This window comes from Lepeophtheirus salmonis, chromosome 13 (genome assembly GCF_016086655.4).
Source record: "Lepeophtheirus salmonis chromosome 13, UVic_Lsal_1.4, whole genome shotgun sequence".
Taxonomy (NCBI): domain Eukaryota; kingdom Metazoa; phylum Arthropoda; class Copepoda; order Siphonostomatoida; family Caligidae; genus Lepeophtheirus; species Lepeophtheirus salmonis.
The window spans coordinates 28773082-28845170 of record NC_052143.2 but is presented as its reverse complement, the minus strand read 5'-3'; the positions used below and the strand labels follow the sequence as shown (position 1 = coordinate 28845170).

At 31.8% G+C, this 72089-nt stretch overlaps 2 protein-coding genes and 1 long non-coding RNA gene across 55 annotated transcripts; all 3 read right to left on the bottom strand.

Moving 5' to 3' along the window:
* Positions 1-11859: 11859 nt before the first annotated feature.
* LOC121128237 (uncharacterized) lies at positions 11860-42515 on the bottom strand. Of its 4 annotated transcripts, none has more exons than XR_005868109.2 (7): positions 42358-42515; positions 42221-42301; positions 38477-38575; positions 37988-38416; positions 17262-20429; positions 13491-13784; positions 11860-12220 (listed from the first exon to the last, which is right to left on the bottom strand). XR_005868109.2 is itself a non-coding variant. In XM_071892844.1 (7 exons), the coding sequence occupies exons 5-7, from the start codon at positions 18340-18342 to the stop codon at positions 12157-12159; spliced, it is 1182 nt and encodes a 393-aa protein (XP_071748945.1). In that variant the 5' UTR covers positions 18343-20429; positions 37988-38416; positions 38477-38575; positions 42221-42301; positions 42358-42515; the 3' UTR covers positions 11860-12156. The 4 variants fall into 4 exon arrangements, 3 of the variants coding, with proteins under 3 accessions (XP_071748945.1, XP_040579748.1, XP_071748946.1); XM_071892844.1 differs by having other exon boundaries at positions 13491-13527; XM_040723814.2 differs by lacking the exon at positions 13491-13784.
* A 9781-nt stretch (positions 42516-52296) lies between these two features.
* Positions 52297-63580, bottom strand: LOC121127794 (uncharacterized). Of its 50 annotated transcripts, XM_071892599.1 has the most exons (41): positions 63383-63580; positions 63120-63316; positions 63012-63065; positions 61752-61769; positions 61656-61688; positions 60937-60972; positions 60834-60869; positions 60731-60766; positions 60628-60663; positions 60524-60559; positions 60421-60456; positions 60318-60353; positions 60215-60250; positions 60111-60146; positions 60015-60050; positions 59912-59947; positions 59807-59842; positions 59704-59739; positions 59498-59533; positions 59188-59223; positions 59100-59126; positions 59006-59041; positions 58918-58947; positions 58822-58854; positions 58727-58762; positions 58639-58662; positions 58540-58566; positions 57439-57477; positions 57342-57365; positions 56863-56898; positions 56759-56797; positions 55792-55827; positions 55694-55729; positions 55596-55631; positions 55503-55529; positions 54168-54203; positions 54080-54097; positions 53656-53679; positions 53567-53599; positions 52816-53046; positions 52297-52451 (listed from the first exon to the last, which is right to left on the bottom strand). In XM_071892599.1, exons 1-41 carry the CDS (start codon positions 63456-63458, stop codon positions 52422-52424), a joined length of 1776 nt encoding a protein of 591 aa, XP_071748700.1. In that variant the 5' UTR covers positions 63459-63580; the 3' UTR covers positions 52297-52421. The 50 variants fall into 50 exon arrangements, with proteins under 50 accessions (XP_071748700.1, XP_071748701.1, XP_071748708.1 ...); XM_071892600.1 differs by lacking the exon at positions 53567-53599; XM_071892607.1 differs by lacking the exon at positions 56759-56797.
* A 574-nt stretch (positions 63581-64154) lies between these two features.
* On the bottom strand, positions 64155-66448 carry LOC121128599 (uncharacterized). The gene is made up of 4 exons (XR_005868208.2): positions 65952-66448; positions 65397-65842; positions 65158-65348; positions 64155-65090 (listed from the first exon to the last, which is right to left on the bottom strand). It is a non-coding gene; the product is annotated as an uncharacterized lncRNA (long non-coding RNA).
* Between the last annotated feature and the right edge of the window lie 5641 nt (positions 66449-72089).

The following is a 72089-nucleotide window of genomic DNA, read 5'->3' as shown; positions in this document are numbered from 1 at the left end:
TATGTCCATTGCTTTAAGTATAAAAAGGCTTTAATGATCACGACATTGGCCAATTTCTTCTTTTTACTTTGGCAATAGATTAAAAAATACGCATTTATGAGTAAAAAAGTAATTTGGGGAGTGGGGGAAAGTGGTTTTGACAGTATTTTTTTTTTTTTTTTTTTAAATCATTTTGCATCCGAAAAGTTGGGTTAAAATTGAATTTGATTTTTACACACCTCCACCCCTTCTCTTAGTCGATTGATAATATTTGTATCTTTGTCTTCCCGAAATACCATGGCATACACAAAGTTGCGAACATCCAGTAAAAGAAGTAACCAATACTTCAACTAAAATTTGAGGACAAGAGATACTATATCAATGCATGATTAATATTGTGTTCCATTTTTTCATAATAAAACAGAAAAAAAAACATTATTTATTTATATACGTAGTTTCTTTTTGAAAAGGTATCGAAAAAAAGAAACTAAATATTCATAATGACTGAAAAATCTTAAACTTTTACTATATAAAAATATAAATATACTTAAATAAATCAAATTTAACCTTGAATTTATAAGATAATAAATTATGTGTTCTATTTTAAGGCGTTTAAAAACCAGTTTTCGTATTTCAAAATTATAAATATGTAGATATTTGTTATGTATTTCATATTTCCTTTCATGTTCTTATCTTCTTGTATTTTCTTGTATGTATTTTAAGTACTGTATATTACGTAGTATAAATAGTCGCGTATTTTGTAAATAAAATAGAGTATGGTTTTGTATTATAAAGAATTCAAATGATCTTATAAATAAGTGTAGTCTTATTCCTCCACGTGATTTCTTCTCCTCGTGTCTCTCGGTCATCCTGGATCTCTCCTACTATAAATAAGTTTGTGTCTCTCCCTCGTCAAGACACAACATTGGCGACGATGGATGGGATCAGGATCATGTGACCTCCCTGCTGTGGGATTGTCGGCGAAGCTAGACCTGTTGGAGTTGGGTAGTCCTTTTTCGTCGATAAGGAGAACGCTCGTTCGTCTGCGGAAGGCGGAGCAATATGGACTGTGCCTCAGTTTGGGCCTCGTGGAGGAAAGAAGAGAACCTTGGTCACTTACAAGAAGTGAAGTGTGTGTCCAGGTGAGGGACCACATAATTAAAAGTGGATTTAGTCCTACGCAATTTCGGTTCTCTGCTGTTCCTACTCTCCCGTTCACATCATTGGTTAATGGATGTGCAACGGTATCTCCTATGGATCATCCAGAGTTGGATGAGGGTACATCGAGCAAGATGTCTCCCAGGGACAAGCAGGGTGCTCGTGTCTCTAAAACTTCGTTGAGGGTGAAGGTTATTTCTCAGGGACCAGGGTTAAAACCTCAATAAGGGTGAACGGTATGTCTCCCAGGGACGAGCAGGGTGCTCGGGTCCTTAAAACCTCTATAATGAGTATTGTCCTCCTTTCTCCGGTGCGCGTGCTGAGAGCACGGCACGTCTATGGAGATAAAAAATTTATGTCCAATAAAAAATGGTTTGTCCGCGCCTGGTCATGGATGGAGCGGATCTAAAGGCGGCTGTTCATGGAGCGGAACCTGTGTAAGCACCGTCATGGATTTGGTGCTTTCTCCACGAGGCCCAAACTGAGGCACAGTCCATATTGCTCCGCCTTCCACAGACGAACGAGCGTTCTCCCTGTCGACGAAAAAGAGCTACCCAATTCCAACAGGTCTAGCTTCGCCGACGATCCCACAGCAGGGAGGTCACATGATCCTGATCCCATCCATGTCGCCAATGTTGTGTCTTGACGAGGGAGAGACACAAACTTATTTATAGTAGGAGAGATCCAGGATGACCGAGAGACAAATGAGAAGAAGAAATGGCGTGGAGGAATAAGACTACACTTATTATAAGATCATATGTATTCTTTATAATACAAAACCATACTCTAATTTATTTACAAAATACGCGACTATTTATACTACGTAATATACAGTACTTATAATTCATAAACGAATATACAAGATTAGAACATGAAAGGAAATATGAAATACATAACAATATTATAGGGTCTAATTTGACATAACTAAACAACGAAAGTATACTTGATAGTAATATATTAAACACTTGGTATCATAAAACGAGATTTGAGTAGTAAAAATGAAGAAGGAAAAGACTCAACCCCACTTTTTTTTTAAATTGGAGATCTCAACCTTAATTTGGTTTCATCCAGATACTATGAATATAAACATAATCAGGAAAATTTAATCTTAAAACTAGATTTGATAGATATGTTATGATTTAAATATCTTTATTTTAACTGAGTAAAAAATGATCATTCCTTTTTACGAAAATAAAAAGGAAAAAAGACAAGAAAAAGAATACAAGGTACTATCAAGGTTAATAGAAATACAAGGTTCTACCATAACATGTGTACGACTTATGTTTGACTTACGCCACGCTTTTCATATTGACGTCATAGTAGACGAGTGGTTGCGTGTTTGGTCAAAATCTGTTCTTCTTCCCCAGCAGTCGGTACTATATATCAAATTATAAATTGTATCAATAGTGACGTCATATACTATGAGGGGTTGTTTGTTTTGTCAAAATATGTCTATCTTGCCTAGCAGATGGTACTGTGCATCAGATTGAAAATTCTAGCATACCCGATTACATTATGGTCTAACCTTGTATATCTATTAACCTTGGGTACTATGATGAATAACTAACATCATTTAAAGAAGTCGAACTCCTACCGATATTATAAGGGTTCAGAACTCTAATATTTCTTTTCATGCAGAAAGGGAGACCAGTCTTCTAGGATTGATTTGGCACTTGTACTCCCAATACTGTTTTCCCAGATAAGAAATGTATCTTACCATTTTTATCAAGCCTCAGATCAAAAGAATTATTGATCCACAAATATGAAGTGTAACATCATATAAAGGGTAATTTTCATTTTTCTTTCTTTGGTACAAGAGCAGCTGCTGTTCTTAAGTTTTGGAGAATTCAAATGAGTAAGAAAATTAATAAGAGATGTAGGAAAAATTGACAGGAGTTTTAAAAAAACTTGGGGAAATTTTGTCGAATGGCTATCCTAGTTGTTCACTAAACCACAAGGTTTTTTTACTTGGGATTGAGTAAACTTTAATGCAATTAATAATGTTATTAAAAAAAATTATATATACCTGTATAATACCCGTATTGTCCCTCTTATTTTATATAAAGAAAGATCCCTACCTACATAAGCCGATAGAGCTATCAATATAGAAAGGAAATGGCTTTCGGACCTCTTCCATAAATACTAAATGGCTGGTTGAATAAAAAAAGAAATCCATTAGGTAAAGGACTCCTTCTTTGGCAACAATTCTTCCAAAAACTTATAAAAAAGTTATAATTGATCGTTCATCTAAATCGAACCAAGTGTGGAGAACTGATGTATTTAGCTGAGCTGTTTATAAGTAGGCAAGGATGTGTTCCAATCTATCTAATAATTTTATTGAATTACTTTCCTCTTTAAGGGCTGAAGTACAGAAGGTTGTCTAGAAAGATCAGTCTAAGTATGACTTTGGTACGACAGTTGATATAATTACCAAAAAAATTTAACAAAAAATATTCTTTTAAAAATCAGAGGGACCCAGTAATTTTGGAGATTGCAGCTCTTTTAAAAAAAAATTAACAATCCAATTCATAACTAATGACTCAATTTTCAATTATGGTTGGTTTTTATTTTCTCTGAAGATGTATTCGTATAGGTTGTCAATCCCCTGACACTTGAAAATTGACCATCAAGTCACAGATGTTGATGAGGAGAAGAAATTATGCGACAAGTTTTGAGATACCCTTGTACTTTAAGAGCCTTGACAAAGTTGAATTTTAAAATTTCTTACTGGTATAGCAGATCGTAAAAAGTTCACGCCACAATTTCAAATACCCTCAGGGCTTATTTATCTCAATTTTCTTTGTAAAGGCTGTGGTAACCTATTAAACTCTTTGCTTGATACGTTTAGCAATTGTCAGGCTCTACAAATACTGAGGGAGTTATTCTGCTCAATTTAAATGGAGTTACAAAAAAAGTGGCCTCTCCAATAGCATTGTTTGGACTATCGAGTAGAAAAGTAAATGCTCCAGAAAAGACAGTTATAATAGAATATGGAATTTTAAATAGCAAATCTCTTATTGAGGAGAAACTGACATAGTTGAAATTTATAAAAGTGGGGGAATTATGAGGGATTCTCATTACTTTCAGCTACTTGCTATAAGATTTTACAATTAAGCCTTCAGACTATATGAACTCAACTTGGAAGTTAGTAGGAGATCTTATTAAATTTCATTCTTCATTCTCAACAAGATGGTTTTATGTAAAATTATAAAAAGTTCAAAATAGTTCAAAAATATTACTTTGTTTATTTTCTTCGTTATTCTAGTGTTTTTGTTTAAATTTTGAGGTTGATTTTTATAACCTTGTTAGTTTTTGTTCTTTGGTTATAATTTAAACACGAGTATTTGATTGTATTTGCCTGTTTTATTTCTCTAGGAATATTATTACTTAAATAAAATTTCTCTCTGTATTTTTGATGTTAAAGATGCACTATGCTTTGTAAGGCCAATTGTCAAAAAAGTGTATAAATAATAGAAATAGTTTAATGTTGCATTCTTATTGAAACTCTCCATTGTTGATATTGATCTCTTGATGAACGATTACATCCCTGGATGTATTATTTTTTAACTGTCTGGGGTACGCTGTATAAGTTTACCCTCACTTTTTCTTCTTATCTCGACATGTTCAATTATTGCAACCTTATAGTAATCAGGAAATAACTTCCAAATGTGAAGCAAAGCGACACGAATAATACATTATTGGAGTAGTTGGAGAGAGATATCGACTTTTTTGAGATATTTAGACAATTAGCGCTTTGAAGGATCCTTAAAGTAGATGGAAGAATGAGTTTGTAACTGGCATTGCGTGGTTTCACTTCACTTTTGAAAGTTATTCCCTTATTATCGATAACATGTAAACTGTGTAAATTTGCCTGTACGTCATATTTTTCCTTTTTATCTCAAAATTGGAAACTCCTGAAGCGGAAAGCTGAAAATCAATTATTGCAACCTTCTAATACTACGCAAATAACTTCAAAATGGAGTAAAACGAAGCAGAGAATATACTATTGGAGTAAAAATGGAGGGATCTCGACTTTTTAGAGATATTAGGAAAGTTAGGACTTTGATAGATTATGAAAGTAAATGGAATAAGTCGTTTTATGGAGGAAGTTGTGAGTTTGTCCCTTAAGGAGTACTCGGGCTTGGGAGAAAGGGCACTGGGAGTCAATCCGTGTACTGAGGGATGAGGTCGGAGGAGATCACATCTCCTTATGTAAAGCCTTACAAATTTTTCCTGTATCTACCATAAATCAAGGTAAGACCTTGTGGTAAACTTTAAAAGTTCCCCAGTGAATGAGATATCTCTAAAAATATATAAAGATAAATATCTCTCAATCCCAATGGAAATCAATAACACAAATTGAGGGATAAAAATCCTCCAAATTTTGGTTGTTCCTTCTATATTTTTACACTCACAGGCATGAACTAAAAACAAAAATGATTGATTATTTTCCAGCTGTCGTTAGTATGCGTAAAAAAACCTTGTAAAATAAAATAACGTGGTTAAATCGTATTTAGATGATATTACAAGTTGTGGATCCCCAATCGGGTAATTAAAATTCTTTGGTTTTAAATACAAAACCTATAATTTATCAAGTATGTTTATGAAATGTTGGGCTGTATGTATATAGAGACACACACCTAGTAGACTTTCCAACGTAAAATTTTGCATTTCAAAGTGATTTAACAAATATTTTTATATATGTAAATTGATCTAAACTTGTCTCTCTTATAATACTCCCCTAAGAGTTTGCGTGATTACAACCCATTCGTATTTGTTTAAATTGTTAAATAAATAAAGATAAATTGAATCAATAATATGCAAATAAATTTAAAGTAAGATAAATATAATTCAGTTAAATGAACGACATACAAATAAAATAGGGTAGAATAAAATTAAATAATTAAGAAATGTAGATTTTAAAATATTGCAAGAGGGTCGTCTTTGAATGAAGAAAGAATCATTTTCACACCGAAACCCAGCTTTCAGTACTAGACTGACACGAAGTACGTTCAGTGTCCAGTGCCCCGACTAAAAATTATATTGGACTTGGACAACACCGTGACCCTTTGTTAGTGAAGTGGGATGCTATACACCACGAGATTTGTCCATCTTATTCCTTTGAATCTGCTAACTGTGTTTTTAAAGCAATCTCATTAACGGAGGGTTTATATGACTATATTGTTATTTTTTTGACGGTTGACAGAAATACAAATTTGATATTTTTTACATTGTTTATGTGTGTGTTGAATTTGTAATAATAAAATAGATGTACGGAGTTTTTCTTCTTTAGTTCTATTTAGGTTTATAAATAATCAACATTCTTAATCGACTTGGATTAAGCAGATTTCTTCCTCACGGGGATCCAGAACTTTTGAACCCGAATAAAAAAATTCCGCAAACAAATCGTAAAGATAAGAGTTATAAAAATAGCAAACACAATTTATAAGACACTTTTTAGTGAATATTTTCGAGGATCTGAATTTTTTCCAGGTCAAAAATGGATTTCGATAGTCAAGGGCCGGTATCAAAGGCTTGTGACTGGTAAATATTACAAATTTAAAACTTTCCCAGGATCTGCAGAATTGAGACAACGCTTATCTAACGGCAAAGAGTTCCCTATCAACACTAGAACAGTATTGTTAAGCTGGGCTGGGGCATTTGGACCAAAAAGTTCATGGGTCCCATACACCATCAATCCACTGATCGATTGATGTACCCATACCTTTTTAAAAACTGTCAATTGAAAATATTGATAGGTTAATTTTGATAAGAAAGGCTATGATATGAATTTTATAGTTTGAAAAGGATCATCGAGTTCAACGTCCTAGTACAGCCTTGCATGCTTTCAAAATGAAGGAAAATGTACGTTAATGTATTGTTCAAGTTTGGAAAAGAAACTGGAGTAGTACTGAACCATACCGGAAGTGCTTGGAGCCTTTTTCGAAACATAGGAGGCAACATATTCTATATAACTTCTATCGATTCTGTTGGATGCCACACTATTTTGTAGGAAATTAAAACTAGGTTTCCCCTTTTCACACCTCTCCCTGGAAAGACGAATATAGGAATTTTGAAGTTTGACAGTAACATGAACACAAGATAACAATGTTCTTCGAGTGACTTGGAAGCTACTGGAATGTCATGGAAATAGATAAAGACCCTAAAAATAAACAGAAGAGTGTGTTTACAAAGCATTCGAATGATTCAGCAGATTCTTCAATTCAAATTTGTATCCAAATGGACTCGAAGTCTCCCACTGGAGTTAAATTGGAAGTCTTATGTTTGTTATTGGATTCATTTTTTTCTTATTAATTATCCTTTTAAAATAATATCTATAGTACTGCAATAACGTCAGTTGAACACATATACAGAGACAGTTACTTGTACATACATGCATCAAATTTCACAGTGTAGTGCGTAAGTAATCATTTTTTCATTTTTGTTTCAAGAAGGTATTACTGATTTACGAATTTACATTCACAGGGCACAATTTGTTCATTATTAGTATTGCTCAATATTTGAGTATTTTGTTGATATATCAAGGACTATAAACACTCCAACCCACAGGTTGAGCAGGTGATCAGCTTGGCCCATGACAAGTTAAATTTATCTGCAACCTCTTCCCTGATCACCAAAGAACCTTCTTAATATTCCTACATCCCTACCCCCAGGTTGTACCGAGCCTCAAGGTAGGTTAAACTGCACAGCCACACCATTTTTAATCACCAAGAACTCCTTCCAATATGCTAGAATACACACCATACTTGGGCTGTACAAGTAAATGCTGGCCCTGAATGAAGTTAAATTTCTACGCTGCCACTTTCTTGAGCATGCAAAAAAACCACCTAATACCCCAAAATTTGTTACTTTTCAACATGGTTATTTTTTATGAAACCCATAAAAAAAAAAGTTTTGGTTTTAGAAATTGGGATTGTGCTAGAGGTAATCGTTTACCCAATTTGGTAAAGTTTTGTATTTGTGTTCTACTTCTACGTGATGCCATCATACAGTGTCTGGATGAGGTCATAGTTTGTTGCAATTGTAGTGCAGCACTCTGTAATTTGTATAAAAATAGGTATTAATTCTTTCTTACAGGTTTAACAGTTTTCTATTCAGAGTAGAGTGATACAGTTACCCCAATATTATCAAAATATGCAAAACTTAATTTTAGTCCAGCAAAAACAACTTCTAAATGGTCACAACAACGGGGTAGTTGCATTGGGTGTAGCATTATAATTAGCAATTGTGTATATCCTTCATGATAATAGTATGTTGTTATACAAGCATAAATAACAGAGGGAAAATCTTTTTTTGATGCTCTTAATAAGGAATAATATCGCCGGACATTACTACATAATTAGCTTTTGCTCTAAATCTTTACGATGTCATGTTAGAAAACAACATTAAGTCAAGAACGGCTTACCTGAATTGGCTAATCAGTTATAAAGGAGTCTTATTTTTATTTCTAAGATAAGTCATTAAGGTTCAAAATTTGACTGCATGGATTAACTTTTCTTTATTTAGATAAACATGAAATAAATGAAAGTGGGATTCTCAAGGTTGTTCGTACTAAGATTGGAAGAAGATATGGATTTAAATCTAACATTATTTTACTATTTTAGGATTTTGACATATACTTTATTATTAATAATTATTAAGATCTCATTGGTAGAGATATATCTATCCTGTGCACAATTGTATATGCAACTTGCACATGAGGAAAAAAGGATGATGATCTTTTTGATTAAACTCCACATCTGGTTTGTGTTTTGCAACCTAAAGTTATGACCTATTGAACGGAATTCCAATGTTAGAACAAGAAAATATTATTTGGATCAATCTATTATTTCAATATTCTGTATCTATAATGTATTGTTATTATTAGTTATATAATTCTAATTGCTTAATTCTGTATATTTGATGGTTTATTTTTTAGTAGGTAGATTATTTTTAATTTAAGCCTTCTATTTTAAACTTGGAACTTCAAATATATTTCGAAATACTCTTATTCTGTCGTTTTATTAGTAATTTTTCTGAGAATATGGTTCATAATGAATTACGATTTCATGGAGTGTGATGTTTTCAAATCTACTGTAACGGATAAAAACCGTCTAAGTCAATTATAAGTAGTATATCTTTATTAAACATTTTTCTAATAAATACTTTCGTTATACCCTCAAAAATCATAATAAAGCAGGCAACTGATAAATACTGATGTGGTTATCAGTGAGAATCACATCAGTATTTTAAACAATGATACCATATGTCTTTCTCCCCCCGTCTCCTCGCACGCGTTTTTCTCTACAATATTATCAACTATAGTCGTATGTAATCCCAGTCTAACAAATTTAAACATCTTTAAGTATTTCGAAAAGAATAACGGATGAAGTTAATGAACGACATTATAATGGACTATATAACGGCTACATCGACAGAAAAGATAGCAGATTATGTTCACAAGTCTTAATGTTCTTAACTCACATGTAAAACAAATAATTGAAATAAATGAAGACTTGGAAGAAGAAGTTTCTCCTCTCTTTCCTAGACGCAATGGTATAAATCAATATGTCCATGTCTTCATGGAGCATCTTGTCCACCATCACCCTGTCCATGTTCAAGAGGGTGAGGGAGGAAAGCCTCTCCTGGCCAATGGTGGTACTCATGTGGTTCTTGAGCCTTCTGAGACAGGAGAATGACCACTCTGCCTCACAGCTGCTGATGGGCATTGAGGCATTTCCTAATTCTATAAATGTGGCAGTGAATTTAACTACTTTATGGAAAATTTGCGGTGGGTCCAAAGGATTAAGCAAAATCATTTGTTCATTGAAATGAAGTATAATTTATTGTTCAATTTTGAGAAAAAATATTCCAGCTTCCATATATTGATAATGTGCTATGAAGTTGGACAGTACCAGAGCTGTGGTGCTCTATTCCTTGTGTCATAGACTTAGACTCTGAGCATGATGAATCAGACTCAACTCGGACAAGGAAGTATGAGGACATGGAGGTATTGGGACTTTGAGCTGTCTTGGATGGTAAATATAACTTGAAGACGAAAAAGGTGGACTCGACTACAGTAATCCGTTAAAATTGATTGGGGCATCTAAGGATTTGTGTGTATTCAGTCAAGAAAAACATTATTACCAATTATCATCTCCACTCTAAATGTATTTTAACTGATACTTATGTATTAATATTAATGAATAACACAAGCTTGAGTTAGGAAGGTGAGATCAACAGACATGTTTCATAAATTAACAAAAATTGAACTGAAACTATCAACCAAACAATATATTCTGAAATATTTATTAATCATATATTTTAATTAATTATTATCATGATTATTAATTTGATTTAAATAAAATATTATAAAAACTACAAATAGATTACACGTTCTGAAATATTTGTGATCTGTGCAATAAACTGCCATCTTTTATAACTTTACAACTGTATGTTTTGTCCAAGAGGGTCGGAAAGATACATATTTTTACCGAAATTAAATATATCATGTTGAGATAATGATTATCCTTTCTATCTGATGTAACTGAAGCGTGAGCTGATAAAGAAGAAGCACTCTTTCACAATGGTAAAAATGGTCACAAACACAACTTATATCCATAAAGTAGCCTTCACAGGATATAAGAGTTGCATTTGTATAGAGATCATCAACATTGTGAAACAGTGGTAATTTACATTAACTACACTTCATCATTTTTTGAAGAACGAAGACGTATAATAGTACCTAGTTAACATCAGGAACGAGCAAAGGTAGGTAGAAGCAGACACACCCCTATTATTATTGGTGATTTAGGCGATCAGCAATGGGGGAATAAAAAATCTTTTTCACTTTAGTTATTTTTTTCATTTCTTCTATTTTTTCAAAAGTATGTATATGATGTATTTTGCTATGAGATGCCCCTAGGTAGAGGTTAATTGAGCTAGTTCCCTTTTGTTTAAAGCGAAGAGATCACCACATACTAAACACATGAAAGATGCCACTTAATTCTTTCTGGTTGGTAAGTTCAAATTTTCCGGTTAGAGGTTTGCATACCGGCTGGAACCCCTGATCCGTGATTTGACTACTTATTATTATGATTTAAGATTATTTTCTAATCCTTTCTCATAAAATGATAGAAAATTTAGAAAATATTACTATTATTACTATTTCTATATGGATATTGACTTATATGACGTCATTCATAATCCTAGAAAATGTTAAACAGACTTTTGTACTAAAAATTAACTTAAAAAAATGTCAACTTGGGCTTCAAATCTTTTTATAAACATATGTAAAGTGGCATTACAATTGATCATAACATTATAAAATCCTTGACTAAAGTTCCAAAGCTAACCAAACCGGTGAGTGTTATTGGTTTTAATGACAATTTGAATTTTTTTAAATAAACTGAAATCTCACTCCATATCTAGCAGTGATATAGACAGCAGTTGATCTTCAATTCTTCTCCGAGTCCAACAAGAACCCTATACTTATAACTCTGCAACAATTCATCAGTGATACTCTTCATCTTTAACACACTCTAAAATTGGACACCCAGGTACACACAGTAAAATTAAATTTTAAAAGAAGTAGATCTTTATTGTGACATTTGACCTTTAAAGTATACTTTATAAAATTAAAATGGGATTCGACATACCAAATGATATTCAGATCCTATGAAAAAAATAAGTTTGTAAATTTTCAATGAGTGAAACTCAAGGTTGTCTATTTATAAATATTATATTTCGATTTATATATACATTGAAATGCCATTAATATGAAACATGGGATATTTATATATAATATTGGTTTCTGAGAAATCCAAATACTTATAATCAGAGATTCTACATCTTACAAAATAAAGAATAACTCTGATAACTAAATGATAATATAAAAAATAACCGAATTAATCTCTAGGGCATTCGTCCGAGCAATATCCCCAAACTTGATTGGTCGTTGTGTAAACTTTTCCACACCAATAGGCATTGTAGTTTTGTTTCGTGCATGTGAAGTAAACTTTACCCTTGTAGTGAAATGGAAATATACAATGGCCATCTCCATTTTTGAGGGGGCATTTTAGCTCTGAAACATAATTTAAAATTATACCATATTAAAAAAAGTATAAAATATAATTAACAGTTAATTTAAAAAAACGGATTAAAACAAGTGCAATAGACGAACAACTGTGTCAACAATACATCGTTACCTCCATTGTATTTTGCAACTTTTTTCCTAGAAAAATAACAGCTAGAAAAAAAACCAAAATCAGTTAGTTGTAGCCTGCCAATTCTCCCCAGCAATAAAATGAATATTAACAAATTATTGAGAATGATTCTTTACAGCTTTAAATTCAACCAATCAACCTTTAGTATACAAATGACATCGACAGCAAACAAAAAATACAGTGTACATTTTTATGTTAAGTTGGGGTACTATATCTACTATGTGTGTATAGACAATTTATTTCGAAACATTTTGCTTTTTATAATGTTCAAGCCTCAACAACTCATCCTTACAAAATAAAGATGTTTTGTGATTATAAATATGCTTTGCTTTTAGAAGGAAAGTTGTCATGATATATTAAATTTTTTTAAGCATGAATATTGCTAACGTGGCATTTTCTCTCTCCCAAAGAAAACAAATATTAAATCACAGAACCTATTCATTTTGGAAGGGAGTTTTGTTGATGTTGGAAGATTATAACTGTCAACGGTGCTAACCGGTAGTATTTGGACATGTTAAAAATGAAAACCGTAAAGCAACATGGTAACCCTGACAATTTAGGCAATGTTTTTCGAGGAAAATTGCTTAGCTGCCGTGATCAGCTACAAGCAGCTGCGATGAGAGGAGGAAGGGGAGAAGGAAATCAACAAGGATAAAGGGAAGAATTTAGATCAGCTAAAAACAGCTGCGATGAGAGGAAGAAGGAGAGAAGGAAATCCACAAGGATAAAGGCAAGAATTACTCCGATGTCAGTTCTCTATTCTACTCCAACAAGGACTTGCAATTCATGACTCCGCAACAAATCCTCAGGGTGACTCTCTGTCTTTTATGAGCATACGCAAATGTTTGATCCGGGATGTATGTATAAATGACAGCTTGTATGTAGTAAAAAAGGCATTTCTCTCATCAGGAATTAAATAATAATGTCAGTAGCTTGGGAAACAAAAAATAACTCTTTCTTGTGCTAATTAAAAAAATAAAAAAAAAGTTGAGCTAAAAAATGAAGCAGATTAACAGCACTGATAATTTTAAAAGTTTTTCGAAAAAAATTGCATGTACACGCAAGATAGGTATATTAACCCATCTTTAGTGAGGTAACACCGTGACAAATTATTATTTAACTACAAACCTTAGTGATCCTATAACATGGGTACCATTGCCTTGAACTGAAGTATGTAGAATTATGAACAAATCATTAATTACATATACGGTATTATTACAACGTGAAACATACAAAGACTTTTAATGAGGTTAATTTATTGTTTGTTATAGATTATTTTAAATAAAAAAGAATATCACAAAATGTTTTTTTTAATATTTGTTACATAAATATTGTGTTAACGATGAGACGAGGATGATCAACAAGGAACTTCAATTCCAAACAATATTTCTAGAACCTTCTCGACACATTTTGTTTTTTTACCTAAATGAAGAAAAGTTAATTTTACTGCCTAGTTTTTTTATTATTATTCACTCTTCCCGTTTTTATGTATCCTTCATTTCTAGCACTCTTTGATTAATTATGTAAAAATCCCTTGACACATTTATTGGTTAATTTTAAATACGCAAAGGGCATTCACGAGCAAATGTGACTACTTAGAGGGGTATCCGACCAAGAACCAAGTATATTCTTGTTAGGGAGTAAGGGACTAATTTTAAAAACCAAAAAATTTAATTATGTGCCAAGAAGGCATTAAAAACGTAATAGAAAACGTGGACATAAAGTTTACTGGGTGTAGAAAAAGTAATGAGACCTTCCAAAATACAGTTTTGAATAGGTTTTGTTGATTGAATCTTAAATTTCCGATTATTTTTGAATAGCTTAGATTCTAAGCCTTTGATTAAGGCTCATGTTGTTAACAAAAAATCTGTATCATTCATGATGGAGGCAAGAAGAGCCATCACAGGCAATTTAATCCGCGCCAAGAGGACCATCATGCAGGCTTTAAACTTCAGCAAGGCCACAGTCTGTCGTATCAGAAATCGCTTGGCTGATGGAGACAACCTTAAGAACAAATTGTTGGCATAGTCGACCGAAAGTCTGAAGGAAGGTCGCTTACAGAATTGAAAGGCCACTCCTGTCCCAACGTCAAAAAGAACTCTGTCTTGAGCGATGCCAATAACTCTTGAATAATCTGAACCACAATAACAACCCGGTATTTTTTTTTCTCTGATGAAAAGACCTCTACCGTTGACCCTGTCAATAACAAGCAAAATGATCGGTTGGTATGCTTTGGCAAGGCTGACAACAGTATCGAGACAGTCACCAAGACCACACATTGGGCCTCTGTGATTATGCTGGGGATTGTGGCATCAACTGGAGAAAAAATGCATGTAATTGTTGGATATCGATTACCCGCCGGTTATTGTATTGAAGGAAAATGTGGTCCCATAGATTCCCAATACAATGAGGAAGTCTAACAAGCCCACGTACGTATTTCAGCAGGATGGGGCTCCAGTTCGTACTGCTAATATTGTACAAGAGTGGATGGGTAGCAATATAAAGTTCTGGTCGAAGAACCTTTGGCCCCCTCAGAACCCAGAATTGAATTCACTGGATTACTCCATTTGGTGGCAAATTGAGGAAAAGGCCTGCAGAGTCCTCAATCTGAATATTGAAGCCCTGAAGACCTCCGTTAAATAGCAGTGGAGCATTCATATTTAATGCCCATTGTAATAGTAAAATATTACAAAATAAATTTTTCTTTGTACAACGTCATCCTCATCAATTATGAGTATTTTAATGACTACTTATTAGCAGGCCTGAGTACTTTTTCTTCACACAGTAATGCAATATTTTCTAAGAAAGCCTATTGAAATGATAAATGAATGGAGCAACGTAACTCAATGGACAATGCAATCGGAAAAATGATTATCTCCAAATCAGTGTGTGTTGGTTCGACTCCAGGTCACTCCTAGATAAGGAAATGTACATAATGTATATGGACATCAAAGGTCTTGGTCTCATTCTTTGGTCAAATGGGGTTAATCGTAATACAATAATGTTCCTTATAGAGTGTGCAAGTTATCTGTGCCGCAAAAATTATTTTTTTATATCAATTATCTATCAAATTAAAAAAGTAAAACCAGATTCTGAAATCTTGGTGAATTCTAATTAAGTTTTTTTTCAATAAAATCACCTCCAGTTTGAAAAACAGCCTCAGGTGTGAATTAAAAAATTGTAAATTATATATTTTTAGAAAAAAAAATCTTTAAAACAAACTTTATTTTTATATACGAGGCCAAAAGTGTTAACGGGCCTTCACCACTTGGTTCAGGAAAATTCCTGGAATTCCTTATGATCCGACTGATAAGTTCTGTAATTGTGTTTCAGGGGGTTTGGTTGGTTTGTCGTTCAACCAATTTAGATCTGGCAAGTTTGGAGGCGAAAACTCTGGCGAAAAGAAGTTGTCAAAATTGTCTTGGAGCCATTTGAGACTCAGCTTGCATTGATGTTGCCTAAAAATCACCTTTAGATGCCTCAAACTTCCTCCTAACTTTGTTAACGAACGTCTCAACAAGTCTAAGAGTTTGAATCACTTTTATGTTGTCGCTAACGACACGGATACCAAGGGGTCCTATGTGCCTGTTCCAAATATTCGGGACAACGAATTTGTCAATTGATTCTATTTTTTCCAAGTGGTGCAAGTTTGAACAAGCTAAATAACAAAATAAGTAATCTGCTAGCTAATTGCCCACCTTTTGGCTAGAGAGTGTGCCAAGGCTCCCTTGATAGATATCTTGTGCATATAATCAACTCCATCTGACCAATTAAAAGAACATTAAAAAACAAACAAAAAATAAGTCTGGGAAAAACTAAACTTGTTAAGGGGGAAGAGGTGACAAAAAATTTGGTTCTTTGGAGGGGCGAAGATAAGAACCACGAAAGTCCTTATGGGAGAAAGAGGGGACGGGGGAGATGTTATAATTATGTTTAAACCCCGCTGGTATATGAATGAACCCTAATTAAAACTTTAGGAACAATTTATTCATTCATTGATTGCACAATAGATGGAAGCACACAACAGAGCAATTCCATTTTTTTTACCCTTCACAATAGTGCTGTTACTATTTTACTATTTTGTAGAGATTTTGTTACATATATTAATACTAGTATGCCGTACTTTCCTGTTCTTTTTTTACTTAAGTTATATACCATTTTTTCATAAAGACCGCAGTGCATAAGTGATATTTACTTATATTCAGTTATCAACAAAGCGACAGATAGTGGCGTCGCCCTAGGCCTAAATAGTACAACTCCCTGAATAATAATATCATTTAATATAATACATATGTTTGTTACTCACATATGTAGTGGGGGCTACAAAAAATTATGTTACGGCTCCAAGCTAGGGGCTGTCCCCTGCGGATAATATATATATATATTTTTAGTTTGCTTGTGACCTATAACATGTATAGGAGGGGTTAACCAAATGTATGTTTAGTGTGAGATGTAGCTCAGTAGTTTGATGATTTTTTTTATTCAATAAAATAATACTTTTATAATTAAAGGATAATTTTGTTGTGCTATGTTTGGAGGGGTTATAAATTTCAAGGGTTATGCCATCGGCAGGGCTTTTTTTTCTTTTAACGTACGTGGGCACCAAACAAAACCAGTCATTAATCATTCATATTTATTGATAATTCAATCATGAAATCATGTATCACGTCAGTAACTCATTACTGTTGGTTCATAATACATGTAATTAATTACGTAAGTTATTTTTTATTCTAAATTTTATAGGTGTACATACCTGTTGCCAAAGAGAAAATTTAAATAGAATGAGATTTTTTAAAGTTAGATTTGTACTTTTACAATGAATTACGTTTTGTTTTAAAGATGATATAAATAATTAAATATAAATTTAATACTTTTTCGCCTGTATTCAAATACGCTTACTTGATACAACCTCTGTTGTTTTAAGGGTCGTCGCCATGGTTGTTGTTGTAGTTGTAGAGGAGAGGGTAGTTGTTGATTTGCGTGTTGATGACTTAATCATTTCAGGTTTTAATATAGTTGTCGCATGGGGTAATGTTTCTAGTAGTTGATCCATTAAACTTGATTCTGTTTTGGGACTGTTCATAATAGACGTAGAGGATTTTAGTTTCTGAGTTGGAGCTCTATGAGGGGTTGTGGATAATTCTGGAGTTATCCGATCGGTATACTTATTTGTTACTTTGTTGGTTTTTGGTATTGTAGTGGTTTTATGATGAAAGTTTAAAGGGACGGTTGGGACATCTGTGATTTCAGATAAGGAATGAGCGCCTCTTTGTTTTTGAGTTGAAGAAAAGCTTTCATTAGGTTCTTCGAATGTGGTCAATGTTGTTGTTTCTTCCATAAGGATGGCATTAAAAGACGTTGTAGTACTTATAATGGATTCTTCTTCATCGTTCGAAAGCTCTTTGGATTTAAGATATGAGGGATTAATAAGAGACATAATAAGTTCAAGGGGCGCAGTTATACCAACTTTACTCCCAGTAGTTATAATATCACTAGTTGTCGTCAACCGACTTGCATCTTTTGTACTTTCTTTGTTTGGAGAATTACTCTCTGTTGAGGGGTTTGATTTACTATGATTAGTGTTAGTTTCAATTTTATTTGTGGTAGGTTCATTTGCAGTGGATTTGGTCCGTGTTATAGAAGTAGATAATCGTGAGGACGGTTCTACAGATTCGTCTTCTGGAGAAGCCTTAGCGGTGGTGTACTCTTCCGTTTCTTGACTATTTTCACTAGTCCAAATTGTTGATGTCGTAGTTGTTGCGTCTTCCGATTCATTATCTGAATCTAAAAGTTCTTCTAACCACATAATATTATTAAAGTCCATTTGACCACTCCTGAATGAGTTAGCTCTTTTCTTTGACTCTGGAGTTAATGATGTCTGAGTTAGGGGTTTGCTTGTAGACTGTATTCTTTTATCTGGAGTGACAATAATTTCGGTTGATGAAGGACTAGTATTCAATGTAGTAGAAATGGTTTTCATTTGTCCCAGATTGTTGGTGTATTTGTAAGAAAGTGAGGAAAACTTTTCGTTGATTGTAGATAATTCTGAATTTAATGGGTTGATCAAGGTGGTAGTTGATAAAAAGGAGTAGAACTATCCTTATGATCACAAGGTCGGAAGTTTGGTTCCATTGTAACTTTGTTAGGAGTAATAAGAATATTATCTGTGGATACTCTAATGGAGTTATCTTTAGTTGCAAATCCAGATCCTTTTGGTGAATCAATGTTTGACTCGACATTTTGTACATCACCCTTTGGAGTTGTGCTTTGAATGTCCTTACTATTAAAGTTAAACAAAGTGGACCCCTGGGTTTGTAGCGCTCTGACCGGTATATCCTTTCTAGAATTTCCTAACTTACTTTGAACGGATAAGGTAGAATCATTATGTTCCAATAGATTTTGAAGGAAAGGAGTGTTCGATGTCCCAGGACTATTTATATTTTTCATATCAAGATCTTCTGAAGTACTTTCGGGATTTATTTTATTTGAATTACTAACTGTAGATGCTTCCATAACAGAATGGTTCTCCAAAGAATCATGTACTGTGCTTTCAGTTTTCTGATCAGTCTTTTGTAAAGAAGATTCTTGCATAAATTTTGGCGTTGTATCAACAATTTGAATATTTTGGGGGTTGAATAAAGATGATGAATCAGTTTGAATCGATATGTAAGTCGAATCCAATGAAGGACTTGTGGATTTACTTATATGATTTTCCATTTGATTTCTTGTGAAAGAAGCTGCAGTTGTTTCCAAATAATTATGACCAACCTCTGAATTATCGCTCGTTATTGAAGTCGTTATTTTAGAAACTTGTTCTTGAGGTTTACTCTGGATCTCATTAGTTTTTGAATCGTCCATTTTTAACTCATCCTGTAGACCCATGTCTGTGTTTTTCGAGTAAGGAGATGATTCAGTTTCTGGAATTTCATATAGATTAGTTGTGGACTTGTCAATTATATTATTTAATAAGATAGATCTCTGATTTATTTCAGGATAATTCTTTTCAGAGGAGGAAGACTTGGTTGTTTGTTGTTCATGCATTTGAGTTGGGTTCTGAATATCTTTGCTGTTTGAGCTGGGGATGAGGGGTTCCTTGTTTTGAAAGGGTTTTAATTGTGTATTTGTTAATAAAACATCTGATTCATTTTTAGGGAAAATAGGAGTAGTGTTGTTTATAAGATTTTGACTATGAGGAACATTAAATGTCTCAGAAATCCCTTGGCTTTGCATATCACTACTTGGAGTCGTTTTTTCGTATTCTGGATTTATTGAATGGATGTCAACACTATTAGGAATTAAATGTAAGCTCGAGTCAGTATATCTACGTGCAACGGTTGAATCGATTTCATTTATGACTTTGTGTCCAAATGGATATTCAGTTGATGTAGTTAATTTCAAGTATATCCCTGGTGATGAGTTAGAGATGGAGCTACTAGCTAAATCTTGATGATTCTCTGTTGTTAGAGTCAAATTATCTGTAGTTGACTCTTCATCACTCACTGGTTTAGTGACACTTTTCTGATTCTCGTGACTAGAAGTATCTCCTTTATTTAGTAAAATTCTGGATAAAATGTCCTTAATGGATATTGTCGTTGGGTCATCCGACTCACTTTTGATTGATGAAGGAGCTGTCAATTCTCGATAATAAGATTGGGTGACAGCATAAGTCTCGTTAGTTTGATCTAATTGGCTATTAATATTACTTTCGATATTTAAAAAATATCGTCTGGGGGATATCCATTATGGGAGTGCTATTACCAAGATCAGAGTTATTATGTACCAGGAATAGTGGGAGTTCTTTGGTTATTTCTTTATTTCTATATCTATTTAATGCTGCAAGAAGAGTCGATAGTGATGAGCTGCTCATGTTATTATCATGGTGGGGATTATCATTGTCTGACACATTATGTTTATTTAGACAATTAATATCACAAGGGATATCTATTCCGATGTAAACACTAGTAAAAGAGCACCAATACTTTTCTGAACCAGCCATTTTTATACATTCGTTATAAATTTTTCCATAGTATTCGAATGGAAAGACGCAGTATGGATTGCATTTCGCATCTGTGAAGAGGATAAATTATCATAAATTACAGTAGAACCGAACAAAATTTGAACTTTAAAAGTTGATTTGAAGCTTACAACAAAATAAATGGTTTAAATTAATAGTTTTTAGTATATATAGAGGACCTAAAAGGCCAAAATTCAGTATAGGTAGAAATGAAATAAAAGCAATATTGTACATAATTCCAAAAAAGAAGAAAAACGAAATTTATTTTTTATTTTATGCAGGGTGTTTAGATCTAACCTGCACTTGATTGCGCCGGCAATTTTGTTATGATGCAGCTGTTTGTTAATGCATTTTTTGTGCCGGAAGAAACGTTGTTGTATCGACAAAATTTATTGATGTGTTGGCCATCATTGTGACAGCTGCTGTAGATCAAACAAATAATGAATTTTCAGAGGAGGAACGGTGTTGCTCTGTGACAATGATTTTTGTCTACAACAAAATTGAGATTACAAATCAGGGGATTTCAAATGTCTCAAAATATCGACCTGGTGTCTGGCAACATGACTCAGTACCTTGTTAATTCTCAGACAGGTCCCAGAAGTGGATGAGTGAGCACTGCTATGACTTCATTAGAAGGATATATGACTCCCCACCCCCTCCCCAAGCAGTCCAGATGTATCTTTTTTGTCTGAGGCTATGTTTTATGAAAAATAGATAAAAAATATCATACCAACACGGACTCTTTGATAGCCTCCATCAAGGAGACAATGCCTAACATGCCAAAAAACAGTCTCGTCAATGCCTATTTCTCATTTCGAGCCCGTATCTTGGCTCTGATTCATGCTGGAGCAGATGGCAATAGGTACTTTCGCCTTAAGCTATTTTGACTTAGGACAAATTTCCTCAAACTAAAACCCACTTTGCCTCATTGATATTTCGTCTTACAATATAAATAAAATGATTAAACTGTTCCCCAAAATACCGATGCACACACCAACAAACTCCAACAGGACAACGATTCAAACAGAAGAAGTACTAATTACTATTGCGTTATTAATTATTATTAGACATGATAGACCAATTATGTTGGAAAATACACATGGATTGACGAGCATCATAATATGAGGAAAAAGCATAGTTCATTCAGTATTCTAGCATAAAACAACCATTTTACGGGATTTAAGTTCCATCAATATTCTGGCATGAAACAACCATTTTACGGGATTTATAGTAATACAGTTGACATATTTTGATTTAAAAATTCAAAGGTAACATCAAGTTGATCTAAAAGTAAACATAACGACGTATAAACGTCATTTATTTATATTTTAAGGTGAAATATCCTTGAGGCAAAATGGCTTTTGACAAAATGTCCTGATGCAAAGAAGTTTAAGGCAAAAGTACAGCACACTGATGCAGATACATCAAATGAGCTCTTTCTCAACATTGGTATGTAAAATTCAAGTCAATTTTCCAGTAAATATGCTGAAAAATGTGAGCTCAGTGACAATTTATATATTTTTGAACAATGCACCGATTTGATCTTAACATACTGTATATACATACAGCCCAATATTCCATTAACATATTTGAGCTAATTACAGGCCTTGTATTTAAATTTGTCGAATAATCTAAGATACTCAATAACTTTAATTAAGTTTATAAACATTATTTGATTTGAAAGACTTATATTGGCTCCGATATGTCCCTTTTTATATAAAATATATCAATTTATCATTTTTTTATATTGATGAGCAATTTTTGCTTATGAAAGTGCATTTTGATGCACCTCCAAAGGATCTGTTCAAATAAATTGATGATAGAATTTAAAAATAATTTGACAAAGAATAATAATGTAATCCATACTCAGTTCAACTGACCTATTGACATATTAGAACCAAATACTTTTTTTTTTAAATAAACCCCTATTTATTTATGCATTTAATAAGTTCCTTTGGCGTAAAAATAATTTAATGATGTGTATTTCCTTTGCAAATAAAGCCTCTAAAATTTTGGTGGTATTTAATCCTTAAATTGCATTTTATCGGGATTGAATAATGGCATATAAAGTAATAGGTTGAGGAAAAAGTAATTTCGTATTTCTCGCATTTTTTTAAATAAAGTATATTTAGTTCATTATTGGTCATATCGGATCATACGATACAATTTTGTAAAGGTGTTAATATATACATACTAAAAACGCTATTTGAACAGTATTGAGGTAGGACAGTTCAGCAATCAGTCGTGAGTTATCATGCATTGAGTATGGAGGGCTCAAAGGTAGAAATTTGGAAAAAAAATTATTTTTACTACCTCAAAGCGATCAAGAAAATTTGAAATGTATACGGGTCCGGTACTCTATCGGTTTGTGTTGTACAACAGTGGTTTAAACAATTTTGTTCTGGTGTAGTGTCTGTGAATGATGCGCCAATTACTGGCAGGCTTGTTGTAGAAAATGTCTATAAATAATGGAAACTTTCGAAATAGACCGTCATGTTAGCAGTCGTAGCATCGCCCATTAGCTGAACATCGTTCATAAAACTATTTTGAGGCATTTGCAGAAGGCTGGATACAAAAAGAAACTTGAATATGAGAGAAATTGTGTTTCATCAAGACAATACCAGTCCGTTCAATAATTTGATGACGTACCAGAAGTTCCGGTAGCTAAGATGGCAAGTTATTATGCATCCACCCCACAACCCAGACTATGAGACTATCCCCTATTCCTGTTCCACGCGCTTGGATGTCACTTCTTTTACTGCAGGTTCACTACTTTGTGTGTGTCATTGTATTTTGAGAAGTCGAAGCAGTGAAAAGGCAAAAATAATCAATTGAGTTTGAGGAATAACTACCGTAATAAAAGGCTCAGTGACTTCATAACAGTGGATTACCATTATGTCATATAGTTACTGAGTTCGATGATCCCAAAAATGAAGCGATTTTTTTTTCAGGGGTACTAGATTATATGAATAGTTTATATCAATTTTATTATATTATTATTTATCAAAAATAGGTAAACTTCTGAAAATGGTTTGTGCTAACATACATGACTTCTAATTTGATTATAAATTCAATAAAATAAAAACAAGTTTCCCCTTGCTAGAAATATTTGAAAATGTCGTTGATGATGTGTCTAATTATCAATTATTTGCTAATCGGATTACTAAAATGATTCAGGAATTACAGATGAATAACTTCTTAAGATGAAAATTGTCATTGTTTCACATTCAATATGGCTCATAACGGTAAGATACGACTCTATATCTCAAAGCAGAGACTGGTTGGTTGGTTGGAGATAAAACTAAAAAGTTGCCTGTTATAGTAGTGGTCATTGAGAATTGAATAAAAAATATTCCAGCATTCGAAAGATAAACCATATATAAAGTTATTTTGAATACTGTTCCAAGAAAAGGATCTAATTATACAAAAATCTACATATTAAAATGAAGGATCTTATTTGGAACCTAATATTTTTTTTTCAATTACAACCCTTTTTCAACAGCGGGAGACTGGTATCTCATATTTTGATTCATTTATCATTGCATTATTTTTCATAAAGTTTCAGATATTTTTAAAATATTAAACACAATAATAGTAGATCTCTAAAATTTATAAAAAACATTTTATTAAAGGGCTTTATGTTCGTCCTTCAAAATATGTCATCTATTAAAAATTGATAAAATAACATACTACTTATAATATTATTTTCATTTATGGATAGTTTAAGTTTTTGATTACTTATTTAATATTTGTCTATGTAGCATAAGAAATAATTTCTGAATATTTGGTTCTGTTGTGAAAAATAGACAAGTGATGGCAGTTAAAAACTTTTAGGACACTGGTTTCCCTCTTGATTTAAAGGTTTTATTGTTTTTCTTATAAACATTTGTCAGGATTATACACTTATCGTTTGTTTTTCTATTTTTAAAAGTATTCATATTAAGGTACACTTTATTAGTGGACGGATTAGCAATTAAAATATTCACAAAAATAAAAGAAACTTTAATAATTACTCATATATTTTGTATGAATACTTTATTATTGAATGCAGAGTAGTTCATAAGCTAAATGATAAAAAGAAAACAAAGAACAAGATATATTATCTATTAGAGACCAAATTTATAGCGTTTTAAACAAAATAGACAGTACTGATGAAGAGGATATTGACAATTTATTAAATGACTCTGACACTTAATTTAAAGCTGATTGACTCGTTATAAATGATACTTCAAAATCTTCACTTTCATTATTATCTCAATTTCTATCTGAAGATTGGTTCTCAAAATTTGTGTACTACAACTGTAAAGGTCTACAACAGAGGCATGTGGGGATTCGATCTCATGGATCAAAGAACTGCTTCATAACACCTAGAACACAAGTCATCCACACCATTTTATAAATGAAACTTCTTTGATATTCTAGATATAGCATGCGTAAATAGTTACTTCTTTTTCACTTGAAATGTACAAATAAATTATCGCTTATTAACTACAAAGTTATTATTGCCAACAGGCTCATTAAATAATATAAAGTGCGTCAAAGGGAAGTCCAATCTTTTAGAGAAATAAAAACAAAAAATATAATGGACAATCATGGTGAACATTTACTGGAGTTGGAACAAAAAAGATTGATTAGACATAAATAATCTATTATACTTATTTATATTTAATTAGAAAACTTTTCAGCAACCTTTTTTATTGCTCATTAATTAAATATTTTATATCAGGAAGAAAATTTTAATTAAATAAATCAATCAAAATTAAACTTATTTTTATATACAAATCTGTTTAAGTTGTCATATAAGGTTAGTTTTTTAGTTGTATTTATAATCTAAAGCAATATAAAAAATACTAAATTCCAAATATGATCCTTTGTTTTACTTAGCTTTTCTTATGATTGGACACATTTTTGTAGTAAATGTACTCTAGATAACTTAATATATATAATATCTTTTAAATGCTAAAAGGTTTTAATCTTCTTTTCTTTTTCGAGGTTTCATTGATTTATAATATTGTTCCGAGGAATTAATTAGTAAAATAATATCGCAATTATCATAAAGATGAAGAAATAGAATATAACAAAGAATGACGGTTGTGAGTAATAGTAAGGGAAATTCTTTGAAACCACAACAGCAGACAAGAGAAATTTGATAGTTGACCAAAAGATTCGAAAACATAGTATTTCCTGCTATAGGAAAATAGCGATTTAACAATTTTTTTTCCTCCAATTAATGGCATAATTTGGATCGCATTAGTTATTACATCATATCAACCCGCACATCATTATTGTTGGCCTGATGTCAAACATTCGACACAGTCAAAAAAATACACGTGCACGAGTTCTCTCCCATACACACAAGCATTGCAGACGTTAAGATTATACATAGTAGTTTTCCAAAATGCAATTACCAATATGCACGCCAAGCTCAAACTTGGTGTATTATTATATAAAGAACGTGTCGGTCCATAATAAAGATAATTTATTCAACTACCATCCTCTTCACAATAGTTGTATCCTCACCTAACAATTACTATACGCGTATGTTATTTAAATAATAGATATATATATCTATATAGTCCCAGGTTGAACGTGCCGAATTTGGGCTCTATAATCGTCCTCCAGAGGGGCAACTTTTACAAAAATCCTCCAAATATCGGAACAATTCTTAGATAAATCATTTAAATTGTGACTCCGAGCAAGAAACAATTAGAGAAGCTGGTAATTAAATTATGAAGGAGAGTGAGGAATGTCCCAACAAGGAAAATAGATGGTTTTTCCTGTAGTTTTTTATAATAGAACTAATTTAGGTATGTCAGTTATCTGAATATTTGTATCATAGATCCTTCAGATCTATGATACTTTTTTGAATTATAATTATTAAGGATAATTGATTTGAGTTATAGTCTTGTAAAAATAATAGAGACGGACTTAGTCTACTGCTTAAATCTTATATTTTATTAAAAGCTTATAAATAATTATATATCATTTGGGAAAACGTGAAAGTGAGAGGATTCAAGTTCGGAGCATACTCAGGAATCTTATACAATTTCAGAATTAATAATTCCTGCATTGAATTAAAGTCAGAATAATCTCTCAAATCCATTATTAATATTTTGAAAGACCAAATAAAATTTAAAAATTGGAATCAAACATGAATATACTACATAAAATGATATGTTCCTAAATACTCTATCAACATCTCTAAATTTATATAACTATGGTAATAAATTATAATGATTACAATATACATTAACAAAAAGTAAAGATATTTCAACCCCCATCTATGTATTAATATACAAAACTATTCCAATTCGAATCTTATGGTCAACTATTTCTTCTTTTTTGCCAACTTAAGTTCTTTTTGACATTAATCGCTCTATCTAAATTATCTCTATGACAATAATAAAATAAATAAACAATAGGAACTGACAAAAACAAATACCGTGTTGGAATCTTCAAATATTATTCAGCAAAAAACTTATTAAAAATTAATCCCCCTTAATGCAACCTGGGCCACTTTTTTTGAGATATGGCATCCCAGGGATATATTGTTGCTACATTTACTTTCCGTCTATTTAAGTAAATATGACTGTGAATCGTAACTATACTTAAACAATGCGATTTTTAAAATCCGGTTTTAAAAACCAAACCTATTGCACACGATGGTTTTAATGGAAGTTTTTGTGTTCTATGGATTAAATAACAATAATAAATGTGGATTGTATGGAGTGGGCATTTTAAGTATTTTCTTGTACAGTCTAATGGATCAATAGTTCGTTCGTTAAAATCTTTTTAATAACGTGATTCGTGAACTGTTCAAAAGAAAGCCCAAAAATAAAACGTATTAAGTTACATAACCAACAGGTGAATGATAATGATATTTACGTCCTTTAAAATTTTATATTATTTTTTTTTACTATTTCATCAATTTTGTAATCGTAAATATTATAATAAATTGCTAAAAATACACCTATGAATAGATCAAGCGATAGAAAAATAAATCCCTGTTTTAAAATCATTTCAAAAACTTGCGTTTGATGTTTCAACAACATATAATTTGTTATTCTTATAGTAAGAAGATTAAATTATTATTTTTAATAAAAACTTCTACGAAACTTTATGAAAACTTTGGGAATGAAATTAATACCCATCATTTTTTGATGACGTTACATCTATTATATAAGTAAGTAATTACTACAATATTTAAATTTTGTAGATACCGTTGTACGCCTCAGTTAATGAGTTTTACTAATATCTGAAGTTCACCCAGTTTCAATCATTTAACCTCGTGTAGGAGGAATTATATTTTTTACGGTTATAAGTTTTAAAGCAAAATCTAATTGACTTTGTACAATATTACAACAAATAATATTGTATGAGTATTAGAGAATATTTGTAAGATCACGTGCTAAAATTAATATCTCTTCCTCAAAGACAACATTTTTGAACTGAAATAAAAAAGTTTTTGACTAAAAAATCTTAGGTACAGTAAGTGTTTTAATCTGGCAGGGCCGTAGATATTACATTTAACACATTCTACAAGTCAATTACAAAAAAAATACCAAAAGTAAAATGTGAATCGAACATTTTATCCATTAAACTTAGAAGTCATCTTTTTGACTCATTGCCTCAATCTTCGCATTGAAAAAATAGAAGAATCAAAGAAAGGAAGAGGAAATACAATTGAACAACTTATAAGTAAATTCATTTAATTCACTAAGCCTCGCTTAAAAATTTCTAAATATATGAATAACTTCAAACAATGGTTTATTTAAGTAAATAAAGAATTGCATTTAATAAGACTTAAAGAGGCGGGTACATACTACAAATAATTGACGAAAGGAGGGCTAATTAAGCTCAACAAAAGACCCCATTCTAATCACTCTTTGATTATAAATAAATGTTAGAATTCAATCGCTCAAATTATCATCATCTTTTTATTTGTTTCATTAATTTGTCAAAGAATGAAAATGAAGAATAAATCACAAAAAAAGGAAAAAATAAATAAAAATACGAGCAGAGGCTTAAAATAAGGTCCTGTCTTGACTTTGATCCTTCACTTCCTCCTAGTCCTTTGGACAATTTTTTGGACAAATAATCCATTCTTCATCCTTAACTTCTAACTTTGTTCCACACCAGTAATAATGGCTTTTGTAACGTGTACATTTATCGAAATAGACCCCTTTGAATCTAAAAGGAAATACACAATCCCCACAGCTCACTGAATGAAATAAATAAAATATTAGTTTTGTCCATAGTGAGAAAAAATAAGCAACTCAATTTCTACCTTGGACCATGCATGATCAAATGATAAACTTACTCTTAGAATCGATAACTTAAGTTTCAGGTGAGTTTATTCCCAAGTTTTCATTTTTAAAAGTTACGGAGTGCTATCATTACTATTCCTATACAGTGGGAAATTTGTCAGGATGAGGTTGAGTTTGATGATCAATTGGTAATCTATTTTGCAGTATATAATATAAGTTTGCCTACACGTGATACTTTCTCTTTCCATTACCAGAATTTGAGGCAGCAACAGTGGATAGTTGAAATTCAATTATTGCAACTTTTTAATAATAAGGAATAACTTTGCAAAGCGAAGAATATATTATTGAATTAGGAGGAGGAGGAGAAGAACTTAATCGATCAAAATTGATCAAATAATTTTCCTCTTAGGATTAGACGATCATTGGGATTTGGACTGTATATTTATATACAGAGTCATTTTCTATTTCATGAGTTGATGGATTTGATAACATGAAAGTTCCTTTCTATGATACCTATCAAGTTCATCTTGCAATTATACTATAATAGTTCATGGTAGATACAAGAAAAAGTTGTTTTGATTTTCTTAATGAGATGTGAACTCCTTCTTACTCATTTCTCAGTCCATAAATCAACTCCAAGTCCCTCCCCTACCACGGAATAGAGGATAAGGTACAAACTCACAATTTCATTCACATAATGAGACCTTTTTATTTACTTTCATGATCCTCTAATGTGCGAATTGTACGAATATCTCGCAAAAGTTAAGATCCTTCTCCACCGAATACAATAATATACTTTTTACTTTGTAAAGTTTTGCCCCCATTATTAAAAAGTTGCGATAATTCAATACCAACGTCCCGCTGTCGTCGTCTCCATTTTTGAGATAGAAAGAGAAAATATGACGGGCGCACAAACTTATACAATGCACCCTATTTTGTTACATTCTCGCCTACTTAATAATTTAAAGTAAATGGGTATTTCTGCTTCCCATTTTAAAATTTTTATCAAATCTATAGAACAATGCGGAAATATCACGCCTTGTAATAGCTCTTGGCAAATTTCTCAACTCTGTTTCTCAGTAGTAGAAATGGGAAAATTTCTGCAATCCCAGTATATATAAAAAATCTAGCCACTGCCGTTGTCTTTAAAAATTTGGCTGACAACATATCATAAAATGTCAGTTGATGATAATTGAATCTTTAAAATTGGAAATAATTTTATTTGAGCAAAAATATTTTATATTTTACCTAAATACACATTTAAATTAAAGCTAAATTTGTAGGGATTACTACAATTTCATATTTCTAACTATAAGCTCAATACTACATGAAAAACTCTTAAAATAAGAGAAAAAGGTCAAATTGACATGAATAAAACAATTTCAGTATTACTGAAGAAGAAGGATTTTCGTCTACCAAATAAATTATCCCCTTAAAAATAGTATATAAAACCAACTGACCAGATTATGGAGGTAGTGGCACTCTTCTTAATTATCTTTTTCATGACCAGTTTAAAAGTTACAAAAATTAAAAAATATATTTTAGGTGCAATACAGACGCAATAATCACGAATCAATTATTAAGAATTTCGTATGAAATCTGGTTTTAGAGACATTTCAAGTTTAACTTTTTGAATAATTTTTCCCTAATATTACATAAGAATTATTTTAATTTTCTGTGCAACTTTAAAATCAATATTAATAATGGGTTTCTAATTTTAGTGATAAGATTCAATCAGGAAAAAAGCAATGTTAAATGTAGAGTTGAGTAGTTTATAATGAAAAAAAGAGAGCAAGGTAAGGTGAGATTGAGACACCTAAATTAAGACCTTTATTATTATCAATTGCCTGTCATATGAGGGGGAGGGGAGAAAAAGAATAACTGCAACACAGAGGAGAACCTTTTACATGTAAACTTACATTAGCAAAGGGATAATATTGTCATTAAATTTCCATTCATACTACTCATATATTTATTCTACTTTTTATAAAAGGTACACCAATGATTGGCAATCATGCATACTTCAGAGGGAGAAGTTAGCACTACGACGACCAATTAAACAATGAACAAAAAAGAAAAAAGAGCACCCGCAACAACCGTTTTTCTTTACAAAATACTCAGCTCTATTTAGAGGTCAAAATTTTATATTTTGTGTGGATTTTGTTCGAAGATAAATAACTCGGAAAAACATGTCCGATAACCTAATCTAAAGCCTGATTAATTGTTTTGTTTTGTTTTTTAATTTAAAAAGGAAGCTTTCTTTCCTAGGGGACTATAGAGTAAGGCAACTCAACTGGTGCCCTTTGTTCTGATTACATACGATAATTTGTTATTTCAATTTGTTCTATTACATTTTTCTTTTAATGTTCCTTTAATTGGTTAGATGGAGTTGCACTGATTAAGTACAAGTAACCATTATAGTATTACATTTACTCCATCTAAACTAGGAATCTTTTGGTGAAATCCATAAACTTTTTTTTCTCTAGGAATCACCTAGGCGCGAACGTACACACATTGAATTCAAGAGAATAACTTCTTCCGAGTGCGTTCTCCATGAGCTACGACGGTTAATATATTGAAATAGCTGTTTGATGGTATAACATATGGGTCGAAATGTTATTTTTGTTGGACTGAACTTATTCCGTCCATTAAAAGAGTTCGATATAGACTGGTCTCATAGAAAAATTCGGTTTAGATCGGCCCAAAGGCCTAAGTATGTCGATACCGATTTTAAATCTAAATTTTTTATGACGTCATATTATCTTTTCAACGGTACAATGACGTTATGGGAAGCTTAAACAAAATAACGTGGATGAATTTTCATCCTGTCGTCCCTTTTGGAATACGAAACTCCTAACTCTTTTGATTCCCTCTATGTTCTAACCTTTGGAGAACTCAGAAATGAACTTATTCTGTTCCATATGAATTGAGAATTATCATCAGATTTAGCAGTTGTCAAATTACATGCATCTCTAAATTTCAAATTGTTACATATTTTAGTTTTATGGTTATACATAATTCCATATTCTCATATATAAATGTATAGATTCTGAATTATTCTAAATGATATATGTATGCAGAATTTTCTCTAGAAACGACCTTTTACTTTTTAGATTTTCAAGGTTATTTATTGCGTACTTTGGCTATATATTATTAGAACATTAACCATACTTAATATTGGCATAATATTCTTAATTTTTTCAAAATTAGAAAAAGTGGAAGTGACTGGGTTTGCTAATGAACTTTACATATTCATATATAAAATGATATTACTATTTACACTCATTAAAAACTGATTCGTTATCAATGCGTCATGTACTAGAAAAATTAGAAATGGAACTTAAAATACTTTCAAAAGTATCCAATCTCATAAAAATGAATGAGAAATACTCATGAATCTTAACAAGAGATTTGCATAAATAATCCTGAATACTCTTTGTAAAAGAAAATAACCTGTCTATGTATATAAACCATTTATTTAAGTGTATCCAAACTGTTTTGAAATTAGTTGTACATTTATAGCAAGACGACAAACATTAAATTTTAGCTTGGTATTTTTTTCCGAAAAAGGACTTCAAATACTTTCTGAATACAGCGACCTACATTACCTAAACAAAGAAAATATAAATGGATTAAATTTTACAAAATGGAAACAATATACAGGTGTGTCAAGATAAAAACAATCTTGAACAAAATTAAGAAAAGAAGCAAATCCCAATTTTGATTGATTTTTTTTTTTTCAGTTTTTATTCCTATGTAATATTTAATAAAAAAAAGAATGTTATGTAGCGTTAAAATGTTTCAAACTTATTTTTAAATTAAGTATATCATTTGACTAAGTATACTGTAAAATTAATATTAAATTTTACAGGAAGGAAGTTTAACCCCAATTTAAATTTGTTTTATATTCAATTTATTTTATAAGTATGTATTCCTTAGATTTAAGTCATCTAAACGACTTATTTATTTTTACTCTCGGAACTTTTCCTTCCTATAAAATATTCTTTACTTATTACAATTAGTCAAATAATTGACTGAATCGTATATTTTTAGAAATATCTTCACGCAACTTAATACTGCATATTTATTTAATACTATATAATATAATTAAAAGTTAAACTGAAAAAAATAATCAAAATCGAACGTTTTTTTACAATAACTTTTTTTTTAAATAGGTTTATTCTAAGTTTATTTGTATGACATAATGCAATTAAAAAAATATCTAATTTCCATATAAATTCTTTCATTTAATTAGTTTTTTGTATACTTAGACCAATTTTGTAGGAACTGTATATCTTATATTTCAAATGCTATAATATTTTTTATCAATTGGTATTTCTTTTAATTTTCATCTATACAGGCATTTCATTTCTAAATAAGGCTCTAAATAAAAATTAGACTCTAAAATTGTGGTTTAACAAAAGGATTTAACAATAGAACGACGAGGGTATAATTTTTGATACCCATTTGGGATTCCATAAAATATTGTGAGAATCTTCTTGATAGTATTTGTTTATAAGTTCTTAACTTTCATAATTAATTTTATAAAGTACAAAAAACACAAAATTCAAAATTAAAATTAGTATCAATTTTGCTCGAATAGTGAACACTATCATCACACTTGATATCCAATCATTTCACATAATATTTTTATTCTCACTTTGTGTAAGAGCAGGCTAAAGCAAGTTTAAACATGAATGAAAAACTCTAGAAAGGAATCCTGTACCTTTCTTGTAAAAATATAAAAATAGATTTTGCCAAACTAACCTGGCTGATTCCACCCGTTATTGTGCAAAGATGACCAAAAAAAATATCCATTGAAGAAATAAGGCATTATCTTGTGTACACAAGGTACTTTGACTCAGAACGGGATTATTTCGAATTAGAACAAGATAAACAATTATATCCAAGCACTTTAATTAAGTTCTTCTGATTCTGATGACTATCTTGAAGTTTTTGAAGAGCGTATCGGAAAATAGTTTTGTTGAATATTTTAATTATTAATGTATTTATATACAACTAATTAGAATATATTTAACATTTAAAAAAGTCCCAGGATGCAATAAAGTGACTCAATTCCCGCCTTTTAAGAAACATAGATCAACTGACTTATTGGGAGAGTTAATGTATGTCGTCAAGGGTAACACAAAAAAATAGGAAATCGAAAGTGTTCAGCCTGGTTTAGCCAAGAAAACATTTTGAAGGAAGTACAAGATAAATCATCATTTGAAAAACGTAACGTTATTACAGATACTAATTCAAAAAATAAAGGGAAATCATTTTAGATATTCACCATCGTTTAAAGATGGTCGTTCTATCCGTCGTTCTAGTGTTCATTGTCAAACTTTCTGCAATTTATGGATCATATTTGTTTTTTATCGATTAAAATAACATTAATAAATGTGGATTTTAGCCAGTGGGCACCCAAGACTTGAATTTTGTTGCATAGTGTGTAATCAAATTTGTTGGATGAGGTCAAATCTTCGAAAATTACAACTGTAGCCGGATAAAATATGATAATTACATTTTAGAAATTGACGATAATTTGTCAAAGAATAAAAATATAAACCCACAACTCAATTTTGATAAATATCATTCTAAATTGCATTTTGGCAATATATTTTCTTGAATAAGTGATATTTTTAAAATACAATGGAATTTAATAACAAATAAAACATCACAAAATCAGGTAACTCAAATTGTTGTCTTCCAACCTCTTTGAGATGTACAAAATATCGTTGTAATTAGGAAATAATAAGCAAATTTGATAATAAGATTTTGCTCATTTAAGTGGGTATTTTTTTTTCCAACACCTCCTGTTTAAATTTGTCTCTGTTATCAGTCCTTAAAATATGTCCCAAATTTTACAACATACTCTCTAAAAATGATCATATTCACTAATATTAGGTATAGTTTTTTTATCTCAGGCAATATATTGAATTAATTTAGTAAAACTTTAAGAATCTTTTATGCAAGATAATCGGTTTATTATTATTATTATTAAATTGATATTATTGATATATATATATATATATACATATGGGGTCGGTGTTATCAAAAGAAAAGAAAATAAGTCGAACAACAACATTAATAATGTACTTTCCTGGACCAATAGTCGTCAAACCTCTTCAATAAAGTAATACTCGTTGAATAAAAGTTTTGAAGCCTATAATAAGCCTTCCACCTTTACATCGAACAGCGTAAACTATTTTAAAAACAGGTGAAATTAAAAATATATTTTAAAATGGGATGTATGTTGACTTCAGATAATGATCATCCAGTCTAGTATGCTCATATATACCGCGTATTCATCTTTATTTTTCCCCTCTAGGATGGTACGGACTCCAAGGATCCTCGAGCAGTCAAAAAAGAGGCAATTATGGCTTCCAGGGGGCAGTAAAAGTCCTTGCACCTACTGCAGATGTAGTCCTCTGCTATGGCGTCTCAGTGCTGGCTGACAGTACTTTTGTGGGCCTTGAAGTTTGGATGACGGACACTACATGCCTTCCCTCGACATGCACCCAAAAGGTGTAGTGGAGGGCATTTGTATCAGGGTTGGTATTAAGTGAGGAAAAAGAACTTAAATGAGTTTTGTAAAAGAGGAGAATGATTTATTTCATTGCTGGTGTCAAAAGTGGTCTCTCCAACCTCACAAGACTTTTTCTACCCCCTTTTTGGATAGAAAACTGGACAGTCTTGTATGAAATCCTGAGATCTCTTACATAAACCCTTAGAACCTTGAGAGGATTGTGCTGGGATGTTTTCTTTTACTCCTCCGGGTCCAGTTTGGCCTTTATTACATTACTTTCTTCTTTTTCCACGTGTTGGACTTGCTGACAGCGTATTATTTTCACAACTCTTACGTAAGCTAGAGAGCTCAAGTTTGTTTTTTGTTCAGAGTTTTTTAAACAGAATTGTTCATGCTTTAATATATTGAAATATGAACAAATTTCAATCACTCAACCTTCATTACTTTTTGGAGCTAGTAAGTGTTCAGATTTCAATGGACCACGAGGTATACCTTTTTTTATAGGACGACTTTAGCAGGTGATTTTGAATGGAATAGAGGGTAGTCAAAATTTTGGGACCCCTACATCTATATCTATATAAAAATCTTCCTTAATAAATAAAATTATTCCAACCTTCCCTTTTGATGGACAAGTTTTTTTGTTTCTTCCAATGATTTCAGGTATAAAGGATCATCTTGTTATTTACAAGATTATACATTTCTCTATCAATACGTAAAATAAATATATTTTTGACAGAGTGTATTCTACAGACGGTGAATCGTTTTATGATCGTGATCTTGAAAAAGAACATAATTCTGATAAAACAGGGTCTGGGGAGAAATATTTTCAATTCATGTCACAAAAATGTGTAATCATCATATAATTATCATTAAACAGCAACCAAAGCTTATTTCACTCAAAAGACGAGAAAGTATCGTTAATGAAACATTGATTATAGCTAATTATGTAGTCTAATATTACAAAGCTTATTACGGCTTGTCCGCAGAAATATTGCCCCCCTACTGGGATATCGTTGTTGAAGAATTGCCTTCATGAAAATTGAAAATATACTATACAGGGTCACACTTAAGTGTTAGGACACCAACTTGAACTTCATATTTCTCCGAGACAAGTGTTTGTTGGATATGATTAACGCAACCTCCATTTGTTTTTGTTGAAAAACAAACTTTTTTCCAAAACGTATTCTTGAGCCTCTAACAACGACATCATGAACCCATTTCGCTTCATTTGGAAGGGAAAATCTTTAAATCCATTAACAAAGCCCAAAAGACCTCAATGTCTCAAAGTTATTGGTCCACTACACGATCAAACAATACAAGGAGACCGGGAGTATCGATGATAAGCCCAGGATTGGTCGTTCGAGGTCCATGAGGACATAAACCCCTACCCCCACACCCATCGAGGTCGAAGATAAAGAGGACCTGAGTATCAAGATGTGTCGTCTACAAAAGCAGTAGCTTCTCAGTGAAGCAACAATGGCCAAGAGGCTGACCCAAATGAAAGTGCTTCTAAAATTTACCAATTTTAGTACTCAAGTTTCAATCATTTGGACTGACAAGAAGAACTTCACCGTTGAGCCGGCTTACAACATCCACAACTACCGGGTGCTAGGTCGGAGCATCGACAAAAGTCCTCTAATCAAGTGCAGCGTAATGGACTTCTCCATTTATTCGATTCTGGAAAGGGATGTTAGTTTGACTTCCTGTTACAGCATTGAGCACTTGAAGGCCACCATAGTGTTTGGATTGAACAGCTTGTCGGAGGAGGCCACCCGTACTGATTGTAAAGTAGCTTTGAATTGTCTGAGAGCTGTAGTTGCCGCAAATGGAGACCATGTGTAATAAACTGGCACTCATTTTGAAGGAAATTTTACATTAATTGCAATTGGGTAAAAAGATGTTTCGGTAAATAAATATTTGTGTTCTTTATTGGCTGTTGAAATTGTCCTAAGACTTTCGGTCACTCTGTTTATGTAGTGATCTAAGGATTCGTAGATAGTATCATCTGCATAATACTATTGAACATAGATATTGGCCATCGAGGCTGCCATTGTAAAATAAAAACATTGAATAAGTTATAAGGGGCATTTATTTTCTTTAAGCAGTGTTGGTAGATTATCTGCAAAAAGGCCCAAGTTTATACTATATAACCCGTTAACCTGGAGCGTAAGCGATTCTGTAGGGGTTTATTTGAATTGGTGGCGTTAGTTTTTAACCTGTCTCTAGATCAGTGGTTTTTAACCTAGGTTCGATCGAACCCTAGGGGTTCGGTGAGTCACTCCCAGGGATTCAGTGGAGGTCAAAATACACATGATTTATGATGACACGTTCCACTTGACCAATTAAGAAGTGTTCGTTGAATATTCATATGAACCTTGTGGGGTTCAGTACCTCCGACAAGATTAAGAATTATTGTTCTAGATCCTACGGTTATTGTACGCAAATCCCTTGTGACTGTGTTGCAGTTTGGGAAAATATGAGGGCTATTCATTAGTAGATGGGAAAACTATCAACGGGTTCTTAGGTGGACAAGAACTATCTATGGATAAAACAGATCAGTTGATGAGTCACTATTAATATAGTTTAATTGCAAGCAATTTTCCACAAGGCAACGTTGTATTTCATATATGAAAACCTCCATGAAATAAGGCTCGTTGAAATGACAGCTACTGAAAATAAAGTCAACGAAATGAATATCTGCCGATATGTATGATTAAGGTATCGAAAAGTTTTATCCAAGATTTAAAGAGGTTCATTTCAAATTAAAATAAATTATTATAATATTGTTAATATTAATGGATTAAATATTTCTTACTTGCAATAGATTCCGGATTGTTATGGCCCAATGAACTAGCTTTGGTAATGCTGCTACTCATAGGTGTCGGTTTTGGTGCTTCTTTAGAGGTAGTGGATTTATGGGTTTCGTGATGAGATATTTTCTTTTTATATGTTTCGTCTGGATGATGAGACTTCATCAAATGTGGATCATCATCGTCTCTTATACCATGATAATATGGGTCCGAATTATATAGATAGTCTTCAAGAAGTGGAAGATGTGCATTTTTTAGATCCTCACAGTGTTGATCACATTGAGTTTTAACCCCTGTATACTTTTGAGTTTTTGAGCACCAAAAGAAGTGAGAGTTGTCTTTGATGCAGCTATGGTGCAATTTTCCATTATACTCAAATGGGAAAACGCAGTTTTCATTGCATAGTTGACGATTTTGAGGTAGTCCTATGAGTCCTAATTCAATTATTGATTAATTAAAATAGTTATGAGTATGTTTTGGTTTTTTTGTACTACCTAATTTATCTTTGGGTTTATCAGGGTTCCAATGTAAATCATTATAGTGCAATGACTTTTCGTGCTCCGGGGCAATACAGGCGTTCCAAAAGCAAATCCCTGGAATGTTATTTTTAATTATTAAAAGATTAGAAAAGAAAAATCATTACGTGAGGAAAATAAAAATTAAGAATGCATTTTTTTGTCAGCTGTCAATTTTTCTACTCTTCTTTCCCTAATCAATGATAAAAAACCTTGATTTGTAGATTTCAAATTATCCCTTGTTTTTTGATGAACAATTTTTCTTTATTTAAAAGAAAAGAATTATAGGTCATGTAGGGAAGAATGAACCAATTTAGAGCTGACTTTATTGTTATTTTTAGGGAAAAAGTTGCAACACATTACTTAAAAATAAAGACGTGCATTAAGTCTGTTTTATGTTTTTTTTAATATCATACATATATGTACAGCTCTATAAAATCAAACTATATTTTCAGCAATATAAGGTTCTGTGGAAAATGTATTAAAATTATTTATGATTAAGTCGATTACTACAGTAAGTGTTATAGGTAATCAATATTTTAACCCTCCGTTAGTGATCAGGAATATTATACACCCCTGAGTATTATGTCTTTTTTTTTTTTTTACATTTTGTTTTCAATACTTGTCAGTAGCTTTTTAAACATTAAATCAGACTATATCAAATTCTTCATTTATCTTGAATATAGCTTGTTAGGATTTATTTGAATATTTAGCCATTTTAATGGAGGTTTACTTAATCTAATTTGCTGTTAAACTGTTTTGCTTAAAAGGTGTTCTTTTATTTCTCCTTCTGATTCCTTAGGAGTGTTCTTATTTCTTTTTCTTTTTTTCAATGTGAGAACAGAAGGCTAGGTACAAAATTATAAAATTTTTGTATCGTTATAGTAAATAAACGCAGCAGTCTTATCAAAAAAATAATAAGTACTAATTTGATTACCAAAATTGCATCATGTGATGAATGTTTCATAGAAAATTTTATTAAAATACAAATTGAATGTTCTTATTATAAGAATAACAAATTATATCTTGTTGAAACACAAAACGCATATTGTTCAAATTATTTTAAAACAGAGATGTTTTATCGATGTTTTATATTTATAAAAGTATTCTACAGATTTTAATTGGTATTTTAGAGTGAAAAATGAATAAAATAGTTGTACCAAGTTCAAATGACGTAATTATTAAAGTCAATTAACTGTTTATCATGTAATTAAATACGTTTTATTTTTGGTGTTTATATTTTACCGGTTCATTGATTTTGTTAAAAAAAAGGATGTTCACTAATGGAGTCGATAAGATGTATTCATTGGACATGTAGCTAATTTTATCAACGAATTTATATATTTAATCTGGGAAATCGTTTCATGCAACCTTGCATTGCTTATATTTATGGAATATTCCTTTAGAAAAAATTAAAAGTTTATTTGAAAAATTTAACCAAAATCTACTTTAATAAATTAATATAATTTAATTGTAATAAAGTTTATTTTTTATTGTCAGTTTTGATATTAAGCAATTTACAAATAATTGAAACAAATATTAGTTTCTAATTAAGGTCCTTCATTTTACTTATATTTTTTAACTATTCAACACATTTTTTTAAGAAATGTAAATAAGCAAACATAATTAGTCATTAATTGTTTAAATGATGCAGTGTTTTTATCAAGTGAGTTGAACCTTCATTTCTATCGATATCGTTATTTCATTTAGAAATATGGATCTAACTTATAAAAACACAATAAGTATTTTTTTTTTAAACCTTTAATGGTCAAATCAAAGTCTAAATGATCATTTTTGTTTTTTACGTTATAAATAATAATCATTAAAGTGGGTTGTAGACGTTTCAAAATCTGTAATTTGTTCTATAGTGTAATATATAATGTCAATATTATGTCATTTACTAAATAGTTTAATGCATTGACTATTACATTACTCGAAAAATGTATATACAATTTTTTCAAGAGTATTATAAAAAGAGTACTAAGTTCCATGGGTACTTATTTTTGAGATAATAAAATTAAAACTTGTCGGATATTTGTTCCTCACAATAATCATATTTATGAAAGATCCGCTACATATGAGTAGTGTGTAGAAAATAAGTATTTGATTATTTGCCAATTTTGTATGTTTGCCCACTCTCGAAGAAAATAACAGTCTATAATTTCATTGGTAGGTTTAATTAACAGTGAGAGAGAGAATATGAACAAAAAATGTATTTTAAGGAAGAAACATGTTGAATATAACTCCAAGAGTAGTGTTGTGCTAATCTTTAACTATTTAGTTCAATCCAGTCTTAGCATTAATAGTACCAGTCCTTGGGACCGGTCCTTGAGACCATCAGTCCTTAGCATTATCTCTTCATGAACTTAATAAAAAAGAATAAATAAAGTTGAATGATACATGAAGGAACAATCTTTGTAAGTTTTTAGGACTAATATGCAGGACTGAACTGGACGGGATTGAAGTCTTTGGTCTTAAATATGGAACACCACAACAATAACCAAGAACAAGCATGGGGTCGAAACATAATTTTTTAAACGTGATTCTTTGTTGAGAGAAAAGGAAGACATTACTAAATCAAAGGTAAACCTTGATCAAATGATACTTCCTTCAGGGCAGGGCACTAAAAACGGGTTGAGTAGTGAGTTTTCCTAATGAGGGTATTTAAAGGGATGACGTGCTCTCCATCATATGGAAAAGTTTGTTCAAATGCTTATCAAAATATTCCTGGAATGTGAGGCTGCTATTAGCTCTATAGCCAAAAATGAAGGCTTCTTTACGGGTCAACAAGTTAGGGTAATAGAAGAAGTAAAAGGTTTGAAAATGAAGGTTACAATAACTTGGATAACAGGTCATTGGGATTATGCCGGAAATGAATAAGAGGATGGGCTTATCAAGAATGGCGGAACTGTACTTGAAGAATCTAAGGTTGAAGTTCCAAAAAGTACAGTTTTATTTGGGATTAATAAGTACATGGGAAGACATGGAAACGGGAATGGGTAGAAAACACAACGTGGGGAAAGCAAATTATTTTTTGGAGGGCCCTTGTTCGGAATGGAAACTTTTTAAAAACAGGAGAGCATCTATAAAAATTATAATGGACTTCATTAAAGGACATATTCCCTTAAGGAAGTATCTAAAGATTATGGGAATGGTGGAAGATGCTGCATGCAGACGGTTTGAAAATACAATGGATAATCCAATTCATTTATGGCAGGTGTGATACCATGAAGAATTTAAGGAGGGGAAAATGGAAATGGAAATCTTGGCCGAATAAAAAAGAATTCCTACGCCTCTCTGAAGTCGATAAGAAGACTACTTATTTGAATGACATTTTTTAAATCGGTCCTGTTATTTTTATAAACAGTTTTTAAGCCTTGCTTTGAATTTACAAATTAGTGTTATAACAAATATGAACAAGTAGATAAAAATATATACCAGTCTTAGGGTATATGTTCACTGGTTACCACATTGAATTGGGGTTTCCGGGATTTAAGAGAGAGGTGGCATTAAGGGTATATTGCAGGAGTTTTTCAGTTCGACAATTAACCAATTCATACAGCCTACATAACAAAAGAATGGCGAGAAGAACACATTAAGGTAATGGAGGGGCCTTGTCAGTCTCCGGACCTTATTCCATAGAAAATCTTTATCTGTGGGTAAACTTAAAAAATCGGCAAGGGATCAAATTTTATTTCCTCCACAGTATATCGTCTTAGTTACCCTGTATGCAAGTGCTTTCTTTAGGGCAATGCTTGATGTCACTACAACTCTTTGGCACCAGAAGTATTGGAACATCCATGTCTGAAAAAAATAATGTCAATTTTATTCCTTTATTTTTTATGTCATTTATATTCTACTAAAAGTGAAGACGGTTTGACAGTAGACTCCCAGCAAAATTAGACCGAAATTGAAGAACTTGGTCGAACAATACATGATGATAGAGACTGAATATATCATTGACTAAATTGAATTCGTTTTTTTTTTCTTGAAACTACAAATTAATTTTTATACTCTATACAATTTAATAACTCATTTAATGGATCCTCTTATATTGTAGAGCATAGGTACGCGAAAAGAGATATATTGTGTTATCAATCACATTGCTTAAGAAACTATATGACATAGTAAAAGAATTGTTAGAGGGATTAGTTCATAGAGAGACAAGTTATTAATTTGACTTTTTTAAGAATCTTTATAAGCCAATTTAAATATTGAGAAGTAAAAGCGTTATTCTGAAATAAACTCCCCCTTCAAAAAAAGTTATTTTTCACTTTCGCTAATATTTTGTCTATTATATACTACAGATCGAATAAAACATTAACCTAGAAACAACTATCAACGAAAATTACATATGCCCGAAATTCATCCAATTTACTCTATTGACAACCAGTAGTTTATGCTGAATGTGTATCACAATTACATAAATCAAGGCGTTACATCACTTACCGGGAAGACAATGACTATTCAATACAGAAAAAAGAAAATATCACCCAATAATTTTACCCAAAAATACCATCCCAAACGTCAGGCATTGGGAGTGGAAATATTATGTGTTAGGAGTGTTTTTTGCGAATTGGAATGGGCGACTTCACCGCATTGAAAGGGAGATGGGCAAGGTCATGTATGCTAGAAATCTTGGGCAACGATCACCCTTCCCTACGGGAATAACTCATGTCTGTATCATTGCACACGTCGTGAGCTTTATTCTATCACAAAATATTTCCTAAAATAAGAAACAAAAAAATCCTCAAATCAGTTGGTAGGTGGCCAAATAAGTCAATCATAGCAGATGATATTTATATTTTAAATACGCCCAGAATATTATTTATCCACAGTTTTTAAAATGAATTAGATATATTTCATAATATCAAAATCCTTAATTAAAAGCGTGAGAGAAGAAGAGAGTAAGACATATGATACACCTGAATTAAAATCTTTGCTACACATTTCCGACCCACAAGAATTGAAAAGAAAATCAATGATAATTAGAAATAATTTATTTTATTCATATTAGAACTATAAAAAAATATTTAGCAACTTCAATAGGTTCGCCAAAAAATTTGATGGGACACTTATCCCTCTGGGTACGAAAGATATTTTTTTATTATGTATAATTAAAATATTAAAACTACGCCATGGAGTTAAATTCTTTACATTTATTAATTCAATAGATATAGTTTTTATTTTTAATTCAAAAAAGTAAAAATTCGACCATGGAAAATTGATTAATCAAATAAATGCATAGAGGGAGATTTTGTATATTTTTGCTTGTATAATAGGCAACTTATTCGCTTTTCTTCAAACTCCAGTAAATGTCCCCCATGATTGTCCTTTACAATAGATACTACATTTTTTCTTTTCACTGGTCTAGACGATTGGATTTCCCTTAACGCGCTTCATAATGTTTAATCAGGCTCTTAGCAATCACAACTTTGTAGTCAAGAAACGATAACTTATTTGGATATATAATGTTATAAACGATATAGCCATTCACACATGCAATATCTAGAAGATCAAAGAAGATTCTTAGATAGAATTGTGTTGATGACTTGTTTTCTAAGTGTTACATATTAAGTAGTTCTTTGATATATGAGATCATATCCCCCATGCCATAGTAGGAAAAAAAATTGTGAAACATTCTTTCAGATAGGCTATCAGTGGTCTTACTCAACGCATCAACTGTATTTCCTTTTCTAATTGTTAAACTTAGTTTTTTCAATACACCGATCCCATCTATAATTAAAATATTGCTTAGTAATATTTTATTAAATGCAGAAATAATATACCAGCCAATATTTATACATATTGTTATGTTATGTATGACCATTGTTTTATTTACTTTTATGTTTATGACGTAGGAATGTTTTTTAACAATCAAGGTATCTTTTTAGTAATAGCGTATACGTGTACATTAGAGTGTTTGCTAATTTGTTGAAGTTTACCAAATTCAAAACTATCATGGATCAAGAGATGTGTTTAGGTGTTGATAATTATTTTATGAAAAAACAAATTATGTGCCATTAAAAACTGTTACCCTTCATCCGGCCAAAGTTCCAGTGTACCGGTAGAACTTCTCAATTAACTCTAATTAAAAAAAGAAAAAAATCTTACTACATTTATGGCCTATTTAAAGAAGAAATTAATTAATGATTTTTTTAAATTTTTTTGAATTTATTATTTAGTTGGTTTTGTAAATTAAAACTCATGAAGTAGCATTGGACAACATACAAACAATACACTTTTGAGACCCGCAATGAAAGAAACCCATGTCATTCTTTGCAAGACTCTTTTAAATGAGTCTTTTGAGTTGTTTTTTAACTCTTTTTGACACTTTGGCCCCTGATTTCATCCCCTTCGAATGCACCTTTTAGGTGCATATTGAGGGGAAGGCCTGGTGTGTCCTTCATCCAAACACCGAGGCCCTTAAAAGTTATGTCAGCCAGCACAAAGCTGTAATTGCTGTAAGGGCAGATGTATTAATAATTAAGAGAGCTCAAACGCAGATCTATTAATAAATTATATCTTGTTGAAGATTAAAATTCAAAGAGTTCATAATGGACCACTGGGTACAGTAAAAGTTGTTACTTTGCTCGAGGAGGACGTCTTTACCTCGACGGTAAGGTCGATTCATAACAGGAATGATTAGTTTTTCCCCGCAAAAAGATCATAGGAAGTCTTAACTGCCATCATAAATTGTTTTATTTAAAGTCAAATTTACCTGCTATGTAAAATCGTTTGCCATAGTCTTCTGATTTTAATATTGTTCAATTATTCTTGAAAGTTTACAATTTTTGATTTTTTTATTTAAATAATTTATATAAACCTAAAGCAAAATAATTAAAAATATAGTAAAATATATAAAAACCAAATTAAATATGTATGTTGACAAAATTGATATATTTTGCTATAATTATTGGCGTCCATAATATATATGTATCAAGTTACAACATTCCTCGTCTCCCCTACGCATAATTAAGTTCAATATAAATTAATATTAATTTAAACAATGGAGTCAAAGAAAAATGAGCGGCATTTATTACGCATTTGCTGTCAATCTTTATATTTTCGTCATGGAGCTTTCTATTCGATGATTTTAATGGATATGTGAAATATTATTAGAAATTATGCAAAGCCTCTTTAAAAATGACACATTCATTTTTATTTTACATATTCTTCACTGGTACATCAATTTTAAGAGTATGTCTGAATATCGCTTGAACAATTTTATTTTGTACAAAATATAATTTATTATTTTGTCATACCAATTTTACATTATTTTTTATGAATTATAAGTTAAACTACATAGTAAATGAGGTATTTCTTTTCAAAAATTCCACACTCTATATTTATTCAATAGGTTCTACTTCCAAAGCAAGAACAGTATAGGCACGCCGGTGAACAGATTGGCAGCTCTTGACGATGAAGGTCGTGTCCATGGCGTACTTTCAAGATGGCAGCTGGGAGTGAGTTCAAATTTTCAGGAGAGGTTTGGCAGATATTCTTCTCAAATACACTTCAATTTGCTTAGTCCAGGGGGTTGAGGTCAGGGATGGAGGAGGGCCACATGGAAGCCGGCCAGAAGGCAATCATATTGTTGCTTCAGAAGTTGGTTCTTCATAGATTTATGGGACTGTAAAGTACTTCTTGATGTTGTAGGCAGTCTGTAAGGAGATGCTAACGGTCTTTGTAGTCTTCTTGGACCGATACCAGTACGGAGGAGATCGTTTACATGTTGCCTTTTTTGTTGTTGCTATGACATTTTTACAATTAGAGACATGGTATAAATATAAAAATGTTGTTTTTTTGTTTCAGATGTCGTTTGCTTGCATAAACATGAAAATATTGGGGATGAAATTGTAATTAAATTCTAGTTTTAGGCCCCAGTTTATCGATGCTTTAGGCTCATGATATTTTGTTGATAGGCAAAACATACAGTTTTTGCTGTGCACGGACACTATGCCAAATAACCCAAAAATAATAGAAAAAAATGTGATGGTGATTCCTCATATATATTGTTTTCTAATTTTAAAAAGATAATTTGTTAAAATATTTCCACCGAATTGTTATCAATTAAATATTGTTTCTGACTATTATTCTCATGATATGTTTGTCATTGACAGCGAGACTTACACTACAAAAGAGCACAAGTCCCTGCAAAAGTGTCACAAAAATATTTTATATCCAGTATATTTTTGAAAGTAAAGCAATAATATGATATCCTCAAGAAACAACAAGGACATTTCAACCTCAGGGATGAATAAACACTCCTGAGAAGTAGTGAAAGATAAAAATATATCTAAAATCCAAAGAATATTTTTTATTTTTTTTTGAGAAATTGATTAATCAATTATTTTTTATATGAAGCATCTATTAACTTTTTTAATCCCCTTAGATATAAATTATTAGTTATGAGCTGATACACAAATAATATTATAATCTATATTGACGTAACCTAAACAGTTTATTATATTTAAAACTAAATTGACTAAAAATCAATCGAAATCTACCTTTTTAAAGGTATTTTTTTTAAATTGAAGTCGTTAACTTCAGCAAAGATATAAAGCACTTGAAGAAAAAATAAAAAAGATATTAGCTTCTAAGTAAGTCCTTCACATGCATCTATTTTTTTGCTGGTAAAAAACAATTTTTATTAATTAAAATAAAGATAAAGTAATGAATAATTCATTTTTCAAATGCTGAAATATTTGTATAAATTTGTTATTTACATTCATGTCGAAATATGGCACTAAATTGTAGGTATAGCTTAAAAACTTGTTTTTAACAGAAGAATTTAAAGGCCAAACCTGTAAATGTTGGATGTTTTAATGGTCATATTCGTGTTCTAGGGCTTAAATAAATAATATTAAGTGTGGATTTGAGCCTGCAGGTGCTTCATCACTTTTATTTGTTGCAATGTGTAATTCATAGACATATTTGAGTCAATTATAAGTATGTTATTCAAATTGATGTCATACAAGAATTTCACCTATAGTTTAGTTATTAATTTGATTTATGAGACTTAAATGGGCCGCAAAATAGACCCTTTTAATTTAAATCTGTCAATTTATCATTTTTCTATTGTGAAGGTATATTTTGTTTACTACAAGTCCAATTTGCAGAGCCTCTAAATTGTTAATAAGAATTTATTTATTAATAGAAATTAAAGATCATTCCTCACAAAATACAAATGTTATCCTCATTCCATTTTGAAATAAATCATTCTTGCTTGATTTTGTCTTGACGGACAACACATTTAAGTATTCATTAAATTATCATTTTGATTTTTCATTAGTAATGTTTTGTAAGTGGATATGTCTTTTATTTTGGTGTTCATCATACAATTTCAATCTTTTGACCAATTAAAATCATAAGGGATGTTTAACTTTTATTACACATGTTAAAAACATGATAACTCTTGTACTTACATTACGTAGATCCGTTTATAAATTGATTTAATTAAAAAAATATATACATATATAATTTTATATTATTGGACGTTATAACTACATTTACATACATAAACGGACATAAATTGTCAAACTATTTTCTTTTTCGTCTACTTTTTTTAAATTTAAGATTGAGCTATTGAATTACAGAATGTTTTATTTTAATTTAACAGAGCTATAGCACATTATAGCAAATTCTTTTCTCTCTCTTTATATTGTCCTTTTAATCATTCATGAATAATCTACATAGGAGAGTCTCTCTCTTTTAGAACTGAAGGCACACTTGTGCAATGCTATTAGAAAAAGGATGCCTGGTACTTTTCCCTATACAAGGTGATTCATTGAAATTTGAACACTTACTAATTCAATCTTAAATGACGGTCGTGTGATTGAAATTAATTCATATTTCGATATATTAAAGCATAATCAATTAGTTACAAAACAAAACAAACTTGAGCTCTCTATCTTAAGTAAAAGTTGAGAAAATGACACTTGTTTTTGATCGATGAAATTTCCCTTCACGCACTCCTTGACAATGTTTTCCGCCGGGGCATTTGTGGTGTCATTAATTGCTTTAAGTGAATAAAGGGTATATTGTACTATTGCTATAATTGTATGATGTAGGATCTTTTTGGGATCGTCCGAGCGAAAGAGTCGTCCCTCAGAATTTTCCCTCCAAAATATTATTCCGCCTATTTTGAAACAAAACGGGAACCCTTGCTTTATCTACGATTAGACTCCATGATCAAACTTTAACTTAGGTATCGCTCTTTCTTATAGTCGGAGTTTTGGCTAGTTCTTACGTATTATCCACAAATAATCAAGTTATCATTATATAATATGTAGTATTGTTTTATTTAAATAAAAATGTTCAATTGTGTGTTTTAAGCTTTTTATTTTTGTTATATTACAAGGTATGTAATTTTAAAAGTGTTGAAATAAATTATTGTTGATTGAAGAAAAACAAATTTGGTATCCTTTGCCTGAATTGATTTCAGTATTGATTTCAGGATCAGCCGGGATCATCCTGCAGTTCTTGTTGATGCAAGCTCTTAGGGAGCTCACCCCGCTGTCGGAATGTTTGTTGACCTGTTCTACGAAGGATGCCCAACCTATAGTATATCAAGAATGTTTGTTTTTTCGGGGTTTTTGGTAAATGTAATAACAGTTGGCTGAAAAGTCCCAGACTTAACAAAGAAAACACGTTTTCTTCGCTAAAAACTGATTGTTCTTGTCATTACTTAGCTTGAACAGTAATTTTCCTCATCAGGAAGCAGTGTAAGATTAAAACACAAAAGTCATTTTTGATCTATTGTTTTGAAAATAACAAAAGTTCAGTTGCACTTAGCATAAAAAGTAAAAAATGTAGTAATTTAAAATTGTTTTTCCCCTAATATCCTATGTATTAACGATATATATAGATTTACCGATTATTCTCCATCGTTATATTCCTGTATTTGGAGTACCAACGCCGTCATTTGTGATGCCAATAAATTTAACACGATAACTGAAAATCATTGCTGAATAATTGCGTAGTAATAATATTGCACCTGTCATTGTCAAAACATTTCCGAGGCACACTTTTTCAAATCAATAAGTACCAAACCTAACATGTTGTTATGAAAAAGCGAAAATTAACGTATTCTTTTATGTACTAGTGCTTAATGCTGTATATTTAGAGATTCAAATCATATTAAATATCGACATGTTAAAAAAAACCTAAAATTAAGGTTGTCCCACTGACAATTTGAAGAATGTTTGGAAGGAGAGCAGCTCAGCTGTTATGGCACTTATTAATTTTTTTTCATGTATATTGTACAAAATACAAGACCACTGTCTGTTCACATGCCTCAAACACCTTCAATAGGCATTGGTTTTGCAGCAACTGGGATATTACCCACCCACTTTAATTTTATTTATTTGCTTTGCTTAATAATATCCATAAAATAATAAAATACCTCTGCCTTTGCGGCACACTGGTTGAGACCCCCTGATCTACATGAGGATCGTACATGTATGACGTCCAGTTGACGGGGGCGGGGGGAGGTGTTACCAATATTTTTTTAGCATGAAGGGGGAGGGAAGAGATACCGGATATTTTGGAGTCCACTATATTGAAAACTGATCTCTGTTTCACTCATCAACATGACATTTTCAATATGAAGTATATCAATGATCTTCAAGATAACCAATATATTTTATTTATATTTGGTTCTTCAATTACATTTTCCGTTGCAATTGACAAAGGCACTGACATCACGGATGTGGCTCAAATGGCGAAATTTATCTGTGGTGTTGATAATATATTAGCAGTTACTGAAGAATTTGTTGAGTTGGTGCCCATGATGGACACAACAACAGCTGAAGATATTTTTGTGTCTGTCGTAGCTGCACTGGACAGAGTGTGAGTGTACTGGTCACACGCTGTCAGCATTGCTACAGACGGCGCACCATCCATGATCGGGAAAAAGACAGGGATCGTGACAAAGTTCAAAGCGATAGTGCAAGTACACAAAGGAGGAGATTGCATCTGGGCATTCCATTGTATTTTGCAATGGAATACATTGTGTTGTGAGTCCTTGAAAATGGACCACGTTATTGAGGTGGTTGTTCGAATTGTAAATTTTATCCGAGCCAGAGGATTACAATCCCAGTAATGGCTTCAGGATCTTGCATTTTTGATTGATATTACTGGACACTTGAACAGCCCTAAAAAAAATGTTGCAAAGACGCAAAAAAGTTGTCACACAGTTTTATGACAAAATAAACACATTTAAATTGAAGCTGGTTTTGTGGGAGACCCAAATGGAAAGTGGGGACCCTGTTCATTTTCCATGCCTGAAAATGTGCGCAAAGAAAGATCTAATACAGACTTGAAGCGATGCAGAAACAAGACTACAGGATTACTGGCAGATTTTAACAATGATTTCAGGTATATGCTGAACTTTAGAGGGAATTTTCAGTTTTAGCTCACCTTTCACATTTGAAGCCATTAATTTTCCGGTCCACATCCAGCTAGAAATAATTGATCTGCAATGTGACGCAGATTTGATGGACAAATTTAATTCCCTTAGTCTGGACACATTTTATCAGTATATAATACCAGGGCACACTAAATTAACAGCTCTTGCGGGTAAAATTATATGCATGTTTGGAAAAACTTACCTCTGGGAACAAATCTTCTCAGTTATGAATATTAATATAAAAAAATTGAATTTTAAGATAACCAATAAGCACTTAAATGAAATTGTAAAAGTTACAGCCAGTCAGGAAATTACACCTGATGTTGATGCACTAGTTCAGGCAAAAAGATGGCAAGTTTCAGGAGCATAAACTAGTCCAGAATAGATTAAAGTTTTTAAAATCATGCCTTGCTATTTGAATTTGCAGATAATATTCAGATAAAAAGATCGCAGCTCTTTAAGAATGTCTACTTATTGTTTAATTTATTAAAATGTGCAATTTAATGTCCTCATTTTTCTTATAATTATTAGAAAATCTCATGTAAATTGTATTTTTTTTTTACTTTTTAAATTAAAATTTTATGCAATTAAGTGAAAGGTGTAGTTAAAGTGATATTAAATAAAATTTTAGTTAAATTAAACAATGTACATACCTTCTTTTTGTACATAATAACAAAGGAAATGCTTGATGTCTTGGTTATTTAGAGCCAAATATACCATAATTTTAATAGCTCGGCCCTGAACAAATACATAACGCTCGTATGTGGCCCACAATGCAAATGAGTTTGACACCCCTGCACTAGGTCTTTAACAATTGCAGGGATTCTTATTATTACGAAGGATCTGTTTAGAATGTAGGAATATTCTAGAAACCTTATCTGTTGCATCGTATTTATAGTTTAACATTTTTATGAGAAAAGTACATATGAAAACTATACACCAAGTCACGAAACGGAATAAATATTTGTTCTTACATACCCGGGGGGGGGTGGAGATCGAAACTTTTCCACACTTGTATTATATTGATTTTAGTTTTTTTTTTTAACCTCATAGGGAAACCTTTGAGCGCAAAATGGGGGGAGGGTATAGGAGGTGCCCACAAAATATATTTCATTTCTATTGTCAAGGCGCAACTTTTGCTATCTCAATTTTTGTTTTTGGACATTTCCCTCTAATGTACAATATAGATAGGGTGGAATTACTGGAATTTGTCTCCCTTATCCTGATTTATGAGTTGTACAAATAGTGGAAAGACAGTAACAGTGTGGAAAATAATTAACATTTTTTAAGCCAAGCGCATTGTTCATTGAGCTATGTCGCTTTAAGGCAGGTCCTTGTTTACGAGTTTTGGGACCGATATGAACTGATCGAATAAATAAAATAACAATTATTGTACGAAGAGCATCGTTTTAATACAACTTTATAATAGAAGTAATATAAATTATAGGCTAATTATTTTGCATTGGTATATAATTCTTTGTACAGGTGGTGAAGCATTACATTATTTTTCCTTCATTCTGCATCGTGCTCTGCATCAGACTCCTATAATCAATAATTAAAGATTAATCACTTAAATTATACTTTATATGTAGGTACATGTTATCCAAAAATATCGTTCTTCCCTGTATAACGTGCATTTGGCCTATTTTAACGTTTTTTATGGTAAAATGTTACTTTTTCCTCAAGTTATGCAATTTTGAAAACTTTTGAGGTTGTGCACCTCCTCATAACATTGTGTAATATGATTCAATTAGTATACTACTTCATTTTTTTATTACAAAAAGTGATATTGTTGTGCCAAAAAACCCTACCCTCCCTCGCAATATAAAAAAAACCACTTCATTGAATGCCATTTCTACGTACCCCCTAGGTGGTGGGGACAAGTAAACAAAACAAAAACACAAACCTCATTCTCTGACTCAACATCATCATCGACCTTAGAGGCTGACACTTCGTTTATTTCCTCAGTATTGCCTTTACGAGCCTTGTTTGTGTACTTTGATGGTCGGACACCAAACTTTTCATAGAGCTGCGCCTTGGCTGCAGTATCAAGATTGTATTGATTAGTTCCTGCGTCATATGTATTGATATTATCTCCGATGTTCAAATCATTCTGATGTCCATGATTGACTATATTCTAGAAGTAGATAATAGGTATAATATATTATTTGTGATGGATACAAAGTATGAGAAAATCGTTTAGGTTAAATACTCAATTAAATTACCTATTAACAACTATTAATATACCGTCAAATGAAAATATAATACTAATTGTTCATGGATCAAATAAACTTATATGGAAGTGGGATATGCACGAGCCTGGAGCAATAATCTGGAATTTTTATTAAGACGATACATTTGTTTAAAGATGAAGCTCTTTATTATTAGCAAATAGTATTATGATAGTTTTCGATGGATAATGGTAATTGAGAATTTACACTAGTCTTAAATCAATCAAAATACGATGACGAAAGGGAGCATCAAGCTGGAATTCCCAAACTAGCAAAATATATTAATTGCATTTAGTTTGTCTTAATTAAATATGTATGTTTTAAACAATCCACTATTAAGATATGCTTTAAACATGGAAATAAGGCCAGATTGTGCGTCCCTTTGAATGAATTTGCAATAAACATTAGAGGAAGAAATAAACAAACCTGTACAGAAAGACGGTAGTTGTCATTATTAAACTTGAAAAATAGAATGGTTATGAGTGATTTCATAAAAATGATGTTCAAGAACTTACTGAGTTGCCATAAAGCTTATTGGACTGAAAGGAAAATGAAATATTTTTTTATATTATATAAAGATTTTTTTTTTTAAATGGACACATATATAAATAGAGGATTGTTTACAGTCTACACATACATAGTACACATGTTTCGTATGAAAAGGGGCCTCAGCTAAAAAGTGTAGGCTGGTCTTGGCATATTAAAGTTTGGGAACCCCTCGCTTAAGAAATATTATAGTTATCATATTATAGGGGCCCCGACAAGCTTAGTAGTGGACCTGAATCTATAATCTAGAACCAATACCGATAAGCAATATATTGTGGTCTCGGTTCGACTTTGTAGGTTCCGGTTCTAATAGTTCAAGAACCTGAACTGAAGAACCGCTTGACCGATAAGGGAACAAACATGGGTATGAATATAAAAAAATTTGTAACTTACTAATTCAGCTTGTTTTTTCTGAAAGAGAAAATAATGTTTTAGATATAAAAACCTTATGAATCAGTAAAGGTTATTGTTATTCACTTACCCCATAAAGACCGCCGTAGAGACTTTTGGAGAGTTTCTAATTGTTTGAGAATAAAAAATTAGTTTTAAAATATTCAATGTATAGGCATTAGTCAATAGGAGGAGTTTGTAGGAGGGCTTGAGGCGAGGCTCTTCCTGATTCTCAAGATGTATTATATACATATATTATTAGGCGCGTGAATGTTAGCTAAATTGCAGTGACTGTTAGTAATAAAAATAAGTTTATGTTCATAAGAGCAAAATAGGAAGGGTTTTATTAATTCTTCCTCCCTATTTTGAAAAATCTAACAGCCATCAAGGAGCACCATAGCTAATCGTGATCTCTGCCAGCAGATATGGTGTCTCAAAGTTTCCGTATATAACAGGATACCTGAAGTAGGAGGTGCATTAGAACTTATTATTATATATATTCTAGCAATCCTTTATTATTTTCTTTATTTTTATATTACTCAATTGTAGCTATTGGTGAAAAATAGATATAAAGATAGCTAGAACTGAAAGATCGACGTATTAGTCCTTTGGACCTTTGAATGGTAGAAAAGATTGGACCGATACATAAAAAAGATGAAAGGTGCAAAAAAGACTGATTAGGCAATCCGTCCTAGGACCGATCAAAGACTACTTAGTCATGATTTTTACGCTCATCTTAATTTAGAAAATAATCACATCCTTATAACAAATATTCATAGAGATAGGAAAATGTCCTTTAGTTGTAGGTCCAAGCTCGCAAGTTCAAGTCCTTGAATATTTTCATCAATCCTATTCAAATTCAGTACAAAAAATGAGATGGCTTTCGAAACCCAAGCCACGTTGGGAATTAGCTTTCAAATCCGATTTATATCAAATCGAGTCACAAGTCTCGAGTCCAATTTCCCATCTCCTGTACTAAGTATGTCGATAAAAGTAGTTTATCCCCCCCCCCTCTAGTATAAATATCAAACTCCACCTATATATTAGCATGGATGGGATTTTTGAAGAGAAAAAACATAGCTAGTATTTCCAAAACGAAAAACAGTTTTTGCAATTGTTATCTTTTTCTTAATTATCCATTGTATAATAGATCGTCTTAGTATTATATCTCTCACTAAAATAAAAAATTTCACCTATATTTGGTCTGAACTGTTTTAAAAATGAATAAATAACCAAATAGTCCCTGTACTAATCCTAATTTAAATGTATAAAGCTCTCTTCTTGATAAAAATAATTGTTTTTACTCCTTTAAATCATCTATCAGGCAGCTGATGTTAAACTGGGACTTGCAATAAGTTTCACTCCCACCTTCTTCTCACACTCTACAAAAATACCATCCTTATGAATTAAATTTATATTTTCTTACTCCGTAGGCACTATTTTTGCCATAGCTCTAAAAAGATAATAATTTATGTTTAGTTCTTTCGTATGTATTAGTTCATACAGATTTTCAACTTACTCCAAGAGGGGAAGCGTAGCCATATCCATATTGACTCTATTACAAATTTGATTAAAGATAATATTACCGCTCATGAATATATGTTATGGGGTTCTTACCTCATAGGGATATCCATAACCGTATCCTGCTTGTAGCTAAAATGTACAAAAAAATTAATGTGCATAATGATTGGATTCATAAAATAAACCCAACGTACTCCATAGGGGTATCCGTAATGGTTTCCGCCATATGCCTACACAGTGTTAAATGAATTTGCGTGAAAAATGATACTTCATTGAAAACTTATAGAATAGAGTATTAAATGATAAAAATGAATTTGCAAAAAATATATATATTTTCTTTCGCTTATGACGAAGAGAGTTGCAAACTTTTTTTGTCTGACATTTCTAATCCGAAATATATGGAGAATTTAGTTCATACACCAAAGATTATCTATTGATCTCCTTTTGGTGAACAGTTTTGAGTTTAGAAATTGGATTTTTTAAACTACAGCTATAGTCTATTAAAAAGTCATGTCCAAAGAAAAAGAAATACTACATAGAAGCAATGATTAAGCGTGGATATCAGTGGACATAAAGATTATTAGATGGCATATTTGATTGTTTTTCTTGCATTAAAAATTTAATATTTTTCAAAAATTTAATTTTTTGTAAACAACTTTGGATTTTTGAAAACTTTTTTTCAAAACATTTTATCTTTAAAATTGAATCTAAGAATTTTTTGTTAACAGCTCTGGATTTTTGAATTTTTTTCCAAAAAAATTAATTTTAACCAAGCCAAAAAAAAACATATATATATAATCCTGCAGACGCCCCTGACCTTGATGTACCCAGATACAAATAATTCTTTACCATACGACTTTTATTCGTTCATGTATCACCGAGCTCGTAGGTGAAGGAAAAAAATTCTGCTATAGGAATCAAAAAATATTTAGAATCAAAGTGGCTCTCGAATTTCGTAGCCAACTCTAAGCCACTTCTATTTTAATAAAATTTCTTATTTTGGTGCACTCGTATCTCAATGTATTACAGCCTTAATATATTGAACTGCACACTCGAAATCCCTTTGTCTTCTATATGTATTTCTTTTCCCATGTTTGTCATTATTAAAAGCGCAAATACTTTTAGAAAAAAATATCATTGTTTCTACACAATAGGACATACTCCATAGGGATGATGACTGTATGGATATCCGCCGTAGTACTGAAATCAGCAATCATTGTTCATCATATATGACGGTTCATTTAAGTATAGAAATTAAGACTTACTGCAAAGGGATGTGCATATTGGTAGCCATAGTTTACCTAAACACACCAACATTTAATATGGTAAATAAGCCACTTAAAAGTAAATTTGCATATCTAACACCGTGACAACATCTACTTTGGAACATATTATTGGACAGCTTATTTACCAGAACTCTGCAATTTATGATCTCCAAACTTGAGCAATTATTTTTGTCAAAAGAATTGGTTTTTTGACCCCAAATACTTCTTGTTTAAAAGATAAGAAATGCCACATAAAACATAATTTTTCATAACTACATTCTAGGAGCATGTCAATTATTTTTTCATGGTATTTCTCTTCATAAAAACAGAAATCATTTGGGGTCTACACAACTTCTTCGTATTGAAAAGGATGATTGTTGCGATTTGAAGAAAATAATGGCAGAGTTCTAAAATATAAATAATTAATCAACTGGTCCCTTCCAAAGTTTATGTATGAACGTTCTGCTAGACTAACTTACTCCATAGGGGTGGCCATAGTAATTCTACAAGTAAAATTAGAAATGTGTTAGAAAATTTGCGTTCAGTACATACATATTATGAATTGAAAAATCTTACTCCATAAGGATATCCTCCGTATTGAAGACCGCCATGATGCTAAAATTATAAATAAAGTAAGAAAGGTATTTTATAATGGAGTGATTAACATACACCAAACTGATGACCATATTGATAGCCCCATAATGCTGTGAAAAGATGGATTTTTATAAATATATGTAGATGATAAATTAGTTGAGACAATTAGTATGAATGCTTACAGAGTAGGGATGGTCGAATTGATAGTCGTAGTAAGGCTGAAATTGGATTGGATAAATAATTATTTTTGGATTGTTGCAAATAAAATACTTACAAGGATGGGCTGGCTATTGTAGGACTAAAAAAAGTAAAGGTAAATAATTATCAGACAAATAAGAGGGGGGAAAGAGTTCAGAAGCGTTGAAGCACTGATTTATTCTTTCAATACAACTATTTACTCACATCATAGGGATAATCATACTGATAGCCACCATAGTACTGAAAGAGGATATTTTTATACAAGGTTCAAATCTCATATCAAACTCCTTTCCAACTCTTATCGTATTTTGTTGGTACTGCTGTTGTGTCAGTTCTTATTACGGACTGAAAATTGAGTCTCGTCCAGTTCAGTTCTAAAAACTGATGAAGCTCGGTCATTGATGACGTCACTCATCGGCATTTCTTTTTTTTTTAAATCAATTCCACTACAGTCTGAAGAAGAGGTCCAAAGAATCAATAGGAGTGGGCATAAGACTGAACTGGACCAAATATATAAGGACCGACACAACTAAAGGTGGAACTATCATTTGTACATAATTTCTTTCTATCTTTGCTTATGAAAATCTTTAAAAAATATTGCTTTGTGGATCACTGGCGAGTTTTTTTTTTTTTACAAAAACTAAAAGGCTTTGGTTATCACAAAATCTCTAATTTTTGAAGAAAAAAACGGGACCTGATTGTTTAAAAGCAAAACCTGGAAAGTCCAAAAAAATCAAAGGCTAAAAATAAGTTTTCATGTATCCAGACAGTGGATATTTGACACCCCACCCCCACTAACAATAAAAAGCTGTGTAAATATAGTGTCAAAAACACAGTTTCAGAAGCTCTTGCATACGAATAAGTACTTATATTTTGAACACTTACGTCATATGGATGATATCCGGCGAATTGCTAAAAAGTAATTTATAAAAAAAATAGTTGTTAGTTTGGCGTGTCAGTCAAAAGATTTTTCGACAAACTTACTCCATTTGCAAATCCACCATAATACTGTTCATATAAGCAGAAATAATTTAGAAATGTCTTAATCAATGTGTGGTACTTGATGACTTACAGAATGAGGATAGGCTCCTTGATATCCACCAAAACTCTATAAAGAAACAAATATAAATATATGAACAATTAGGAAATAAATATGGAGCGAATTACCACATAAGGATAACCACCATATCCATAAACCTCCTATTATGAATCAATAATATACTCAAAAACATCAGTTCATAGAATGTATTCGTCAAAACTTACTCCATAGGGATGTCCGTAATAGCCATAGTTCTATTTAAAAAAAGAAGGAATAAAACACTTTGTATACAGCAAACATAAAAATACATACATGAGAGGGGTAAACTGATTGATAACCACCATAATACTGAAAGGTTAAAGTATAATTAGTTAGCATTTAGTTGAAGTAATATTTTGGTTCTTACTCCGTAGGGATAGTAATCGCCATAGCTCTATTGAATGGTAAAGAATGGTTAGATATGTAAATGAATTGATATTTAATTGTGATCTTACTCCATGAGAATATTGGTGTCCATATCCCAAGGCAGCCTAAATTGAAAGGAAAGATGAAACAATTTATAAATAAAGTTATTTTTTTACTAAAGATATTTTGGATTTTCTGATTTATAAATTAATTATTTTGAATTTCTTTTATTTTAATATTTTGATTTTTTTTTTTGCATGCACCCTTTTTCCTTTAGAAAATTGGAAAATCAATGAATTTATCGAAAAAAGATTCTGTGCATGATATAAAAAGAGACATATCCGGGAAAAGAGGCAAGTTGGACACTCTATATATGTAGATAGTTAATTATAAACTTACTCCATTAGAATATTGGTGTCCATATCCTAACGCCCCCTATAAGGAAGGCAAAAATTCCAATTACCAATTACATTATTGAAAAGATTGTAAATTATTTTCTTACTCCATGAGAATATTGATGCCCATATCCAGAAGCACCCTTTAAGGAAAGCAAATATCACGATTACCAATTAATTATTTATTGGGATTCTTTATTATAAGCTTACTCCATGAGAATATTGATGTCCATAGCCTGACGCACCCTACAAGGAAAGTAAATATCCCAAATTGATATTCCGTATGTAAAGAGATTGTTACTGATAAACTTACGCCATGAGAATATTGTTGCCCATATCCTGCCACACCCTATAGGACAAGCAAAGATTTCAAATTATATATATAAATACATCAAGAGATTGTTAGTAATAAACTTACTCCATGCGAATATTGGTGTCCATATCCTGAAGCACCCTACAAAGAAAGTAAATATTCCAATGAATAATTATTCCTTAATCGGGATTCTTAATTATAAGCTTACTCCAGTAGAATATTGGTGTCCGTGTCCTGCTGCACTCTATAAGTAAAGCAAAAGATCCCAATTAACTAAGTAAAAAGCTCGTTAATTATAAATTACTCCATGAGAATATTGGTGTCCATATCCTGACGCACCCTATAAGGAAAGCAAAAGATTCCGATTACCAATTATATAACAAAAATGACAGTTAATTATAAGCTTACTCCATGAGAATATTGGTGTCCATATCCTAACGCACCCTTTAAAGAAAGCAAAGATTCCAATTACCAATTATATCATTAAAAAGATTATTATAAATTATCTTACACCATGAGAATATTGTTTTCCATATCCCGATGAACCCTTTAAGAAAAGAAAATATAAAAATTACTAATTCTTTATTTGTAGGGATTGCAAATTATAGGCTTACTCCATGAGAAAGTTGCTGTCCATATCCTGATGCACCCTATAATGAAAGTAAATCTTCCAATTAATAATGATTCCTTTATTGGGATTCTTAATCATAAGCTTACTCCATGAGAATATTGGTGTCCATATCCCGACGCACCCTATAAGCAAGTCAAAGATCCCAGTTAACCGATTCCTTAGGAAGAGGAATTGTTAGTTATAAACTTACTCCATGTGAATATTGTTTTCCATATCCTGCTGCACCCTATAAGACAAGCAAAGATTACAAATAGCATATATATACTGTAAGAGATGTTTAGTAATAAACTTACTCCATGCGAATATTGGTGTCCAAATCCTGAAGCTCCCTATAATAAATGCAAATATCACAATTACCATTTTTATATTTATAGGGATTGTTAATTATAAGCTTACCCCATGTGAATATTGTTTTCCATATCCCGACGCAGCCTATAAGAAAAGTAAATATTATAAATAACTAATCTAAACTTACAGATATTGTTAATTATTAGCTTACTCCATGAGAATATTGGTGTCCATACCCTGATGAACCCTATAAGGTAATCAAAACCTTATAGCTATTTTAATTTCGTTAATTATAAACATGCAAGTTTTTAGACTCAATCAAGGGTGATCTGCTTGTTTATTATTAAATACTGACTCCATGTAATCGTTACATGTCAGAATGCGGTAATTTTGAAACAGGTTTTGATTAGAGCTTTATATTATTATATTCAAGCCTTAACCATTCTCCTTCTCAAAATGAACAAGTTTTGTGACTTGAAATGTTTTTAGTTTATAGGAGTGAAATGCCATAATACATTTATAACTCCCGGGATATAATTTTTAAAATATATCTTTTTTGGAGCACGTCATGGCATTTTTCCTTCTACAAACAAGAAACATTTGTGTTTAAATAACCTCTTCATATTTAAAAAAAAAAAATTAATAATCGCCTTCTGAAATGATAATTTAGTTCAAAAAAAGAAGTTGATCATACTTGTTAGCTTTAATCTCATGAAAGTTACTAGCTGCCTTTATGTAATGTTTAATGGCTATATATCTGTTCACACTAAAATCTAAATATAAAAGTTAATTTAATGAAGGATCACCCCATATTTCTTGATGTGTTAACTTATATTAGGTTTTTATAAAGGAGGTTTGTGTTTTTAAGTTACTTGAATCTAATTGACCTGTTCTTATAATATATGTACTACTCATTTAAATATCACTTACTCCATAGCTACCATAAACTTTTTTGCCGTAGCCCTAAATATATGGATAATTTGATGATATTTTCAATATCTTATGGTTAATATTTTTTATACTTACGCCAACGCTACCAAAACTCTGAAAAGAAATGAAAAATATATTTAAGTAAAAATAATAAAGACTCTACGAGTATTTGCCTAATATCTAAATAGCGAGCAAATGTCTATGAACCGTATGCAATTGTTCATTTTTACTAATCTTGATACACGGCAAGTATTGCATGTATGGCATAGAGTGTGCATATTGCTCTAAATCCTGTTGTACAATTGGATCCCTAGTTCTCTTTACTATTCATTGAACTTATTCACATTACGAAGAGTGTAAGTAAAATTATACGTCAAGACTTTAGTTATACTTATAAAAATAGTGAAAAAGTGGGTTGTCATATAGCTTTACATGGATATGAGGACAGTTTTACTGTTTATTAGATCTTTTGACTTGTACCCTCTTCAATTAGCATTTGAAAATAAAATACTGTCAAAATTTAGTGTCCCTCCCTCCTCTTCCCTTTTTAGTTGCTCCATGCTCTTACAGTTTTAGAAGCCCTCTTTTAACCCATAAATATTATTCAAAATATATATTTGAACATATTACGAGGCGTGGTTAGGGTTAAATGTTGACTCACATGAGAATCATATTCTAAATAAGCTTTTTTTTTTATATGGTATCGTTTGAAATTGAGCTCTGCACATGTTCTTGAGTCTACATTGTAAATATCTTCGTTGTCACTACAATGATTGACTTGCAACAGAAGATAAATCATGTAGGTTTAGCGGGGGGAGAGTTACTGATCTTATCTTTCAATTTACACAATTTTTTTTTTTTTTTTTTTTTTTAAATGACTCAAGTTCTGACTTGGACACGTGTTTAAGTCCAGTTTTGTGCCATTTCTTTTTATGAGCTCAGGCTTGATTGAAAAAATAAAGTCACAGACTTGACTCAGATTCAGGACCATATGAGAGAGTTGTACTTATTGGACTTAACTTTTTTCTAGTTCGAGTACATCTGGTTTCATGATAGATCCAAACTCATAAAAAGTTCCTTTAAGATCCTTCATGAGTGAACAGTGAGATACTTTTTAGTAATGGTGTCTTATAATTTCTAAAAAAAAGTATTTCTTTTAGAGGGGGTTTAGAGTACTTATGTATGTACATAGCTAGTATTCTTCATTAAACAATTAAAATTGACAGATTTGGGCCCTGACTTTGAGTTTAAGGAAGATTTTACAAACATATTCAAATCTTTAATTGTTTGTTAGTAATGTAGAGCCATATGAACGGAGGCTTCTTTTAAATAAATAAATATAAATTTGTTAATTACCGAATGAGCATTATTTCCAAAGGAAGAATGTCCACCACCGAATGAAGGCAAGCCCTGAAAAAATAAATTGAATTGAATACAATATATTAAATATCCAGATCTAGTTACAAATTTTTTGGATGGATTATCCTCCCCAAGACAGGCTTTACTACATTCTTCTAAACTATCAAACTTATTATCATTCCCTTGACAACCTCCATATGTGAACTGTTCACAGGTTCCAACATCCTTATTAAAAAAGTACTTTGTTAAGTTCTCCCCACATGAACCTTCATCTTTTGATAGCTGACATATCGATGAGGACGCTGAGATGCAAAGGTAAATCATTTGTCTAAATACTTAATACATTAATAGGTAAGTAAAAAAAATACCTTTTCCAATGTCAACCAGAAGGAATCCAATGATGCAAGCCAATGCTTGATGTGTGAACCTGTGAATATGTGGCATGATGATCTTTCTTTATTTTTTGGTCAAAACAGTTTATATAGGGGATATTTCAATATTTGCTTTAAATGCGAGTTTATTTATATCGAAGTATCTATGATCAGATCAGATTTGATACTTGCCAATCTTTAGATTTTTCAAATGACTTTAAACCTTTTTTAACTCATAATTCAAAAGTTAATTAACGTTTAATAGTTATAACTACCTCATTAATTTTATACATTAGTTGTAAGTTCCTTTTTTTTATTCTTTAATTATAGCATCGTAAATTTTCTGTTACATAGGAAACAAAAAAGAAGGACATAAATTTATAATAATTCAAGATGCGTCTTATGATATTTTCTATTATTTCGGAGAATTTCTTATAATATTCTTTGGTTTAACATTTTTTTTTTTTTTTTTTTTTTTTTCAAATTAGTCTATTTTAGTCAGTTATTAACAATAAAGATAAATTATTACACAAAAAAAAATCAAATAAATAACGTAACAGGTTATGTTGAGTTGATAAAGTTCCGTTATATTATCATTAAATTATGAACTATATATGACAACAGTATGGTAACTAACAAGTACAAATTATTTGATTTAAAAATATATAAATTACAAATATTTTTTTGAATAAATTCAAAAAGTATCATACATCTATTTGTTCTAATATTTTTCAAATGTAAAATTAGTTAATTCTCAAAAGAAACTTACATTATGTTCCCTTCATTTCAAAGACAGATTTTTTGACATAATATATGTAGGAGAATTAGAACAAGACGATCGTAGGATTCCTTTCTTCGACAATTCGTTGATTTAATCAAGTTTAAAATTGAAATTCTCACCATCTAACTTGCGTGATTTCGCAAGGAGGGCCTTTCGTCTCAATACGGTGTTCAACTCCGTGTGCTGAATAAGTTTCAATGAAACTTTTATTATCAAAAACATCATTATATTTCGATTGGATTTCTTGAGTCTTCAATAGTTTTGTAATGAAGCATGGTTAATCTCGGAATAACTTTTTATTGAAAATATCTATTCTAAATCTGAAATTATATACAAAATCAGCACCCAAAATTGGACGACCACTTTGTTCCACAATAAATTTTCATTGGAAATCTCCTAGATTTTCTAGATTGAGAGTTAAAGTTGTTGTACCAATAACATCAATGAGGACTCCTCCATATTCAATAATAGGGAGAGTTTTTCTAGAACAAGACTTTTACATTTTTTCATTGGAATACAGAACATGAACACCCCTTTCAATTTATTAAAAATAGTTTGTCAAAAAGTACTCGACTAGCATTCAGAGATAGTTCATTGCCTTTAGCCCTGACGACTGATGCATCTGATACAGGGATGGGAGCTGTTCTCGAGCAAAAGGTAACTGGAAACTGGTAACCTCTAGCTTTTTGGTCTCGGGCTCTTTCAACGACAAAACAGAAATATTCTACGTTTGATAGGTAATTGTTAAGTGAAAGGAAAGCATCAAACATTTTCGATGGGCTTTGGAGGGAGAAGTTTTTAAAGTTTTCACGGACCACAAATCTTTAGTCACTGCGATTGACATTCGCAATCCCTCTTGGACACCATCACAGTTCCGTACTTTTGCATTCATTGCAGAATTCAATTTTGATATCAAACACGTTTCTGGAAAATTAAATCATAATGCAGACATTCTTTCTAGAAGTATAAATAACATTACAAAAGGCCCAACCTTCATTGAAGATATAATTTAGGATCAAAAGAAACAGGATCCTAATTTACTTAAGTTTAAAATTAAAGCTTCTTTTATATTCATTGCAGGACCCCTACTTTCTGGTTTTGGCTATGTTGACGCATTCCGTGTGGCTGTCATATCCAGAATTGCGTCAAAGAATTGTGCATTCTGAACACAAGGACAATCATCTGGAATTCAAAGAAAAGTTAAGGAGGGTTTCACTTTTTTATGCTTGCCTTAATTTGCGAGCAGACGTCAGAAACTTCACTATAGAGCGTTTAGTGTGTCAGAAAACCAAACCTTTCAGGACATCAAAACTAACGTCGTCTTTCGATCCTCCATCTAAAAGACTTTCCTTTATTCACGCTTACATAATCGGTGCATTCCCACTAATTTAGGGACAGCTCGATGCCCTAACTATTATGGATCGTTTCACTAGGTGTCCAGAAGTGATACCTATTCCAGACATAACCTCCAAGACAATAGTCAATAATTTTTTGAGTGGTTAGATTTCGAAGTTTGGAGTTCCAGAAACCATTTTGTCTGATTGAGGAATACTTTCAAATGGTCATTATGGATGGGTGTTTGCAGAACACTTTGTATTGCATGCAAGAACACAATCTCGTATCATCCAGAGTCCAACAGACTCATAAAACGTTTCCACAAGTCATTTAAGACCGGGCTAGTAGCAAGAAGGCAGGAAAAATAAGAAGACTGGATTAATGCACTACCTGTAGTTTTAAGGGAATTGAGGAACTCAGTACCAATAGACACGGTTTCTAAATATTCACCTTTTCAATTACTCACATGTCGCTCGAGATCCATAGTCTTTAAATTATTTAATGCGTTCACCTTTACTTTTGGTAACCTCGACGCCGAAAGTTTCTTTACAATAATGGAGAAAATAACACATGTTCCTCCGAGACACTTTAATAAATAAGTAATTCACAAACAATTAAAAACCGAATTGGTTTTTGTTAAAAATAAAGCCCATAAAAGAGTCTCTCTCCAACTTTATTGGGCCCGTTTAAGGTGATTGAGAGACACGATCGTTACTATAAATTTGACGTTGGATCAAGAACTGACAATGTCTCGATGGATAGACTTCGACCTGCATTTGGAGTTCCAAGTATCCTTCCAGCGTCTCCGACTATGTAGTGTTCTACGAACACCACCAACAGACGGAAGTAACGGACCGGAGTAAAGCCAATATGAAGAACTGAACTTTGTATTGGGGATACAATCATACACTAAATATATATTCTATAAGGGATTATACTTAAAAGAATGTACATAGACATATCTATTATAATATATCAACACGTAAAACAAAAGGTACATTACTATCTATTTAAAACAAATCCCTACGTCATGAGCTAAAAGTATATAAAACACAATACATAGCTGACTATAAGATGCACAAGATCTACAACTAGAGAATGAGGGGAGGTAGTCAAAGGTCGAGTCGTTGGAGAGAGCAAAACAAATAGGTACAAAATCCAAGATAAGCTGGCGATTTTTCCGTCGACATCATGGTGCAAGGGGATGATGGTTACAAATTTCGAAATGGGTGATCCCGAGAACAGCCACCCTCATAATCACAGTTCCTGTAGAAATTGAAATTCAAGCATCTTCTGTTGAGGATAAAGTATCTCAGATCCCTTCTTTTGTAGTAATTCTTAGAGAACATGGAAGTATTTCTGTCTTGAATTAATGAAGATCGATCAAAGCATAGGAAAAACACTTCTAAATTAAAAATGTGTCGCTTCATTTATCAAATTGTTTGTGTGTATTATGTTTGATATGTTTCAAGATTAAAATAATAGCTAATATATCATATTCATGCTGTGATAATCCTAAGTAAGCATATTTATTTCATAACAAATTGATAGATGTAAATTATATGTTTTGTTTTGTTTTATTTTTTCCCTCGGAATAAGATCTAAATTACTTGAAAGTTACTATTCTTTAAACATCCATAAGCCGAAAATAACGATTGAAATTACTAATTTGATTGTATATATTTTATTCATAAAACGAACTTTTTAAGGGCATTTAAATAAGTATTAGTGTATTTATGATCACCAGAAGTAGACTAATACCCACCATGATCAAAAGAAATAAAAAAGATTGTATTTATCTGTAATTGAAAGGTAAACCTGAGTTAAATAGACACAACAGTTTCACAAATGCCAAACTTTTAAAATACAACATTGTTAAGAGAAATATAAGGCACCTGAAATCTTTGAGGGTCTGACACTTTTTCGTAGAGTTGATCTAACTATACGTACCTAAATTAACCAAATTAGATAATTACATGAGTGTAGAATAATTTTTTTAGAGCCGTTTCTGTCGTCATAAAATATGTATTTACATTTATTCAATAAATAAATTAATTGAGGGAATTAAACATTGACAAAGGACTTTATATTAATATTTGTTTTACAAGTTAATGAAGTTGGAGCTGTATTCTCATTCTAAATTGAAATGAATGAATATATAGAGTTATAATGTTCATACTCTTTGATAAATATCACTGAAGAACATTATTATTTATTACAAACGTAGTTACATATTTACATGTAATTGTATCATACTAGAAAAACACACTTAAAAATTCGTTGAAAGAGCCTATCAGTAACTTTTTATGGTTCTCATACTTGGTTTGATACATTGGAAGTATGAATTCACAGTCCCTTGGTAATCAACTTCGAGAATTCGAGTCCTTTAGATAACTACGTAATGCACCCTGTTTCGTTCACTTTGGGCAAGAAAGAAGGTGTATGATTAGACAAAGACCATCGTTCTATTGCAATTTCAGATTTCTCCAACTGTACTGAGCTTTACAGTTTTCCTCCCACTCTCCAAGGACTCGACCTTTGACTACCTGGCCGAATCCTCTCAGTGCTTTGTCGCTCCACCAAAAAACAAAAATCAATACCTGTACCTAAGTATTGAATATTCTAACAACTCTGAAGGGTCTTGAAACAAATTCCAATCCTGATCCAATTAAATACATTGAAAACCAAGTTGAAGCTATTTTGAATATTCTTTCAGATGTTGAGGGTGATATCGCTAAATAATATAACTAAATATATAACTACCTAAGGATTACCCGGCGTTGCTCCGGCTAAGGAGGGAGAGGGAAATCACATTTAAAAAGGTCAAATTAATTAGGAAAATTGAAAAAATATTCAGAAAATACTGCTATAAACAAATAATTATAATATGTAATATGAATGTTTCGTTGTTGTCGAAAAAGATCCTGATAACTCTAATTCTATTTCTTTTGGATTTTTCAGACTATATCAATCCGGTTAAGTATGTAATTTACGTCTCATCATAGCAACTTCCCCCAAAAAAAAAAAATATGCTTATTATTGCCTCTTGTAACCTTAGTATTATTTTTATGAATATAAAAAAATAATGCGTTATAAACTTCAAATAAGATACCAAAATATATGGATCTAAAAACTGTCTAGATGAGAAGTCCATTTTCTATTTACTTCAAAAAATTCCCAACTCGAAATTCGCAAAGTAAATTGCAAAAAACTTTTCTGCACTAATTTTGCAAAAAAAAATAGTTCATAGCATTTATTGGAATTGGAAATTTTTTCAGAAAATGACAGATATTTCCGTTAAACATCAATTTTTATTTGGCAAATTATATGCAAGCCAATAATCTCCAGAAAAAATTTCTAAAAACTTTATTCTATTTACTAATCCCATATCCCAGTAGAAGTTCATTTTTTTTACCTGAAATAAACGAAATTGCAATGTTTTACCGATTTCTTTTTTTGCCCATAACTTTTTTGATTTTGAATAAATTTAGAAAACGTAGTTATTCTTATCGTTTTTGTTTGAAACGCCAATCTCTTTTTGATAAATAACTGTAACCTTTATTTAGACTCCATAAGCTGCGAAGAACCGTTTTGGGCATAGCACAATTAATTGACCCCCCTAAAAAAAAAATTATAATAATAATTAAAAAACGACACCCCCGTTTTAGCACGCCCGAGCTCGAACGTCAAAATTTCAACCACCTAAGTTCAACAGTGTAAGAAAGTATGAAGCTTTCTAGCAGGGGTATTTGACCAAACTTTGTGTCCCTCTGGGTACTATAAAACAGTATAAAATGATCCCCTCAGCTAGAGGCATTGCGTAACTTCAGTACCACTGGTAAGCATTTACTTTCAGCCCCAAATCAAAATTAGTTATTTCGCATGTATGTATAGTAGAGATAAAGAGGGTATAGCCACCCCGAATAATACTAAACAAGGTAAAGCTGTCCAAATTCACTTTAACCACTCCCCGTCAATTACCCCCCCCGTCCCCCAAGGTAGGGGCCCTCTACGAAAACTGCTCCCAGTATACTTCCGACAGAGACTAGGATTAGGCCTAAACAAACCATAATGACATGACGAAGTAGGCATATTTTTAAGGCAAGATGCTTTAGCCACTCCACAATTGGGCATTTTAAATAAATTACCTAAACAAATTAACCCCAGAAGGTATAGAAAATTTGCAATTTCCTTTTATCAGCTAAAAGCTCGACCAAGGGTATGAAAAAACTATAAAGGAACCCTATAAATAGATTATGAGTCTATCAGCAATATTAGCTTATCTCTTTATAAATAAATAATTTCACTACCCTAATACCTACCTACCCTTCCGACACATGGACAAAAAATTGTGTTTCAATATACTTCTTCTGCTTGAAGAACAATTACCCCCTGAGAATCTGCAACGTAATACAGAATTTTTTTTTTATTATTAATATTATTTCGGGATACCTTAAGTTGCCTCCATTTAATAAATGCTTCCCCACTTCTACACTATAGTACTTTTTATAGTACACCCAAAGAAAGAATTATCTAATTTTACTCTCTTATTTATTAACTCTTTCCTTAAGATATTTGGGACCCCTCTCCTTACGTCCCTTAAATATCCTAATTTACTCAAAAACTTATTTTTTATTCTACTCCCTCTGAGTACCTAGGTGTCTTAAGGTAGAAAGCGCTGCAATTTTTTTATATCCCGTTCAAGTATCGCCGCCAGGGTTGCTAACCTCCTTGTTGAGGCTCTCACCACTAACCTAAACCTTAGTACAAGCATTAACCTATCATAAAATCGAATTAGTAGATATACTCCAGCGGTTACTAAAGTTGAAGAGTGAACCAAAGAGGAGGCAGGGGTGGGGGCTGCCATTGCTGCAGGCAACCAAGCCCTGAAAGGCAGTTGCACGCTTTTTGTAAAAGATACGAATAGTAGTAAACCTCCCATTGCCCTAGAAACTCCCATAAATCTAACAATCAAATGGCTTGAGTTGACTATAACGTAGATGGTTAAAAGCAATCCAACGTCCCCCAATCGATTCAATATAAGAGTTAAAGCTCCAGCATTTGAGGAATTCCTATTATTATAGTAACAAACTAAAGGTAAGACCTTAGGCCTAAACTGTTCCAACCTAGGATTAGTTGTACTACATTTTTCTATAGATTAATAGTAGCATCCTAATAATTAATAACCTCACAAGTACTATAAAGCGCTAGTACTATATAATCTCCTAACCCTCTAATTTCTACACCTAGGTTAAAAATTCTGACTTTTGCCCTTAATACTCCTATCACTGACTCTTTTAAGGACAAAAGGAATATTAATACCCCCCTAATCCAAACCTCCCTAAAATGATTCATAACCCTCGAAAATTTTATTAAAAATTTTTATTTTACATTTAATCACACCACTCCAAACTTTTTATTAACCACTCATATAAAAGACCTAACCCTGAAATGAAAAGGAATAAAGCACAACCTAGGTAACTCTCTATCCTCCCCCCGCCCCATCAACCCTTAAAAGGGGAATAAAATTTCTAATTCTAAGTCAAAAACCATAAATACTAAAGAGATAAAAATAAAGTGCAATGAAAATATATTTCATTAAATAATGTTTTGGTTAAACCTGCACTCAAAAGGCCTCAACTTATCTCAATTTACCTCCCTCCTACGTCTTAGTCTGTAACCTAACCTCATAATTAATAAACAAAGAATTAACCTCAAACCTATAATCCACAAAAATATAAAAAGTATTACTAGGTTAAACCTCTTTTACATCTTCAATGCAATACTCTCTATAAGTTATAGTAATCAAAAACTAAAGGGTATTTATTATCAGTTTTGAAGACTGATAGTTTTCTTAACTTAAGTCTCCCAGACTAAAAGGACTTTCTTTTTTTAGCTTGAAAAACTAATATTTTATATAAATTATTAATCTATCAGAGAACTAAAGTTTTCTTTAACTTCCAAAGTTAATATTTTTATAAACTACCCTAATAATAACCTTTTTTTACTAAGCAATAAACACCGAGGAATAGAAACAATCAAACAACGTCCACAAAGTGCCAATATCAAGCTGCGGCTTCGAACCCAAACTGCTGCTTAACCCCAAAGTACCCTGAAGCTATGCGTAAGTAGCAAACACTTAAGAAAGTAGCCCCCACTATGCAAGCCGTGGAACCCGGTTATTAAAAAGAAAGTGGAACCATACACTCTATCCCTAATCCTGAACCTTGCCTCAAAATATTCCACACCTTGTAAGCAAGTAAAATAACACCCTAATAACACAGTGGTTAGTAAACTTAAAGTAGCGCTTTGATGCTCCCCCCTTACCAGCCTGTGGTGTCCCCAGGTAACCTTTCCCCCACACCTTAAAAAAATGATAATATTTAGTAGGGGGATTTTTCAAGCCCTAAGACCTATTACGCCCATGGAGGATCATTTCCCCCCACCCCAAACTCCACTCTTAAGACTAACCTCCTTTGAAAATATCCCCAAAAAAACCTAAAGAAAAATAAAACTTCTGAGCTAATAAATAAAATCATCCCCCCACCCAAGGCCAATTTGAACCCCTCTTGAGTGGAGCCCTGATAG

Excerpts from the sequence above, each read along its gene's own strand:
- LOC121127794 (XM_071892599.1), bottom strand. The coding sequence starts at position 63,458 with ATGCCACATATTCACAGGTTCACACATCAAGCATTGGCTTGCATCATT. Across the intron at positions 58,763-58,821 it reads ATGGTGGTTATCCTTATGTG|AGTTTTGGTGGATATCAAGG; the intron begins GTAATTCGCTCC and ends GTTTCTTTATAG. Across the intron at positions 56,899-57,341 it reads ACTATGGCCACCCCTATGGA|GTAAACTATGGCTACCAATA; the intron begins GTAAGTTAGTCT and ends TGGTGTGTTTAG.
- LOC121128237 (XM_040723814.2), bottom strand. The coding sequence starts at position 18,342 with ATGAAAACCATTTCTACTACATTGAATACTAGTCCTTCATCAACCGAA. Across the intron at positions 12,221-17,261 it reads AACAACAGAGGTTGTATCAA|AGCTAAAATGCCCCCTCAAA; the intron begins GTAAGCGTATTT and ends ATTATGTTTCAG.